Source organism: Zalophus californianus, chromosome 5, assembly GCF_009762305.2.
Source record: "Zalophus californianus isolate mZalCal1 chromosome 5, mZalCal1.pri.v2, whole genome shotgun sequence".
Taxonomy (NCBI): Eukaryota; Metazoa; Chordata; class Mammalia; order Carnivora; family Otariidae; genus Zalophus; species Zalophus californianus.
In genome coordinates this window covers 50000690-50072778 of record NC_045599.1, presented here as the reverse complement: position 1 = coordinate 50072778, position 72089 = coordinate 50000690, and the positions used below count along the sequence as shown (strand labels likewise).

Here is a 72089-nt window from a genome sequence, read left to right as displayed (position 1 = left end):
TTACCAAGTAGCCATGTTCCACAATTAGAGATTTAGTCCTTTGAATATTTGTGTTCCTTAATTGGCAATAGGTAAATATATAATCTTAGGGAAGGGACTTTTTTTCTTTTTCTTTTTTTAGATTTTATGTATTTGAGAGAGACAGAGTACAAATGGGGGGAGCAGGAGGGAGGGAGAGAGGCAGACTCCTTGCTGATGCAGGACTTGATCTCAGGACCTTGAGATCACGACCTGAGCCAAAGGCAGTTGCTCAACTTCCCGAGCCACCCAGGAGCCCCAGGACTATTTTTCTTAGTACTGCACAAAAGGAAATGATTTACAAAGGAAAATATTAATATATTTATCTACACAGAAAGTTAAAACTTTTTAATAAGAGATACCATAAACCTTAAAGGGAAACAACATACTGAACAACGATTTTTCTGCATACAACACAAAGAGTTAATATCCTTTCCATATAAAAAGTTCTGCAAATAGATGAAAACCTCAAGAGAAAATATGCAAAAGATATGAACAAGCAATGGCCATTAAATATATTTTTAACGTTCAATTTTACTTGTAATCAAGGGAATACAAATTAATATATAATAGTATGTTCATCTACCAGATCTGAATTGGCTATTTTCCCTTAAGAAGGACTACCTCATCAAGGAAAGGACTACCTTAGGATGGATGGTGCCTACCAGCTGAGGTTCCCAAGCTCACTCATGCTGCAGCAGACTAGCCTGGGCTGGTTATCAGGGTGGAGGCAGGGGTGGAGAGAGAGTGGAAACACATGGACTTCTCAGGGCCCCATCTCAGAACTGGCACGTCATCACTTTTACTGCCTTCTATTAGGCAAAACACATCACAAGGCCAGGAAATAGTGCGGAGAAACTGACATTGCCTCTTGACGGGGGATTTGCAAAATCATACTACAAAGGTTCTGAATACACGAAGAGATGGAGATGGAGAATTGGGGCCAATTTTCAAATCTGTCACAAGCATGTGCTACATTACCCCAATTATGTTGTAAAAAAATTAAGTGTATCTATAATAGAATATATATAATGTTTTTTGTTTGTGATATGTGGATAGACCGTGCACAGAAATGTACTCTCTATTGCACAAGCACCACACAGAAGAGAATCTAGAAATGGCCAGTAAGACTATGAAAAGACACTCAACAGACCTAGTCGCCATGGAAATGCAAATTCAAGCCATGATGAGACACCATTACCTACCCACCGGCATGAAGAATTAAAAGGAACAAAGTTTTAAAACCCGACAATACCACAGATTAGTGAGGTGTGGAGTTGCTGGGACTCATATACCACTGGTAGGAATGTAAATGGGTAGAGAACCACAATGGGAACTGTCCGTATCAACTCGAAGGAACACAGTCACCCCTACGGGGCCCAGCAATTCCACTCCTAGATATATCCCAAAAGCAAGGCACATATGCACGTGAAAGATGTTTAAGAATATTCACAGAAGTATATTCATAGTAGCCAAAATCAACCCAAATGTTCATCAACAACAGAATGAATAAATTGTGAGGGTTTTTTTTCCCCACGAAATGGAACACCATAGTGACATGAGATGAAATGAAAAGGAAGGGAAAAGAACAAACACTACCAGCAATAACATGGATAACGCTAACAGACCTACCGTTAAACAGATGAAACCAGACCCCCCCAAAAAGCATTTACCTTACAATGCCGTGGACCGTAGGTAAAACTAACCTATGGCCACAGAAATCAGAGGACTAGTTAGTTAGCTTTGACAACAGGGTGATCCGGCCGTGGCACGAGGTGCTGCTAACGTTACTAGCCTTGATCGGGGTTGGGACTTTACCCCGGAAGACCGCACGCTGTACACTTAAAACTTGGGTATTTTGCTCTATGTACATTATACTTCAGTCACACCATTTACAGAAGGAGAGTAAAATTTAGATTCGTTTGGAACGTTCTCTGTTAAAAGGCGCACGCCTCTCCGGGGAGAGCTCTCCTGTTAACCCATCACCGAGCGCCCCCCACCCCGGAAGAGGGCCCGGCGGGCGCGGGCCGAGCCAGGTGAGAGGCTGCGGGATTGGCAGGTCCGAGAGGCCAGGCCTCGGCGAGCAGCCGGCCGGCCGGAAGGGCGCCCGCAGGCAGTCAGCGCCGCCCAGCGGCCCAGCGACGCGCGGCGCCCACCGCAGGCCCTGGCGTGGAGCCAAAGCGGCTCGGCGCCCTTGGCCGCGAGGCGGCCCTCCGTGACCCCGCCCCTTCTCGCCCGGCTCTCCCGCTCTGCCTGAGCGCGCCGCCTTTGGGGCTCTTCCGGCCTTCAGCGAGAGGCCCTGCAAAAATGTCACAGGTGAACCCAGCTGAAAGAGCTTTCCTACAGCTCTCGTCCGCTTCCCCTCTCCTCTTCAACTTCCCAGGCGGATGCCTCCTGCTCAACGCATTTTTAGGATTTTTCTCACCGATAAAAGGGAGGTCCGTGGTCCTTGGGCTTGGGCTGCCTAAGGGTCACTGGGACAAGCTGCCAGGATCGAAGGAAGGATATAAGTAAAACGAGAGTTCCTTCAGGACTCTGCGTTCAGGCCAATGATTGATTGAAATCATTGCCTTTCTGTAACAGCTGGGGAAATTTATCCAGACTTTGCTCAAGAATTTTAAAATGTCCTGCAGTTTACCCCAGAGGGATCTTAAAATACCTATGATTTTAACCAGCATAATGTTTGACTGTGTCTGGTCTCTGTCAACATAGGTGAATAGTAAATTTGATTTACTAAATATAGCAAAGTAGGGCACTGTTGTCTGCAAATATCGCTCACAATAATCAAAGGAACACTCTACCTCTGAAAAGAATAATACATTATATGTTAGTTAATTGAATTTAAATTAAAAAATTAAATTAAAAAATAATAATCTAAGAAACAGAAAATGATATGAAACTAATTTTCAAGGTAGAAAATCAAATACTGTACCTTTTCTGGACTGATTAAGCCTGTTGCAGAGAAACAACACTGGTTTGCTTTTTAGCCACAAGAACCTATTCTCCTTGTAGCCATGCATGACTAAGTCCTGGGAAATGTAAATAAAATCAGGAACCATTTGTCAAGTAGAAACTTGAGAGTCATTTTGACCTTGTGTCACACACCATGTAATCGAACCAATGCCCCAGCTAAATCCTAACACAAATAGACAGGGGAATGCACATATTTTTTATAGGCCAAAGTCAGAGAAACTTCCAAGAAATGCTCTCAGATGGGTCTACTCACCTCCTAACACAATGCCATGGCTACCCGCATAACAAAGGAAGGACCATGGTTGGGATGTCCTGTTACCCTCACTTATAATCCTGAGAGATCCCATGTCCCAAACAGGCAGCATGACCAACCCCCTTAGCCCCCCAGATAACCTCAAAGATACTAAATTCCAGATTCCATCTACCAGTTCAATGAAAACGTATATTCTCTTCCTTCCAATGATACCCGTGTTTATCAAGGGCTGTAACTGGGCCCAAAGCCAGACTGAACAAGTTTGTTGACTAGAGATAACCTAATACAACTGCTGGACATGAAAAGAAAACAGGAAAGACACGAAAGCCACTGAGCAGATGTCTGAGGAGTCCAATCCTACTTTAATTTTCATAAGATGATTAAGTCTCAAGAGCGCACAGCAGTTACAGACCTGCTGCTTGAATCTTCGTTCACTCACTCATCACTGTGCCCGGACCATCAACTGTGAGGGGAACACGGTGATCAGTAACTGGGCACGTTCCCCGGCTGCTGTGAGGGGATCAAAGTGTAGAGGGAAGACCTGTGTGTGAACATCCGCGTAAAAGCGGGTCAGACGAGCGAGTGTATATGTGCTGCAGAGGAATGAACGCGGTGCTGGACTCACCTCGCTAAGGGCCTCCAACAAGTGCAGCCAATGGGTGCTCAAAGGTGGCAGGCCCTAAACCCTGCAGCCTGGAAATGCCACCTTATAAGGAAGACGGGCCTTTGCAGATGGGATTGAGCTAAGGATCTGGACTTGGGGAGATCATCCTGGATGATCCTAACGGGCCAAAACCCTGATCACAAGCATCCTTACAAGAAGGGGCAGAGGGAGATTTGGCACAGACACACGGAAGAGAAGGCCATGTGAGGACAGAAGAGATTGGAGGATGCAGCCACAAGCCTGGAACGGCAAGAGCCACCAGAAGTTGGAAAAGTAAAGAAACAGTTCTCCTCCAGAGCCTTCAAAGGGAGTGTGGCCCTGCCAACACCTTGATTGGGACTCTGGCCTCCAGACCCAGGAGGGAACACAGTTCTGTTGTTTTAAGCCACTAAGTTTGTGTCGTTTGTTCAGCAGAAACAGGAAACTAACATACCAAGAATTGGGAAAGATTTTAGAGGGGAAAAAAATGCATGCGCTGAGTCCTAGAAGGTGTGGAGATGCAAGGGGAGAAAGTCACAGTTGCTTGTGGCTGGTATGTAAAACGCAAAATGGCGGGGTGAGAACAGCCTCGGGCTGGATTATGGAAGGCCCCGATGTTTCTGTTAAAATTTTACCTCTACATTTATTCATGGTAAATGAGGGGGAGCTCTTGCAGGGTTTTAAGCCATTTACATTTTAAATTTACTCTTTAGAAAGATCTCTCTGTCCACACTGTGGAGACCTTCCCTCACCACCCCCACATCCAGGGTACTAGGAAATCCTATGGGCTCTACCTTCCAGATGCATCAACATTCTTACTTCGCTCCCTGCAGCCACTGCTACCATTTTGATCCAAATCCCTGTGTTCACTTCTAGATTTTGAAATAGCCTCCTGGCTTCTCAATCTTTCTCTCCCTCTGTCTCTCCCTCTCTCTCTGTCTCTCTCTCTATATATATATGCATGAATATAATATATATATTTTATATATATATTAGTAAAATTGAATAATCTTTGACCCAGTAACTCATTCAAGCTCATTCAATAAATCTATATTAAAGAGATGGAGATGGGCGCCTGGGTGGCTCAGTTGGTTAAGCATCTGCCTTCGGCTCGGGTCATGATCCCAGGGTCCTGGGATCGAGTCCCGCATCGGGCTCCTTGCTCAGAGGGGAGTCTGCTTCTCCTTCTGCCCCTCCCTCTCACCCCTCCCCTGTTCATGCCCGCTCTTTCTCTCTCTCTCTCTCTCACAAAAATAAATATATATATAAAAAAAAGAGAGCTATGGGAAAAGCTACACTAGGTAGATGTTAGATACAGATAGACCAGTATTATCGATAAAGACAGACAGATACACTTGTGGACAATTATGTAGGATAGCACAAAAAAATGTCCAATAATGAATGCTTCATCACATTGTGAAATATTATTCAATCATAAAATATTTTCAATCATATACACAAAATAGTAATTAAATGGTAGTGATTAATGGCCTATTTTAACCTACTATATTAGAATATACATTTAGATGATACCTAATTTGGCATAAGTACAGGGGTATATTAGTTTTCTAAATAAGTACAGTCTCTTTCAAGGACAACTCGGCAATAAGTATAAAATGTCTGGCCCAGCAATAATATGCTAGGATTTATCCTAAGAATAAAAGGAGAGATGAACGAGTAATTTCTATGAATGTTAAAAATGCTGATAAATTTTTTCCCCTGTAAAAGGAAAAAGTATGACCAACTTAAATTTACAACATCTAGTTACTTAAATATGATATATTCTGGTACATCCATGTATGGATTACAATGCAGCCCTTCAAAACGTGCTGAAGAAGATTATTAAATAGTATGGAAATATTCACAATGTTATCAAGTTGAAAGAAAGTCTCAAAGTAGTACGTACAGCAATTTATGTCCAGAAAATATTCAGAAGACTGGAAGGGCATGCATCAAAATGTTCAGAGTTATTTCTGATGGTGGGACTGTACGTCCTTTTTAATTTATTGTTTATGATTTTCTCCTTTACCAATATTTCAACAATAAATATATAACACTTTGAAATCAGATTTAAAATATTTTACTCCTATGTTAGTATCTGGGAAAAGTCTCACAGTGATATTTTAAAAGGTAAACTACTAAACACAGGGTTTGATTCCAATTTTGTATATAGGTTCACAAAGAAAATATACTGGAAGAAAAGACCAAAATACTAACAATGTTTGGTTCTGAGTAGTAGGGTTCCCATTCTGGGGAAAATGGGGTACACGTCCACTCCTGTCTCTCCTCAACTGAATACAGTTACAAAACCTGGACATAACATGGGGACCAGCGATCTGAGGACTCTGGAATCACAGAGTAGTAGGAGGACAGGGAAGAAGAGTGACACTGGAAGTACCCCCAACCCAGCGGAAAGCTTACCACTTTTTTTAACCCTACCGTGCCCCTGCCCAGACTGGACGTATTGGGGGCTGTGGTGGGGGGTGGGGGGAGCCCCAGTGGGCATCCAGCAGGCAGCCGGCTCCAGGAGCAGCAAACGGGTCTCCTGGTAGCCACTGTGCTGGCAAAGGCAGCCCACGGCCACCTAAAACTCAGGAAAGAACCTTCTACCGTATCAAAGAGCTGTATTCCGGAAAAAATAGAGCAGATCCTGTTGCTTTTTTCTCTGGGTGTCCCCTCGGTGTCTGGTCCACTAGGCCCACACGGTTGTGGGCGTGCACCGCGGAGCAGGGTAAAAAAAGATGACCCCCTGGGGAAATGGAGAACTGAAGCAATCACAGAGAGAAAGGAGCTTGGAAAATCATCCAACCCATCCAGTTGCTGGTGACCGCTGGACTCACTGCCAAGCTGCACGTGCTCAGACTTAATCCTAACCAGCATAACGACGACTTTGAGAGCTGAACTAAGGGATAAACCACTACCCAAGTGGCAGGCTGATGGCACACACACTGAGATGGATCTGAACAGCACTACAAAGCTACCCACAAAAGACCGGTTAAGAACTTGTTGCCTGGGAGCGCCTGGGTGGCTCAGTCAGTTAAGCATCTGCCTTCGGCTCAGGTCATGATCCCAGGGGCCTGGGATGGAGCCCCGCATCGGGCTCCCTGATCAGCAGGGAGTCTGCTTCTTCCTCTGCTGCCCCCGCCCCGCCCACTTGTGCTCTCTTTCAAATAAATAAAATCTAAAAAAAAAAAAGGAGAGAGAGAGAGAACTTGCTGCCTGTAATCTCTTGGACATCAGCCTTAGCAGTACTTTCCAGGATCCATCTCCTCAAGCAAGGGACTACTACAAAAAAGCTTTTGTGCAGCAAAGGAAACCATCAACAAAATGAAAAGGCAACCTACTGAAATAGAGAAGTTATCTGTGAATGATATCTTTAATAAGGAAATAATATCTAAAATATATAAAGAACTCATACAACTCAATACAAAACAAAAAACAAAAAACAAAAAAACCCACCACATAGTTGTTGGAGTTCTCTGATTTGGACTTTATAGCAGCTATTACAAAATTCCTCCACCAAGCAAGGGTGAGCATTCTTGAACAAAAGAAAATATAAGAAAAGACAAAGAAGACAGAAACAAGAGCCAAATGGAAAATTTCAAACAAACAAAATTCATTGGAGGGGCTTATTGGCAGAATGGAGATGACAGAGGAAAGAGTCAGCCCACATAAGGACAGACCAGTAGAAATTATACAATTTGAGCAACAAAGAGAATAAAAGATTAAAAAATAGAATGAATCGGGGCGCCCGGGTGGCTCAGTCGGTTAAGCGACTGCCTTCGGCTCAGGTCATGATCCCAGGATCCTGGGATCGAGCCCCGCATCGGGCTCCCTGCTCAGCAGAAAGCCTGCTTCTCCCTTTCCCTCTGCCTGCCCCTCTGCCTACCTGTGCTCTCTGCCTCTCTGTCAAATAAATAAATAAAAAATATCTTTAAAAAAAATAGAATGAATCTATGGGTCAGTTCAGAGGCCTCGGGACAATGCCAAAAGGTCTAAAAACACTCATGTCATCAGAGTCATAGAAGAAGAGGAAAACTTTTTCAAACGTTTTTTGAAAAAACAATGGCTGAAAATTTCTGAATTTGGTGAAAGACACACACCTACCCATTCAAGAAGCTCAGCAATTCCAAAAGGATGAACCCAAGGAAACACACCCAGACACATCATAATCAAGCTGTAGAAAACTAAAGGCAAAGAAAACATCTTGAAAACTGTAAGAGAACAATGAATTGGGTAAGTGCAGGTTTCTCCTCAGAGCTGAGCGCTGGAGGCTGGAAAGAAGAGAGCAATATTTTTTAAGTCTGAAAGAAAATAACGGTCAGGATTCTATATCCAGGAGAACATCCCTCAGGATAGAAGGCATTTTCACACAAAGAGAATTCATGTGTGCACACCTGCTCTAAAAGAACTGCTTTAGCAAGTTCTTCAAACGGTGGGGAAAAGGTATCAGAAGGAAACTTACATCTTCAGAAACAAAGGAAGAGAGCAAGAATGGTAAATATCTAGTAAACATAACAGACGATTACTGCCGTCTTGAATTCTTTAAAATATTCATGGCAGTTGAACAGAAGAATTGTAACATTGTCTGATGGAGGTTTGTTGGATGTCGATATAATAGAGAAGATCACTATCGCATAAGGGGGGGAAGGTAAAGGGACTTGTGTGGTGGTGATATTAGAATAAGAACTTAATTAATGAGAAAGATGTTCAAGCTCTGGATAGGAATCCGGGACAGGGAGAATGTTCTCCAAACCAGGCAAGTCCTGTGCCAAAAGGCCTGTTCTCACTTTCACCTGCCGAAACCCAACTTCATCCACCCATCCTTCTTTCTTCAATCCATGAAGACTTCATCAAGGCTCTCTCACTTCCTTCCATGGCATCCCCTTAGCATTTGGTTTATAACTATCTGAGAGTCTTTATGATACACAATAACTGGTAAAAATATCAGCAACCATCTGTTAGGTATCTTCTATCAGATACGGTACTAAGTATAACACTTTACAAATGTTATTTCTGGAGCGCCTGGGTGGCTCAGTGGGTTAAGCATCTGCCTTCGGCTCAGGTCATGATCCCAGTGTCCTGGGATCAAGCCCCGCATCAGGCTCCCAGCTTCTCAGAGAGCCTGCTTCTCCCTCTCCTTCCGCTGCTCCCCCTGCTTGTATGCTCTCACTCTCTCTGTCAAATAAATAAATAAAATCTTTTTTAAAAAATGTTATTTCTAATTCTTACCAAAACCCTTTGAGGCAGATAATATTATCCCCCACTTAACAAAAGAGGAAACAGTCTCATTGTGTTACTCTGATTTGTATTCCTGTTTCATATACAAAAATTAGACTCCTTAAGTTCTGCTGAGTTGTATCTATCCTGAAGCATCTTCTGGGCTCATAGAATCCAAGCTGGAATGACCTTAGTAATGTGCTTCTACTTTAATCCTCTGATTCTATAGCTGACAAAATTGGGCTGGTTTGGTTTATTTTGAAATTGAGTTGAACCCATAAATCCAAAAGAAGTACAAGCCAATAAAATGTTTGTGAACTGGTAGGTCTTGACTATGGCTCTTAAGCCTGCTCCCAAATGACATGCAAGAGTCTGAGAGAGTTGGAGAGAGCTTTGCGCAAACTGCAAAACCATTCTTGGTTCGAGGATCGGAGAAAAACAATTCATGTTTCTGAGCATCAAAACCTTCGGCCGACCTTGCTGCTGAATGTCTCTTGTGATCTTGGTAGTGTGGCACATTCCAAGTTCAAAGTAAGATGGATATATCTTGGCAATACGTGTTGGAGAAAAATCCATTTTTACGACAAATGGTGTGATGCTTGTCTTGTTGGGGGCTGTGTGGACAGCCCTGTTGGAGGACAGCATATCCACTTCTGAAAGTCCACAGCTCTCAGAGCACCGTAATGAGCTTGTTACCCGGGAATGTTTTAGGCCAACCTGCAGTGCACACAGAAAGAAATAGTATCTAACCGCTCAACTATAATGTCTACTATGGTCTGAATATGTCCTCCCCAAAATTCATATGTTGAAATCCTACCCCCCCCCAAAGATAACAGTATTAGGTGGTGGGACTTTGGCCATGAGGGTGGAGTGCTCATGAGTGGGATTAGGCTCATGAGAAGTGGGATAAAACAGGCTCCAGAGCAATCCAGCCTCTTCTACTGAGTAAAGATGCAGCAAAAAGGTATCAGCTAGGAACCAGGAAAAGGGGCCTACACCTGACCATGCCAGCACCTTGATCTTGGACTTGCCAACCTCCAGAACTATGAGAAATAAGTTTCTGTTTCTATAAGCAAGCCTGTCTGTGGTATTTTGTTATATCAGCCCAAGCAGATTAAGACAATAACCAAGGGAACTTTGCATGGAGGAGGCCCAATGCACTGGGCATTGCAGAAGTGGATTTGGACTTGGAGAAATGGGATTGCAGGGGATAGGGAGCAGATGATATTACAGGTTGAGAAGGCCAGGGCACAGGAAAGGGGACCAAGTCATGGCGAGCAGAGTTTGACTGGAGCGCAGGATGTATATTCAAAGAAGGAAAAGGGAACATGGGATATAACAATGGATGGGACCTGCATTAGGAAGGGACTTTCCAGTGGAAGGAACTATAAGCCAACTCAAATTCGCTGAGTCAAAAAAGAAGGGAACTCATTGGTTCCCATAACTGGAACATCCAGGGCTGCTGCTAGATTCAGGTATTGGATCCAAGCACTAAAAAGACCCTTCATTTGTTCCTGTCCCCTCCCTCAGCCGTACTCACCAATGGGTACTGGCCAACTTCCTCCAGATGGTCAAGGAAAAACCACCAGCAGCGGTTACAGGGACACATTCCCTCACCTGACAACTCAGGTGGGAGAGCGTCTCCCTTGCCTAGAGCCGTAGCTCAGTCTGGCCGACCCATGCAAGACACTTACTAGCCTCTCCCTGCCCCAGTCGCTGGGTCCTTGTGAATGGGGAGCAGCGGTGGGCCAGGCCTGAGTTATAGGCCCACCCTACTGCCGCGGAATAGGGCCTATACCCGGAAGAAGGGAGATGAGCAGAGGGAAGGCTAAAGTCACAGTTAACACGGTCTACCACAGGGCTACATCGTGGAGGGCCTCGGAAGTCAGCATCAGTGACTGCTTTTCAGGGACTAGGACTGATCAGAAATGAGAGTTACAAGGGGGAGTTCAGTGGCAGGGCACGGGGTGGACTGCAGTGGTCAGGCACGGGGGAGGGCCCCTCCAGCCCCAGGGGCTAACGTCTGAGTTTGACCCCACAGGGAGCCCAAGGACAGATCCTTGCCACAGTAGAACAGGGAAGACCAAAGCACTGGGAGAGAGCTGTTCCTGTGCCTTTATCCCGACAACCAAACAGCGACAGCACCAGAGCACCGGGGCCCTGCTAAAAAGACCAGGGTTCCGTGTTTTCTCTGCAAGCCCGTGACCCCATCAGACTCACAAAGCTTGTCTCAGACTGAACATGGGAGGAGAGGTGGAATGCAGAATGAATTTGCCCCAGGCTGTCAGATGGGGGCTCAGGATGATAAACACATGAATTCTGAATGTGCATGGAATAAGATCCAGAGGCTGCATACAAACTGTCAACATTGATTTGCAGTGAAGGGAGAGAGCTTTCACTTTATAACAGCAACATTTTGATGTTGTATCAAATAAGCAGGTTTCCATTTGTAATAACAGTATCCATGGGCATTGTGTCAATGCTGGGTATACATGGCAACAATATACATTATAAAGGAATTGGGATTTTTTTGTCCTTGGGACAAAACAGGTTCGCTCTGAGAGGGAGATGAAGGGGGTACAGTGGGGGCACATGATGGACGTGGTTAGTTCTTTCTGGGGCCTCAGGAAGTGTCCACTGAGAAGCTGCTCGTGCTTAGACTTGAAAGGGAACCGAGGAACCGAGCGTTGACCAGACCAACAAGAACGAGAGGAACAGACATTGGAGGCTGAGGGAACGAGGCAGAGGAGTGGGGCCAGAGCAGCCTGGAAGGTCTCCAGAGGGAACTCAGAGTGGCAGGCAGGGGCCAGCTCAGTCAACCCACCTGCGTACCACCCACCCCACCACCCCTGGCATGGGGCTTTGCTCTGAGGACAAGAGAGAGCCACTAATACCTTCCATGCAAAGGAGAGGCATGAGCAGCTCTGAGTTTGGCAAGACCACTGCGTGCAAAGGTCAGAGGGAGGGGAGAGTTGGGAGGCTCCTGGAAGAGTGTGTTGAGGGCCTGAAACAAGGCGGCAGCCACGAGGATGGAAAAATCTGCGAGCAAGGTTCACACACTGGGCAGGACATGGGGGATGTAGGTGTAGGAGATAGGGCTACTGGTTACCATTTTCTGGTCTGAGCTGCTGCTGGATGATGGTCCATGGAAAGAGGAGAGCTTTCTTAAGGTCAAGTCCAGTGTTCTACAACTTTTATCATTATTCACCAGCGTTCACTTTTTTCCCCTGCCTTTTAGGTTAGTTTTATACACTTTGCATCTGCCATTTGATGATTCTATCATACCCATTGATACTGGGCCATTCAGTGGCAGCACGTCACCCTGTCATCTGCAGCCTTCCCTGAGCTTCTCGAGAATGCCCAGAGCACTCCTTTATCAGCTTGGTGAAGGGAGTGTGCTCTAGTTCTCTCGAGGAACATAGTTAGGGGTACATTTCCTGGCCTCACCAAATAAATCCCTTCTAACACTCCTGGCCCCCCTGTGCTCCGGAGCCCTTCCTCAGCACTCCGCTCAGGCAGCTCTGCTTTGCACCTGGTTAACTGTAGACCACCACTCTGCCCCTGTCTCCGGGACGAAGCTAGCTGCCTGTCGGGACAGGCCCAGATGTCTTTGCCAGGAGGGGCTCCCCCATCAGCAATTCCCCTTCCTATCCTCTATTCTCCACAGCCCCAGGTGAGACCTCCATGCTCCATCCACACACAGCCCCCAGGTCCAGCTGACACTTCGGGACTCAATTCCTGCAGTTCTTTCAGCGGGTACAGTATTTCCTCTATGCCCTGGGCTGTGTTGCACTCTGACTGTGGTTCTGGTTACAGCAGGTCTTGGTGGGGCAGATCTTACCTTGTGAGGCCAGGCCTGCCTAAGTGCCTGGCCATTTCCCACAGGTGCCTATACCGTGGTCCAAGAGAGCATGAACCAGAGCATATGTCCCTTACCAAAAGGCATGCGTTCAGCAAATTCAAACTTAGGTACCCTCTGAAGATTGCGGGAGAATGCTTGAGAAAATTCTCAAGAGAGCATTCCCCCACGCCTCTGACCCTCACCTTTCCCGCCTTCCGGACTTTCTCCCCCCGCCCCCCCCCCCCCCCCCCCCCCCCCCCCCCCCGCTGAGAGCATTAACCGACAGGCCTCCCTTACCACCTTTCTAGTGGACTTGTCTGGAAAACGAGGACCCAGCATCCTGCTTAGAACACGAAGCAGGGGGTGTTGGGCTCTGTGGAGCCTGAAAGCATACTCAGTCATTTTAAAAGCTTGTTATTTTTGAGGCCCCAAGCTCAAGAAATGAATTCAGAAAGAAAATGAAAAAAATAACAAGACAGATAGCAGGAGTGCAGCCTCCACTAACAAAAGCCCTCAGCTGAAACCAATTTGGACAGCTCAGCTCTGACTCGGCTCATGAACGCTGCTTTACCTCAGAGAAGCCCTGCAGCACACACCCGCGCACACACACACACACACACACACACACCCCACATACGTGTGCGTGCACATTTGCAGGAGGCAGACTGGATTGAGAGCTATTCCGCCTAAAAGAAGCAAAGGAAACTTGCTCCTTTCATTTAAAGGATATTCTCTGTGGTTTTAATTTCAGTAGCTTAACATCTTCTGAAGATGTCTTAGGTCATCCTGGGCCTGCAAGATGGGCTTTTAGGAGACACTTTGGGTTACTGAACCTTTGGAGAAAATAGGAAAATTCCAGAACCAGCTCCTGGTGCCTTTGTTTACACTAGCCACTTACCCCTTGAAACACGTCATCTCACAAACAGCCTTCATTTTTTCAAACCCAGGAATGAAGAATTTGAAGTCCTGAAATATTTGAAGTGCCCCAACCCAAAGCTCGTCACCAGAGGGTGCCTGAATCTGAATCTCCTGAGAAGAAAATGGCTTGCCGGGTCCTGGGGAAGATTCAGGATCTTACATTCCAGCTGACCTCTATCACCTGAGGAAGGGAAGAAGATAATGAAAACATGCTCTCTCCCCTGTTGCCTTAAGACCCCAGCCAATCTCCACCTTCTCCTTGAGACTTTCTGAAAAACCAACGCAGTCCCCTAGGATTTCAGAATCCTTGCACATATTAGCTCCCTGTCCTGACCTGGGGCACCCACTTGGTCACTCAGTGCTGCCTGGTGTCCACCCAAGCAGCTTTGATGCTTTCTGTAGACAAGGAATACTCCTTCACCTGCAGACCATGATAGAATGAGGTAGAGAAAAATTTCATTCTAATATTAAGTGAGAAAAGCAAAAGTCCAGAGCTGTGTGTATGATAAGCTACTAATTGTATAAAAATGGAAAAAAAATAAACCCATTTGCTTGCATAGAAATAAAATATCCTGGGGGTGCCGGGTGGCAAAGTCAGTTGGGCATCTGACTCTCAGTTTCAGCTTGGGTCTGATCTCGGGGGTGTGAGACCCACATCAGGCTCTGTGCTCAGCATGGAGTCAGCTTAAGATTCTCTCCCCCACTCTATACCTCTGTACCTCCTCTCTCTCAAATAAATAAATCTTTTAAAAAAATCTCTGGAAAGACACACAAGAAACAAATTATACGATCTCTGAGGAAGGAAAATGTATCTTTTTGTGGTCTTTGAATTTTGAAACATAAGACTGTTATTTCCTGTCCAAAATGAAGTAATTAAAACACAATTGAAAATACACATATTTGGAGTGCCTGGGTGGCTCAGTCGGTGAAGCGTCTGCCTTCGGCTCAGGTCATGATCCCAGGGTCCTGGGATCGAGTCCCACATCGGGCTCCCTGCTCGGCGGGAAGCCTGCTTCTCCCTCTCCCACTCCCCCCGCTTGTGTTCCTGCTCTTGCTGTGTCTCTCTCTGCCAAATAAATAAAATCTTAAAAAAAAATTTTAAATACACATACTTATTTTTAAAACATTTCTTTTCCCCAGAATTTCAAGGTAGACTAGACAAGGTTGGCCCAATAATAGTGTACTTCTGGGGTAGAGTATACTTCTACAGACTGCAACACAGGAAAGGTTAAATATCAGGAGCATGGTTCTTTGGGAGACAGGTGGAACCAGAGGTGGAAAAACAGTGTTGTACTAAAAGGTTACAGTGCCAGTATGGAATTGAAACTCCTTAGACCTCCAAGAGCATTCCTGAATTCACAAAATCACGGAGTGTCACTGGACTTTCTTATACAAAATGGGGACAAGGACAAGGCTCATGAAGGGACTAGTATGGGGTCAAACTGAGGCAGCACACTTGGATGGAGAAGCCAAGCCAGTTAGGAAGAAGTTCAGAAATTCACAGAAGTCACAAAGAAGGTATAGGATACACACAGAACAGAGATTTGATCCAAGTCTACCTCCCAAGAGCATGCCAAACCCCAGCTCAGAAGTTTATACTTACACTGAAACTGAGGTTATCCTGGAAGGAAACTTGCTTCTGAGACCCATGGGGCAGCACCCCTGCCGGCTCATACAGAACCTTAATGTCATCAAGAAATGGTACTCCTTCCTTAAGACACCTTCCTTATATCTGCCAGAAAACTGTCAAATCTATGATGACCCCCTCATGCTGTGTAATCCACAACATGTTAAACCACCGTGGCTGCAGAGGACAACTCTGAGTGGGGGGCAGGGGGTCTGCAGGAACATGTTTGTGGATCTCAAATGGAGGCAGGATTGCCTCTATTCTATAAAACTTTAGTGAAATACACACACACACACACACACACACACACACACACCTCTTCTGCCTTTACAGAACAAAAACCTTAATGAGTAATTCACATTTCAAAAAACTATTTTGTGAAAAAACTTCCCTCAAATAATAAGTTTTGTTTTTTAGGTTGAAAATGTGAATTGTTATTACTGTGTTTTATTTCTATATTTTACTGTGCCTTGAGATTTCATTTGTGCCCAATTTGTCATGGTTCAAGAAATGTTAGGAACTCATGGTTGAAAGACTCCTGGAGCTGCAAGAGGAGAGGCCATCCACTTCCCAAAGTAAGATGTGCTTCATGTAGCATGCACCCTGCACATCAGCTTCACTTAGTGATAACAGGTGATGGAATAAATTATTGTTTTAGGGATCTAATATGGATAACAACTTTCTCCTCAGCACACAGAAATGGTTCCCAAATTCTAATCTGCGTAAGAATAACCAGAGAAGTATGTTAAAATTATAGTCTCACCTCTTTCCATCCCAACTACAACCACCATCCCGACTCAGTGGGTCAGGGTTAAATACCTGAGCAAGGACTCGGTTACGGTACAAACTTCACTCTCGTGTGAACTCAGAGGAGACCTGCCAAACAGGAACAATAACTGTGATCTATTTTGTTACCAGTGGCTTTTAAATAAATAAGAAATAATCACATAGCTCCCTTGGGTACTTGAAGCAAATAAAGTGAAAGTCCAGGGTAATCAAAATTGCCTTTGACGTCTTCCTTCCACTGGGCCCCAGATGAAGAAATTGACTTGCGTTCAGGAACTCTCTTAAATGAGAAATAAATATCACTAAAGAGAATCCCAGCAAGCATGCAGCACACAGAGAATGAGACTGACCCAGGAGACAACAGATCGGAGTCTCCCAATTTACACCAACAGAGGAGTAAGGAACACACAATTCCACGACAGAGGAGGAAGCCCTCATGCTATTACATTCAATACCTATATAATGTGATATTGTTTGCATGGTGTTAAGCAAAGCACTAAGTATGTTCAAGTTGCTCTAGAGCATCTTTTTTGCCCTCTCTCCTCTCCACTGTCCCAGCCCTAAAACACATGCCCATGAGGAAAGGGACAGGAAATCAACATGTATGGAGTGAAGTGTACCTATCCACCCTGTGAAATAGGTAGTCCCCTTACCACTTTGCAAATATGGAAAAGAAGCACAGAGATTAAACAACTTACTACAGTCACTCAGGCAGGACAAATCGGGGCTAGGATTCACAGGCTGTTCTGCTGGCATTCCAAGTCCTGGCTCACCACACCCTGGAGCATCGTGCTGTGCACTATGCCAGGCACAAAATAATGGTAACTAACACACGTAGTGACTGCATGGTTTGTTCTCAGTTTCTTAAGGCTTGCTCCCAAACACTCTCCTCTTCCACTCCCTTTCCTCAAATCTCATCTATTTCTCATGGCTTTAAATTCTATCTATATATAGCCATCAACTTCCAGATATATATTGTCAGCCCAGATCTCGTCTCTGAGCTTCAGAGACCTATCCACTAGGCAACATATCCGTGACTTACTGGTGTCTGAAATGGAATATGTCAAACGTTGAACTGTTTATTTACAGTCCCTCCTTCTCCAGCAAAATCCTTTCCCTTCCCCGTTCTTCACCATTTCACTTACTGGCACTGCCTTCAACGCATTGCTTAAACCAAAACAATGAGCATCACTCTGAATTCCTTCACCCTCCCACACAAGGTACATTAGCATCCTGAGAAGCCACCTCCAAAATGTAACTAAAGATCTAACTACTACCTACTATCCTTTTACCATCCAGTTATATATATATATGCATCTGTGTACTCACCACATTTCTTAGCTGCAGTGTCACCGTCAGAAACTTCGGGAGCCACTCATTGCCCGTCAGGTTAAAGTGCCTGCCGACGTCTTTGACCTCATCTTCCCTCATCTCCTCCTCTTGGTTCCTTCAGTACCTGGAGTTCCGAGCTCTTTCCCACCTTGGAGCCTGAGTATTTGCTGTTACCTCCACCTGGACCATTTTTCTCCATACCTTTCCCATAGCTCTCTCGGTTTAAATGCAGACCCTCAGAGAGGCCTCCCCTGACCACACTATGTAAACTGTGTCCTATACCTACTATTTTTCTCTAATGAATACCTATCAGTTGACTTATCGTCAGTTTTCCCAGGAGACTAAAAGCTTTGCGAGGACAGGAATGATTGACATAAAGGGTGATGCCCTGCACCCCACTTTCACCTAACTCAAAGAGCCCCACAGGAAGGGAAAGTAATTAAGGACTACCTGCAGGGTCTCTGTGGTTTCACAGAATTAGTAAGGTTGCATGTTGTAGTAGGTAGAATTGCGTCCCCCAGAAAGATATGTTCATTTCCTAACCCCTGGTACCTGTGGGTGTGACCTTAGTCATAACTAGAGTGGTTGCAGATATAATCAGTTAAGATGAGGTCATACTGGACTAATGACCCTTAATCCAATATGACTAGTGTCCTCAAAAGAGGAGACTCGGGACACAGAGAGGGAGAATGCCAGGATAACAGGACAGTGACTGGAGCGGTGCCCCTACCAGCCAAGGTAGCCAAGGATTGCCAGCAGCTCCAGAAGCTAAAAGAAAGGCATGGGACAGACTCTCCCCTGAAGCCTGCAGACACAGCGTGGTGCTGCCAACACCTTGATCTCAGACTTTCAGCCTCTGAACGAGAACGCTCAGAGGATGAATTTCTGTTGCTTTAAGCCATCGGGTTTGTGGCGGTTGTCTCTCGCTTGAGGAAAGTGAGGAGAGGATAGTAATTTCTAAAATGAAATGTAGCTCGTTCTGTGGATTTTAAGAAGAGTAATTAGAAGTGAAGCTAGGCCCGATACAGGATTTGGAGAACCTGGAGATGATTTCTAATGCGGGTTTTCTTCCCCGAAGGTAAAAACTCTCACCCAAACTCTACTGTCTCATCCGAACCAATGGTACCCCAACCCCTGAAGCAAAAAATAAGACATTTAATTCTTTAAGCAATTAAATTGCTCATTAAACTTTTGCCACCTGACCTGAAAGAGCAGAAAATCCTATTAACAGTGATGCTAGATGTTCTCACTGCTTAATAGCTGTAGTACTTTTTAAAAGTCAAGTACTGATAATAAAGTTACATCAGCCTTTTAGGACATCTCTGAACACAAATTGCATTAACTTGGAAGTCTCAGTTGGTTCATCAAGAGTAATGGAATTATTACTGCCAGAAGCCACGATTCCATGGAAATGAAAATTGTATCTTTCCAAATACTATAAATGATGATGCTTGGCAGTCTTGTACTCATTGAATCAGAAAACTTATCTTTTTATCTGCATTTTTGAGATAGGTTTTAATGTAAGCAGCATTTTGGAGGGGGAAAAAACTAATCAAAATTTAATTTAAAATGGTAGTTAAATATCGGCTAGGAAATTACTGAAGGTGAAGTATTGGGTCATTCAGGCCCTGTCCAGTCTTGCTGCTTACCCCTGGTGAACGTGGGGCTACTCACTTCCTCTGAGCTTTGGGATCCGCATCCATTGAAGAGCAAGAAGGGAAAAACGCGATCATTTCCCAAATCCTTTCAAGCTCTAAAATAATGTTGCGTGTGGACATTTCCTTATTCCTCCGCAGCTCAGGATTTCATAGTCAGGCTTTCTGGCTCTTTTGAGCCAACAAAAGTCTCACTGATCTCAGTGCGCGTACCTGCTGAACAAGCCAGCGAGATGTTGTGGCTGGAAGGAGACTTGTTGAGGCTGCCTCCCATCACTGGGACCCCACAGACAAGTGTGCAGTCTGTTTATGGTACAAGAATGCCCAGTCCAGGAGACAAGGGAGACTGAACTCGTCCGAGCTCCATTTGCCAAGCCGAGCGCCTGTTGAGTTTGCATCTCTCAGGGGCGGCACCTTTTCCTAATCCACAGAAAGGCACCGAAGAGACTCACAGCAGCCCTGCACCACCTCCCTGGATTTTGTAGTTTCTATGGAGAAGCTGCCAGATTCCTTTCTTGTTTCAGAGAAAGCAGTTACAGAATATAATTACTATTGCTATTAATGTATGACTGTTTATTATCACTTATTCTTACAAACTGATAAGAGCCTATATGCACACTAAACTAGAGAACTCTGAAACCAAACAGATTAGCTATAGAATTTCAAAATTCCAGTCCTTCTTTTATCACTATACTCTATACATGACAACAATCGAAGTTGCTAGTTGTAACTTAGTCAGTTAGTTTCATGATTTGTTTTATAATCACATGAACCTGACTAGGGTGTATATCACTTTAATCCCTATCCAAGTTTCTGATATTAGCTTGCTCTCACACCATGCAATTAGTAGGAGCTTAAAGTTAGGACAACAAAGATAAAAGCATGCACCACAGATTCAGCTCATGTGATAATGTGAGACCTCTCCCAGGCCCCCCACCCCACTCCATCTGTTCCTGGGCCAACTGGGACTCCAGGCTGCCTGACCCTGGAGGCACAGGAGATCCACTGGGTCCAAGCTCCTGGCTGAGCAGCTTCATGGAATCTTTAAGCAAATGAGCTTTTATGATCTATCAAGAAATGAGTCTGCAAATACTACCTCTTTCATTGGTTGTCACTGGCCACACTGCACTTGGCAACAGTCTAATGAGCCTGGAATGAAGCCTCCATCCTTCCAGATCTTGTCCTTCTTCCTTTAAAGAGGCCCTAAGATGGATTTACTGTAAAGTTTAAGCCTCAAGACTCACTGCTTGCATGGATCTTTTCCGAGACTTTTAATCAATTTCTTTGTAGAGAATACACAGAATCAGCAAAAAGGATGCAGCCAAATAAGTAGGTTAAAAAGGCTAACAGCAGACTTCCCACTTTTATATGCTTAAATTACCTTTATATTTTAACATGTAAAATAGACATGGAAGATATAAAAAATGATAAACTGAACTTCTAGAGCTGTAAAATACAGTATCTGAGATTATTTTTATTTTTTTAAAAGATTTTATTTGACAGAGAGAGAGAGAGCAAGTGCACACACAAGCAGGGGGAGCGGCAGGCAGAGGGAGAGGGAGAAGCAGGCTCCCCACTGAGCAGGGTTCCTGATGTGGGGCTCGATCCCAGGACCCTGGGATCATGACCTGAGCCGAAGGCAGACGCTTAACCAACTGAGCCACCAGGCGCCCTTGAGAATATTTTTTAAAAGATATACTTAGAGGCACCTGGGTGGCACAGTTGATTAAACATCTAACTCCTACTTTCAGCTCAGTCCGTGATCTCAGGGTCATGGGATCAAGCCCCATGTCGGGCCCCACGATCAGCACAGTCTGCTTGAGTTTCTCTGTCTCCCCCTGCCCCACCCCCGCTATCTCAAATAAATAAAAAAGATATACTTAGACAAAATCAACAGATTAGACTCTACAGAAGAAAATATTAATCTCAGAGATAGAGCAAGAGAACTTTCCAAAGTGAGACACATACACACACACAAAGCTGAAAAAGAGATTGAGTAAGCTGTGGGACAACTTCAAGTGACAATATGCATTAATAGGAGACTACAAAGTGGGGAGGAGAAAGAAAACGTGAAGAAATAATAACTGGAAATTTTCAAAATTTAACAAAAACTCAAAACATTCAGACCCAAGAAGCTCAAGGAACCACAAACACTGAAACATAAATAAAACAATACCAAGACCTATCAAATTAATTAAAACCAATGAAGGGAGTAAATCTTAAAAGTGGTCACAAGAAGGGGTGACTGGCTGGCTCAGTCAGAAGAGCATGTGACTCTTTTTTTTCCTTTTTTTTATTTAGGAAGGTAGTGGGGGAGAGGATGAACAGAGGTAGAGGGAGAAACAGAGAATCTTTTTTTTAAAGATTTTATTTATTTGACAGAGAGAGACACAGCGAGAGAGGAACACAAGCAGGGGGAGTCGGAGAGCCACCCAGGCACCCAGAAACAGAGAATCTTAAGCAGGCTCCATACCCAGCATGGAGCCCGATGCAGGGCTCAATCTCACAACCCTGAGATCATGACCTGAGCCAAAGTCAAGAGTCAGACACCTAACCAACTGAGCCACCCAGGTGCCCCTAGAGCATGTGACTCTTGATCTTGGGGTCATGAGTTTGAGCCCTACATTGGGTGGAGAGACTACTTAAAAATAAATAAACTTAGGGGTGCTTGGGTGGCTCAGTTGGTTAATCATTTGCCTACAGCTCTGGTCATGATCCCAGGATCTTGGGACCCAGTTCCTCATCAGGCTTCCTGCTCAGCGGGGAATCTGCTTCTCCCGCTCCCTCTGCCACGCCCCCTGCTTGTGTTCTCTGTCAAATGAATACATAAAATCTTTTAAAAATAAACAAACTTAGGGGAAAAAAGTCATCACAAGAAAAAGACCACATTCTGTGTAGAGGAACAATAAGAATGATAGCAAATCCATTTGCAATGACATGGATGGAGTTAAATATGCTAAGAAAAAGAAGTCAAAGACAAATACTGGGCGCCTGGGTGGCTCAGATGGTTAAGTGCCTTCGGCTCAGGTCATGATCCCAGGGTCCTGGGATCAAGTCCCACATCAGGGTCCCTGCTCCTTGGGAGCCTGCTTCTCTCTCTCTCAAGAATAAATAATCTTAAAAAAAAAAAAAAAAAAGACAAATACCGTATGATTCCACTCATCTGTAGAATTTAAGAAACAAAACAGATGAACATATGGGTAGGTGGAAAAAGAGAGGGAAGCAAGCCATAAGTGACTTTAACGATAGAGAACTGAGGGTTGATGGAGGGAGGTGGGTGGGGGATGGGCTAGATGGAGGATGGGCATTAAGGAGGGCACTTCTTATGATGAGCACTGGGTGATGTATGTAAGTGATGAATCACTGAATCTACTCCTGGAAACCAGTATTGGTATGTCAACTAACTAGAATTTAAATAAAAATTTGAAGGAAAAAACGGATAGCAGATCTCTTCTTGGAAAACAAAGTAAACCAGTGGAGCCACACCTTTAAAGTACTGAAAGAAGTGCCTGGGTTAAGCTCCAACTCTTGGTTTTGGCTCAGGTCATGATCTCACAGGTCAGGCTCCCCATTCAGCCGGGAGTCTGCTTCTCTCTCCCACCCTCTGCCCCTCCCCCGCTCATGCCCTCTCTAATAAATTTTAAAAATCAAAAAATAAAAGTACTGAAAGGGGGGGAAAAAGTCAATGTAGAAGTCTATATGCAGCAAAATATCTTTGAAATATTAAGTTGAAATAAATACTTCAGCCTGAAAAAGGTGAAAGAATCCATTACCAACAGACCTGAACTGTAAGAAACGTTAAAGGATGTCTTTAGGCAGAAGGAAAATAGAACCAAGGAGAAATCTGGATCTACACAAAGAAATGAAGAACACCTTAAATTGTAAATATATGGGTAAATATATGAGACTTTTTCCTTCTTCAAAATCTCTTTAAAGCCACTCAAACAAAAATAGTTAACACTGTACTGTGGGGACTTTTAACAAATATTAAATAAAATGTATGACAAAAACAGCACAGTCTGGGACGCCTGGGTGGCTCAGTCGGTTAAGCATCTGCCTTTGGCTCAGGGTATGACCCCAGGGTCCTGGGATCAAGTCCCGCATCAGGTTCTTGCTCTGTGGGAACCTGCCTCTCCCTCTGCCTACCCTGCCTGCCACTTCCCCTGCTTGTGCTCGCTCTGACAAATAAAATCTTTTTTTAAAAAAATAGCACAAACTGTGAGTAGGAAAAATATTATTCCTGTAAAGTTCTCACACTATAAATGAAGTGGTATATTACTTAAGACTAGAATACGATGAAAATTCATACACAATAGGGGATGCCTGGGTGGCTTAGTCGGTTAAGCATCTGCCTTTGGCTCAGGTTATGGTCTCCAGGTCCTGGGATCCAGTCCCCAAGTCAGTCTCCCTGCTCAGTGGGGAGTCTGCTTCTGCCTCTCCCTCTGCCACTCCCCGGCCCCCCAAACTCATGCTCGCTCTTGCTCACTCTCTCTCAAATAAAAAAATAACAAAATTTACATACAATAAACCCTAAAAACACTTAAAATTTAAAACAAAGTATTATAGCCAAGAAGCCAACAAAGAAGAGGAAATGGAATAATAAACAAGTATTCAAAAGAAGGCAGATAAAAAGGGAGACAAAACTCAAGATGGTAGATTTAAACACAACGACATCAATATTCACATTCAATGCAACTGGTCTTAACACTCCCAACTAAGGCATAGGTTGGCAGACTGGATTAAAAAAAGGCAAAACCAAAATGTATGCTGTCCACAAGATGGACACTTTAAATATAAAAAATACCAACAAGTCTCAAGTAAAAGGAGAAGATAATACTATGTTAGTACCTGGGTTTTTTTAAGTTTTTAAGTGGACTGCTAGTAATAAACATAAGCTTTTAAAGCAAAGATTATTATCAGGAATTAAATGGGTAATTAAATAATGATATGAATGAATGTCAATTCAACATGAGGACATAACAATCCTAAACATTAATGAACTATAAACAGAGTTTCAAAATACATAAAGCAAAACCAGTCAGAACTAAAATGAAAAATAGACAAAATCCACAATCTCCTTGGGGATTTCAAGACCCCAACATTAAATGATAGCAACGACAGACAGAAAATCAGTAAGGATATAGAACTTGAACACCACCATCAGCCAACATCACCTAATTGGCATTACAGATTATTTCACTCAAGAGAGCCAGAAGATACATTCTTTTCAGGTGAATATGGAACACTTATGAAGACGTATCATGAACCATAAAGCAACTCTTAGAAAATTTTTTAAAAGGAATCAAATCATACAAACTATTTACTAACGAAAATGGAATTAGAAGTCAGCAACAAAGATCTTTGGACACTAAATATTTGCCCAAATATTTGGACACTAAATAACACACACTGAAAATAACCCATGGATCAAAGCCAATGCCAAATGGAGAATTATGAAGTTTTGAACTGAATGAAAACAAAGACACATTATCAAAATTTGTTGGAACGAAGCTAAAGCAGTGCTTGGAAGGAAATTCATAGCATTAAAATACCGGTATCAGAAAAGAATTGCCTCAAATCAGTGACTCCAGCTCACACTTTAATATAGAAAAAGAGCAAACTACACCTGAAATAAGTAGAATAATAAAGAGCAGAAACTGGTGAAATAAAAAGCAGAAAAACAACAGAGGAAATGATGATGGAAACAAAATCTGATTTGTTTCCTTTTAAATCAATAAAACTGATCTAAAAAAAGACATGTTAGGGCACCAGCGTGGCTCAGTCAAACATCTGCCTTCGGCTCAGGTCATGGTCCCAGGGTCCTGGGATCAAGCCCCGCATCGGGCTCCCTGCTCGGCGGGGAGTCTGCTTCTCCCTTTCACGCTCCCTCTGTGCTCTCATGCTAACAAATAAAATCTTTTTAAAAAATAAAATATAAAAAATTTTTAAAAAGATATGTTAACATTAGGATTGAGAGAGAATATCACTACGTATCTTACTTTATTAAAATACAAGGGGGAAAAAAATACAAGGGAATTTCCAACTTATGCCAATAGATTTGACAACAAATTCCTTTGAAGATGCACAACCCCAAAGCTTACTCAAGAATAAATAACATGAATAACCCTTAATCTACTTTTAATATTGGTTTGTAATGTAAGAAGGAAATTCCAGACTCAGGTTGGCTTTATTATCAAATTCTACCTAACACTAATGGAAGAAGTAATGACAATATGATACCCAGTCCTTCAGAAAACTGAGCAGGAGGGAGTTAACACTTACCCAAAGAACCTGTGAAGCCAGCATGACCTTTATAAACTCAAACCAGAAAGACATGACAAAACCCCGGAAGAGCTTATCACCACCTTTCAGTTATTTTTAAAAAGCCGTAAATATGTCAATGTCTCAGAAATAGGTGAAATTACTACTCAACAGTGGCAAGATTTGAAGATTTTCATTTTATTAAAAATATAGCAACACAATAGCAGCATCATTTGATAAATCTTTACTAGTACCACTTAGAAGTAGTCCTACTCACATAAATATACACCACCTAATGCAGCATCTTTATGTTTACATTTTAAACTCTTCCCTTAATAATCATAGCATTATGTAAAGAACACTATTGTTAAGATTCAGGAGAGTAATATTTAACTGTTAAACGAACTACCTACACAACTACACAATACACCCAAATGTCATCTTCTGTGGAAATGGGGGAGTTCTGTAGATTGTTCCCCAAGAGTCTGCTGCCTGCCACACAACCTCAGGTGGGTAGAACTCCATAGCCTCAACTCTAATTCCTTCAGTATGATTTTCATAAATTTGAACTTGTACATAGAGTCAAGAAATTATCTATCTAGCAAATAAGAGTTAATCAGGAGTGAAGAAAACTATTATTCCATTCCAATCCCAGGAAAATAAATCTTAGCAGTAAAATATGTGAAGTTTCCCAAAAGTTGGCAACTTTCAAAATTAAAATGTTAGCTAGATACAAAGTAAATTTAAAAATTAGGCAACAAACTAAAACCCTGCTTTTAAAAACAATATATTAAGTATTATATTAAATATAAAGTAAGTTATAATAAATTAGTTGCTAGGAACTATAAAAATACCTTAAAATAGAATGGAAAGAAATCTAGTTATTACTACCAACCTCAATAGGGACCAAAAATCATTAATAGCTCCAGCTTTTCTTTTTAAAATAATGTATCAATCTTCAGGCAGAATCACCAATAGAACATTTAAGAAAAACAAATTCATCCACAAACCCAAAACTAAGTAGGGAAATCAATCTGATTTTAAAAGACTTTATTATATCATACTGGACTACCGCTTCCAGAAATGTAATTTAGCCCTTTTAAGAGCACTAACTTTTGAAATTTGAAAAACCATTTTAAATGAATATTACACTAGTTAAATAAACGTAAGAATACTATGTAAGTGTGAAAATAAAAAAATATCTAAACACATAAAGAACATACTTTGTGGAAATGGCTCTACTTCATAATCCGCCCAGTTAAAACCAGATATTATCTTTTAGTGAAAATATAATCACTCACTGAAATGTTAAGTTATTCAATGCATCCCTCCAAAAGGACTCATTTTAATAGCTAATTCAACTTCTAAAAAAAAGACATTTAAATCAAATCATATTATTTCTAATGGATTTTTTTAAATGTTTAAAAGCCTGTTACTACATATTATAATTCTTAAAATTAATTATCTTCAGAGCTGATTTGGATTAAGGGTTTAAGTTTTAAGGTAAAGACAGCAACATATATATATATAGGAATGAATGAGGTCCTGGAAATAACTAAAATCACAAATGAAGTTATTTTCTTCACAAAAAGATTCTAAATGAGTTATTTTTGAGCATTTCAAAATTTAAGTCTCTGACATTTCTGAAGATCAACATACCATATATAGACTAACCTCTTGAATATAAGAATTCTGAACAAAATCACAAGCTGATTAGTGTTTGCAATTATAAATTAATTAGATTAGATGGAGAATAATGAGACAATTGCAGAAGTTAAGGATTTATACTTGTTTTCACATACAAAACTAGCCAGCTTATTATGAAGGCCCACCTTAATATAAATAATTCATTATGCATTGCTGAAAAGAAAGAACAAGAGGATCAACAGAATTTGTCTAAAATGAGGAAGAGCAACACAAGGAACAGAGTGTACTCTCTGTATAATCAAGCTAAAAAATTATAAAGGGATCACATATAAAATGGCTATCTTCTTTGTCTTACCTCAAGTTTTCCTGACAACATCTACCTGGGTTGAAAAAGAATAGCCTTAAAGAAAAAAACAAAACGCCTTAAAAATAACATGGAAACCTACCAGGCTCCTATAAGTGAACAAAGAAAAAATATGTCTTTCTCTCTCCATCTGTCTCTCTCAATCTCTCTCTCTCTCTCTCTCACACACACACACACACACACACACACACACACACGCATACTCACACTCACTCCAATACCTCCAGGCCCTAAAAAGCTTTGCTTCCATAAGCCCATTTAAGAACATTTTTTTACTTCATCTGGATCTCTTGTATTCCTATTCATGTCCAACTTTCACATATCAGAGTCTTTCAAAAGAAGTATCATTATTTTAAAGCTGAATATCACCAACAGGAAAAATAATTAGCAGCAAGAACCAAATTAAGTGTGTTAACTGCCAACACAGAAAACATTAAGAGTCCAGAGTACAAGAAATAATTCAAACTTTAAATGATTGTTTTATAGACACCACACATTCATTCTCCATGTCGAAACAATCTCTATGCCAACTAAAACAAGATAAACATAAACTAAGATGCTGTTTTGAAATCCATAAACAAATACTTTCCTCTAAAATACTTAGCTTTATTAGAGAAATGGTACTAAAAATAACAAAGATTCAAACATTTGCTCTATTCTACTTACATATTATAAATAAGACAACTGTTGATGCAAGACACACACTCCTTCACAATCTTTCCATATGCACTCAAGCATTCTTGTATCAGAATAAGCTGTTTACCAGCCAACCGTATGTGGTTGAATGATTAAAATGACCATCTATACTTTACATAGTAAAGCATTTTCAAAAATTTTAATGTACACAGTGACAAAAAGGAAAAAAAAACACAGTAATTCTGAACACATGAAAGAGTAATTAAGCAGCTTCGTAGTCAAACCAGGCTTCATTGCAATAAGGGCAATTCTTTCCATTCTCTACCAAATACTTAAAGTTTCAATAGTATTAACATTAAAAGAAAACTCAAGTTGAAACCAAGTAACTGATGAGCTACTCAGCTATTTAAATCTATAAGTAATTCTTCCCATGAGGTAAGGCAACGGAGTAATCTGATTGTATTAGACTGCATTAAAATAATTATACTTGATTTTTTTAATAACATGCTAATTAAAAGGTATAACTTTGGGGGGAACAAAACAATAATGAAAAGATTTCTGAAACTATGAGTTATGGCTTTGGGGGAAAATATTAGCAATGTTGTCATTTTACTACTTGTTACTTCCTGCAGAAAGTGAGCCTAAGCGTAATGGATGACCTGTATTTTAAACTCAAGTAAACATATCCTTAAAACAAATAACCTCATGTGTTCTCCTTTACATAGAATTTCTGCGCATCATTTATGAGAAGATAATTAAGAGGTAATAATTAAGGCCATCCAATGGAGACAACGAAAGTGTTCACTTTGATTTAAGTCAAGTAAGAACATGCTTCATTTTCAATTATCACAGTATAAAACTGATGGTCCCAAAACTGCATGGTTGTTGTAAGCTCTCAAGTCATTCTTGAAAACAGGACTTCCCTCATGTTAGGTGAAATATGTAAGAAGCTCTTCTGACATACCACTTGCACACTTCTCTATGGGAGTGAATGGAATATCCATCTACATCCCCTATGAACTGAGAATGACTAGCACATATAAAATTCTAGAAAACAGCACACCACACTGTAGAAGGCACTAAAGCTTCAGCTTGTGCTCCCATAGCCCATTTTGAAAACCCAGTTTTCTTTTTATAATGCCACCTTTGCCACCTACAGCTGACAACACACACTGCAATATTATTCATAATAAGCTTGGGAAGGTCAAGGAAGTTCAAAAAGAAATGCTTACTTTGTGGGGAGACCCAATGATTCTAAACACCGAATACTAATACATTATTATTAGTATTCAACATGGGTGCTCTTCCTTTTGAAAGAGAACAGGAGCATGCATTGTCAGTTGTTTGTTAAACCACTTAGTTAAGCAATTTTAGTCTGTAAAACTATTTTAACGAGAAAAAAAAAACTGTTGTCCTAAACAGTGAGCAAAAGAAAACACAATAAGTGAGAATTTAACACAATCACCATAAATCCTGTGAAGTAAATGTTAAAAACTTCTTACATACTCTGCACTTACAAGGGTGTGTATATATTTGCACCGATTTCAAGCACATCATCAAATCTGTATATATTGAAATTTAAAAAGAAAAAAAAGTAAAACAATACAAAATTCAGCAACTACCATTTTTTAAAAGAGCCTCCAATGCTTATCTCCAGTCTTTATGGATAGTACAAATTTGGATCTTTGATGTCCCATCTATTTGTAATAGTTCTTGGCAAACACTAACAAACCACATGACAAGTGTGTCAGCCACCATGGAAATGCACAGATTCTAGAAGATGAGTTTGGGTCACATGTGTTATTTTCACGATGTCCATGCTTTATTTTCTTACTCCGTAACAAGATGGCCACAAAGTCACCTAACAACTAGAAAAGCTGTTAGTTTGTATCTTTATGCTCAACTGGATTTCTTCACTGTTTGACATCTTGTTGAGAGAATTAAAAGCTTTGGATTTTATTCCAGCATGTGTTTAGAGGTGCATTTGTCAGTCCTATACTGCTTCTGTTTTGGTAGAGAGGTTTTCTTCATTTGGCTGACAACTCCCATTTTGCTGTACTTTGTTTTCCTCAGTCCTTGGTGCATCCTTGTCATCTACTTCTTTGCCCACGCTTGAATCTGGTTCTTTATTGTGTTCCTTCTCCTAAAATGAATATTAAGCCACACATTTAATATTTTTCTCAAGAGTTACATACTATTACATCTGGTTATGGCTAAAATACATACTTCTGTCAACTTAGTACAAGTAGGTATTTTCTCTCATTACCTTATCATATAAATAAGGTACGCAAACATGTATCAGTATGTCCTCTGTACTTCTCATAAAAGATGGAAATTGTAAATTAAATTAGAATAAAACAATCAAAAAGAAAGTCTAAGAAGTGTTCAATAAATGTTACTGAACTGAAAAAGTGGGACTATCTGCTGAAAGAGTTGAATAGCTCCCAAAGATGCCAGGACAGATTTGTAATCTGGATACCAAAGAAGCAGAATTCAGAGGATGTAGAAAAAGGAATCACTACTCGTCCTAGCAAAGACTGCTCAAGAACAATTCTGCCCTCAGCTTAAAGGAGAATTAAATGAGAACATATGGAAAAATGCCTGACACACAGTAATGCTCAAGAGACACTATCAATGTTACTGACGATGATGATAAACCCCTACCAATATGAGAGTAAATAAAATTAAAAGATGAAAGCTCCAGAACTCATAATTGATTTCCAAATACAAATACACTTACTGGAATAACAGAGCAATTAATGTAATTTATAAGTAGTTAAATATTTATCCCCAAAAACACCCTTACTTGGTGGAATTTGGTTTTCCATTATTATTCTAATTCAACAAACCTACTAATTTCAGTATATGTTACAAAACCAATGACGGAAAAAAAAAGGCGAGCGCCTGGGTGGCTCAGTCATTAAGCATCTGCCTTCGGCTCAGGTCAGGATCCCAGGGTCCCGCGATCGAGCCCCGCATCAGGCTCCCTGCTCATCGGGAAGCCTGCTTCTCCCTCTCCCACTCCCCCTGCTTGTGTTCCCTCTTTCACTGTGTCTCGCTCTGTCAAATAAACAAATAAAATCTTTAAAAAAAATAAAAATAAATAAATCTAGTTCTATGTAAAAAAGAATCTCAATTATTAATTTTTTAAAGCCTAAACAAATGACTGCAACTTACTTTAAGTGAAGTATTGTTCTTCTCCAACTTTTCCTTTCCATCTCGGTCATGAGAACTCTTTCTTGTAGAGCTTGAACGTTCTCTCTCTCTTCTTTCACTAATGTGGTCCCTTTCTTTTTCTCTCTTTTTATCCTTCTTATTTCTGCTATAAGAACAGTAATAATATGCCAGTTAACTTCTAAGAAATTAAAGACCTATGTTGTTGACAAAACAGTCTTATCTAACACTAATGCAAATGTAATCTGATTTGACCAAGTAACATAAACAGTCCTAGAGCCCCACCTGCTCCACCCTATACCCCAATTACTTTTTTAAAGATGCCCAAGTCTTTTTTTGCAGAAGCTACCATGTGTTCACATAAAACACAATTTGGTATTTTCAATTTATTTATCAATCTCAACTGTAATGAGATTAAAATAAAACCAAATATATGGGCTTTTTACCCACCTTTTCAAAGCAAAAAATGAATAAGCAGAAAGAAATGAAAAGGATAAAGAATTAGAGGTGGTTCCGGGAGGACTGAATGACTGAGTACCAGCAAAACTTGAATTTCAAATAACCCGTGCTACTGCCCTTGTCATTCACCATTACAAACAAGTCACACCAATTCAAGATCAAAAGCTACATGAACAAGTTCCACTGATAACAAAATACCTTTAGAATTAGAGGGAAAAAACAATGCATTTCCGATCAGAAGCATAAGCCGCCTTTCTACTTTAAAAAGTTAGCCTTAACATGGAATTCTAGGCTTTTTTCTCTTAATAATGGATAATTCAAAAATAAAGACAAAGACCAAGAAAACAAATAAAGACACTGAGCAAACAGACCTAAGTACATATGAAAATTTAGTATAATAAAGGTGGCATCTCAAATCATTGAGGAAAAGATGACCTTTTATAAATAAAAGGTATGGAGACAAGTGGATTATTATTTGGTAAGTGATAAAACTTGATCAATGTCTCATATCTCATTCTACAATATATAAATAAGTCCAAATGGATGAGAGACCTAAATTCTTAAAATACAAGTGCTAAAAGAAAACATGGGTAAATTTCTTTACTATCTGGGTTTTGAAAAGAAAGATTTTTTAACCCAACTAAGAATCAGGTACAATAAAAAACTGATAAATTTGCCTACATAAGCCTTGCAAGGAAAAAAAAAAGGCATTACCATATTCAAAAGAAAAATGACATATTTGCAACATATGTGTGCATCCTTCTACATAATTTTTAAATGTCAAGGGAACAGTCACATCAAACTGAGTAAAATTCTTAGGAATAAATTTAACCAAGGAGGCAAAAAATTTGCTGAAAAAGATGAAGACAAATAAATAGAAAGACATCCACGTTTATGGATTGGAAGACTTAAATATTGTTAAAATGGCAATACTGTCCAAAGCCATCTAGAGATTGAATGCAACCCCTATCAAAATCCCACTGTTATTATTGCAGAAATACGAAACTCATCCTAAAATGCATATAGAATCTTGAAGGATATCAAATAGCCAAAACAATCTTAAAAAGAACAAAGTTTGAAGGCACAGCATTCCCAATTTCAAAACTTACTTAGGTACAGTACTCAAAAACAGCACAGTATTACATAAAGAAAGAAAATAAACCAGTGGAATAGACCAGAAGACCCAGAAATAAACCCCCATATATATGATTCAAACGATTTCTGACAAGGATGCCATGACCCATTCAATGGGGAAAGGACAATCTTTTCAACAAACTGACACTGGGAAAACGATATCCACACACACAAGAATGAAGTTGGACCATTATCTTATACCATGTTAAAAAGTTAACTCAAAATGGATCAAAAATCTAAATATATATGCTAAAGCCATAAAATTCTTAGAAGAAAACACAGGAGAAAATCTTCATGACATTGCATTTGGCAACGTTTTCTTGGATATGACACCAAAAGCACAGGCATCAAAAGGAAAAAATAGATAAATCTGACTTCATCACAAGTAAGAACTTTTGTGCACCAAAGAGTACTATATCAAGAAAGTAAGAAGCCAACCCACAAAACAAGAGAGATATCTGCAAATCATGTCTCTGGCACAAGATTAATATACAGAATTTAAAGAACTCTTATAAACAACTTAAAATACAAAAATAACCCAATTTGGAAATAGGCAAAAAACTTAAAAAGACGTGTCCCCTAAGATATACAATCAATAAAGCACACAAAAAGATGCTCGATATCACTATTCGTTAGAAAAACGCAAATCAAAACCACAATGAGATACCACTACACACTCAACAGAATGGCTATAATCAGAGGCAGATGATAACAAGTGATGGTGAGCATGTGGAAAAATTGGGAGTTCTAGCACAACGCTAGTGGGAAGGAAGAATGTCAAAGGTGCTTGGGAAAAGTTTGGCAGTTTCTAAAAAGATTAAGAGAGAGGCACCTGGCTGGTTCTGTTGGTGGAGCAGGGGACTCTTGGTCTCAGGGCTGTGAGTTTGAGTGAGTAATAGAGATTACTTAGAAAATTAATTAATTAATTAATTAGATTCACTGCTCAGCATACTGATCAAAAAAAAAAGATAGTACCAGAGGACTCAGCAATTACCACTCCTTGGGCACATGCCCCAGAGAAATGAAAACACGTGTCCACACAAAAACCTGTACATGAATGTTCATAAAAGTATTACACATAATACCTAAAAAAGGGAAAAATACTAAAAGTTCATTAACTAATGAATGGGTAAATAAAAGATGGTTTTATCCACTCAATAGAATATTATTCACACAAGGAATCAGGTACTGATACATGCTACAACATGAACCTTGAAAACATTACATTTAGTCAAAGAAGCCAGATACAAAACACTATGCATACTGCATGAGTTTACACATGAATGTCCGGAACAGGCAAATCCACAGACAGTAAGTTAGACTAGTGGCTTCCAGGAGCAGGGGGGAGTAACTGCTTATGGGTACAGGTTTTCAAGTGAAAAAGATGTTCTGGAATTAAGTAGCAGTGATGGTTGACAATACTGTGAACCTAACTAAAGACCACTGAATTGCACGTTTAAGGTGAATTTTATGACATGTGGATTATTTCTCAATTAAAAAAAAAAAACAACCAAGGGACGCCTGGGTGGCTCAGTCGTTAAGCATCTGCCTTCAGCTCAGGTCATGATCCCAGGGTCCTGGGACTGAGGTCCACATTGGGTTCCTTGCTCTGCAGGAAGCCTGCTTCTCCCTCTCCCACTCCCCCTGCTTGTGTTCCCTCTCTTGCTGTCTCTCTGTCAAATAAATAAATAACATCTTTTAAATAAATAAACCAACCAACCCAAGGTATAGGTGGGGCTAGGTACAGTCACACACAAACACACACACACACACACACAGTATACATAAAGCATGCTCTCTTTTGTGAAGGAAGAAGGAGATATTCTAATCAATGTATCTGCTTAGTTTTGCAAAAAGAAACACAGGAAGGATAAAAACAATTGATCACTTACAGAGGGTGGATGGGGAGCAACGCAGAAGGAATAGGCAAGAAGTGACTTTGTGAACACATCTTTTTATCTGAGTTCCTAACTGTGAAAAGTTTTAACTTTCATAAGTAATAAAAATATATATGCGGCCCACAAGTACAGTATCGTATGCCTTCCATTATTTTCACCTCAAAACAATAACCCACAAGCAAATAAACATGAAACCCCTGCTGAGAAACATGCTCCTCTTTACACCCAGGCAAAGGTTTTTGTAAATTTCTTTTCTATACCTAGAAAACCACATGAAAAACTATGACCAGTCATTAAGGTGGTGGAATGAAAAATAAATACACAGAATGCAATAATCTTCCTTTGCAGCACAAACCCAACCTCCAATGAGAGGATATAATGAAAGAAAAGACCTCATTAACAAGAGCAACAACAACAACAAAATACCTAGGAATAAACTTAGAAGATGCATAAAATCTGTACAAAACAAGCACTGAAACATTCCTAAAGAACACTATGGATGGTTTAAAGAAGTAAAAAAGAGACTGGATAGAAAGACTCATCATCATAAAGCTTTATTAATAAAATCTATTTAATCAATTTCCCCTAAGTTAATTAATAAATTTAATGCAACTGTAATACAAATCATCACCAGATTTTATTTCTAAAACCTGAACAACTGACTCTTATTTTCAAATGGAAAAATAAACAGACCAGAATGGTCAGAAATGCTCAAAAAACAGCAGTGGAAGTGTGGGAGAGGATCAGCCTTACTAAATGTTAAAAAAATACTACACAATTTGAATAATAAAAAGCATGGAGCATTGGTACACAAATCATCAGTCAAACCAAGCCAGCAGCAGTGAAGGCCCAGAAATAGACCCAAACACAAAAAGAAATATTTAGTACCGGAAAAGGCAATATTAATATAAGAAATCAATGTTAGAAAAATTGAGTTTTTAATAAATGATACTAATCAAAAGAAAAGCATATAGAAAAATAAAATTGGACCCACATGCCATACTGTAACATAAGGATGAACTCCTAATGGATCAAAGATTTTAATGCAGTAAGTAAAACCATAGAAGTATAAGAAGAAACAAGGGGGGCATTCTATTATAATCTTGGAATAGAAAAGACCTTTCTAACTTTATATGACTCAAAATCCAGAAGTCATTAAAGAAAAAATTTGAGGGGTGCGTGGCTGGCTCAGTCAGTAGAGCATGTGACCCTCAATCTCAGGGTTTTGAGTTTGAGCTCCACACTGGGTGTAAAGAAAAAAAAAGAAAGAAAAATTCTGGGAAATTATAAAAAAAAAAAAAATCAAAATCCTTTGTAAAATCAAGTCTCATAATATTTTCTGAAAAGAAACGACAAAGTAGGAATGATACCTAGTATCAAATCACTAAAGAATAATCTCCCTAAAACAAAGACGCCTGGCTGGCTCAGAAGAGCATGCTACTCCTGATCTCAGGGTCGTTGCGTTCGAGTACCATGTTGGGGGTAGTGTTTACTAAAAAACAAAAAACAAACAAAAACAAAAACAAAAAAACAAACCTTAAAAAAAAAAAATCACTCTAATACAAAAAGAACCCCTGGAAATAAAACAAACAAAAAGCAGAGCCCACCAAAAAAAAAAATGGGCAAAGCATACCAACAACTCACAGAAAAGGAAATACAAATGGCCTTCAAATCTATGAAAAGGTCACCTTCACTCCTAAGAGAAATGCAACTAAAATTACTATATACTGATACCATTTCTCATCTATCAGACAGACAAAAATCCATGACTGCAGTAACATAATATGGTGTAGCTGACAGAAAACACTCTCATACACACCGGCTGAAGTGCAAATTGCTGCCAATCTTTATGGAGGGCAATAAAGAAACATGTCTCAAAATTATAAACACACTCTGACACAACAATACCACTTTTGGAATTTTCCCACACACCTGCACACAACAAAGTTAAGTCCAAAGCTATTCATTACAGTATGGTCTAATTTACAATAGGAAAATTAAGCAAACCCATCCTACTGCGGGCTGGTTAAATAAACCAAGGTAGTGCCACACAATGGAAGTCCATGCAGTTCTAAAAAAAGAATGAAGCAGCACTCGCTGATGAATATGTAAAGCTCTCCGGGCAGTTGGGTGACAAAAACCAAGGGCACAACAGTGTGTTTTTTGTGCTACCTTTTGCATAAGAAATATGAAAAGAAACTATAAATTTCGAGCTCGTGTATCTCTACACAAAACTGGAAGGGTATGCAATACAAAAAAGCGAAGTCACTACTTATGGACACAGAGGAGATGAGTGCATAGGTGAAAACCTACCGAGGTATAACTTTTTACACTGTTGGGATTTCTGAAACATGCAAATGTTTAACATATTACTCATTTAAAATATAAAGTTTAAAAATAGATCCAAAAGAAGATTTTTCTTCCCCCGCTCCATCTTTGGATTTAGCACACACTTTCAACCTACCTCCTAGGGGATGGAGATCTAGAAGATTTCCTTTTTATAGTTTTTGATGTTCTTGGTGATCTGGAAGAACTCCTGCTCCTCCTCCTACGCCTTTCCCTGAAAGTCAAAAATATATCATTTAAAAATACAGCAATTTTAATAAAGGGCAATTCAAATACACAAAAGCAAAAAGGTCCTTAATGCTCTCAAGTTAACAGTAGTCTTTCAAAGACCAGTTTAAACTCATGTCCTTTAAGAACATGTTCTATTATCTAATATTAGTGCAGGTCAAATTTTGAACCATAAATTTTACATGAAAATATGTTCTGAGATTTCGTAACAGAAAAGGACGAAGATTCCTTTTCATGCGGTTTATCTGAGTAAGAACTTCCTGAACAGAAAAAATATTAATGGATATTTCAGATTCTCTCAAGTTAAGTATGTTCTTCTCCAGCATCTAAAACATGTTTTGCTTATCCAGATCCTTTGTCCTGTATCTAGCTCCTTGCTGCCCCACTGTGGATTATTTTATAAAAGATTAAGGTGGCTTGCAAAATGTGAACTTTACAAATCCAAGCATTCAGAATGTCTCTTAAAAAGCATTTACATTAATCTATTTTACAGAGAAATTATTTTACCCTTCAACTTCCTACCATTTTATTGTTCTATTCATTTAAAACCGAGTGCACAAGTTGCTTAGAAGTAAAAGAGTTAAAACCTGGGCCTTAAATATAAGATAAAAAAATAACTACTGAATTAACAGTGTTTAGTATTATTAAAAATTATTTTCTTTAACATGTTAGCAAATGATGCATACTCAAAATTACTTCATTTATAAGCATGGTCAACTGAGAAACAATGAATTTCAAGATGTCCATAACTCAGGGGATGACGCAGGAGGACATACTTACTATGATTAATGTGTCCCATGAACTCACAAGGAGCTCTAATAATTAGTGGCCATATAGGTGAAAGAACCAAATCCCCTAGAATCCAAGTTCTCCATACCACCTCAGTAAGAATATTCTAGGCTAAAGAAGCATTTTGCCTACATTTTTCATTATAAAATAAATATTAGATAATGCTCAGATGTGGTAGATACAGTATATGTTAAGACCAAATTAGCCAAGAACTTTGAAAATACCATCAACTCCAATTTTACCTAAAGCTCTCTCCTCCATTACCCAATTTTATTTCCAAGACACCCCAAAATTATAGTTCCTGACTAATGTGAAAATAGGTGAAGATATTCCATTCAGTCAATGCCATTCTGTAACAGCTCAGCATAAGTACCATAGATACTTATTTCATAGCATGAGAATATCGTTTTAACTTTGTTCAGGAAGCACTATGTACAGGTGGACATCTGATAACTAACAGCTGATGATAATGAGCGCTAAGGCTGGATAGAGAGCAATCTAGAACGTCAATTAGTTGAGAAAGAGGCAGTCAGGGGTAGTATACGGAACTGTAGTTGGTTAGACTTAGATTTAAATTTTAGTTCCATACCTTACCAGCTGCATGACTAAGGTCATATTACTTAATCTGAGTTTCAGTTTTTCCAACTGGAAAATGGAGTTAATAACTCAATTTGATAGTGTTGTTATGAGGATTTAGGATGATACCTATAAAGTACCACGCACAGTCTCTTGCACATACCTGGTGTCAATATTTTCTCCTTTCTCCTCACTAGCTTTATTGCTAGCTACTGTAAACACTCAAAGTTGCTTAAATATCAAAATTTTCTTTAAAAATGTAGATTAGGGGGCACCTGGGTGGTTCAGTCGGTTAAGCATCTGCCTTCGGCTCAGATCACAATCCCAGGGTCTTGGGATTGAGTCCCACATTGAGTTCCCCGCTCAGCGGGGAGTCTGCTTCTCTCTCTCCCTCTACCCTTCCACCCCTGCCTGCTCTCTCTCTCTCAAATAAATAAAATCTTTAAAAAAATAAATAAAATAAAATAAAAATGTAGATTTAGAGGATGATGTTGAAAATAAAAATACCAAGTACTCTATTTTTCTGAGCCATTAAAATGTTTCCTGTTAACTAAACAAATCAGAGCACATGAAAAACAGAAAAATACTAAAAGATGACAAATTTTAACTCTTCACCAAGCTCTTATGAAAGCACAAAACATGCCAAACTTCAGAACCTTTAGAAACTAACATTAGTCAGCATTTCTTCCTGAGGCCCCAGAGGTTAGTTAAGAATGTATTTAGGAGGGCGCCTGGGTGGCTCAGTTGGTTAGGCAACTGCCTTCGGCTCAGGTCATGATCCTGGAGTCCCGGGATCGAGTCCCACATCGGGCTCCCTGCTCAGCAGGGAGTCTGCTTCTCCCTCTGACCCTCTTCCCTCTTGTGCTCTCTAACTCTCATTCTATCTCTCTCAAATAAATAAATAAAATCTTTAAAAAAAAAAAAAAAGAATGTATTTAGGAATGAATGTAAACATCTGAACTTCCTTAAATGTCAAGCAACTTAAAATGGCCCCCCCAAAAATTAAACATTTCAAAGTCATCCAAAAAGTAAATTCAACTGAATTTAAAAGGAATCAAAACATTGTTTTGTGTTATGAAGGGCAATAACTAAATGATCACATAAACACAAAGGAAGGTGTGACAGACAATAAAATCACTGTGCAGTAAAGGAACAGGCTTGCAAGGCTTGACTGATGTCCACAGCAATGAGACTAACTTAATTCTTCAGTTTCCGGTTCAGTGTGCTGAAATATGGTAGTGATCTGTTTATTTTAAGCCCCAGTTAAACATACACTGTTGTTTTCAACTTTATGCTTCTGCAGCAGTTTCTTAAAACAGGTACGAAGTACTGATTAGAGAATTCTCAAACTTAATCTCTTAGAAAGAAGAGAAAGAGCTACCATATTTCTAATATGGAAGTGTGGAGCAGATGGAAAACTTCCCGAAAGCTATGGTATTATCATACTTTGAAACCATGATAATAATAGTCTTCTCACAGACTTACTGTGAGGAATAAGATTAGTCATGAAAAACCGTGCAGAGACAAAACCTGGCATTTGGTAAAACATTCAATAAACGCCTGCAATTATCTTGTAGTACCTAACCAAAGACTGGTATTAAGAACAAGCTATTGGGGCGCCTGGGTGGCTCAGTCAGTTAAGCGTCTGCCTTCGGCTCAGGTCATGATCCCAGGCCCAGGGTCCTGGGATCAAGCCCCACATCGGGCTCCCTGCTCGGCGGGAAGCCTGCTTCTCCCTCTCCCACTCCCCCTGCTTGTGTTCCCTCTCTCGCTGTGTCTCTGTCAAATAAATAAAATCTTAAACAAAAATTGACAGATCAAGGAAAATCAAAATTTAAATGTCATGCACTCAACAAATAGAGCAGTAAAAATCACTTAAATGAAATTTTAATAAACATTCTGCATATTAAAATTTACCAAGAGGTCAATTCTTCCATTTAAAAAAAAAAAAAAAGAAGAAAAAAAGAAAAACTTGTCCTTGCCCTCTCATCCTCCAAGAAAATAAGCAGCAGCAGCCACTGCCGGCACCAGGAATTACAAAGGATAGTTAAAAGTTTTCAAATAACTTTGCCCACTTATCATCTCTTCCCCTTCACAGGTTCAATACTGCGGTGAGCACTCTACTAGAGAAATGTTTCTTCTGCAATCAGAGCGCAATGATCCGGTTATTACTGTATTGTTTCCACCTACGTAGCATCATCTCTTCCCTCTTGGTTAAAATTTACATTTTCATTTGTCATCAGCAAACCCCCTGGTAGAAATTTTAAGCATTATCAAACCTGCTGGAACTACGAGATCTTCTTGACGCATTGTAACTCCGGGGCGGTGTTCTGGATTTTTTATCCTTCCTTCTTTTCTCCTCTATCTCTCTCGATCTGTCCTTGTCCTGTTCCTTCTCCTTGTCTCGCTCCTTGTCATGTTCTTTTTCCCGCTCTCGCTCTCTGTCCTTTTCCTTGTCTTTTTCCCGGTCCTTTTCCCGTTCTTTATCCCGGTCTTTCTCTTTGTTTTTACCCCGTTCCTTTTCTTTTTCACGTTCTTTCTCCCTGTCTCTCTCTTTTTCCCTTTCCTTTTCTCTATCTTTTTCTTTCACTTTTTCCTTTTCCTTGATCTTTTCTCGGGTGTCTTTTCTCTTGTCCCTTTAAAACAAAAATAAATAAATAAATTCACAACTAAAATTATTCTACTCCCCAAAAAGGACCTCCCTCTCGTTCCCCAACAATTATCAACCCAAAACAATTTATACCAGTTTATAATACATTACATGATAATCTCTATGTAACCCAGGTGTACATGAAGCTGTTAGATAAAGTTACCCGGTTTAATTATGTATTTGAGAAACCTCATGAGTCATTCTAATCATCATCAGATTCAAATCAATGGCAATCAATATTAATCACTACTAAAACAATCAGAAAAAAGTTTACTGTCTCTCATTAAAAACCTAAACCATAGTAATTTTTTAATAAGTGAAGCTACGAGAAAAATTACCACTAATTTCCCCAAAACTCACCGTGAACGCGAACGACTCCTTGACTTCCGTCTCTCCCTTGATTTAGAGCGTTTTTTATGTGGGCTCTTAGATCTACGTCTGTCTTTTTGTCTTGAACGTGATCTATTATGGGATCTACTCCTAAAGAAAAACAAGTTGTTAGAATGTCAAAACTTACTCTTAAAATTTCAATTTTTAAAAATGTAAGATGTCTTTCAAGTGAGAAAAATTTAAAACCTATTCCAACAGTACTTTTCAATATTTTGGAATTCTCTATTACATAACGCCTCAGATTATTTGCAGTAATTTATTTATTGGCAACTTTACCAAACAGTTCATTTTCAGAACACAAAGAGAAAGAAATTATTTTCTATGTCAGACTGAAGCTATTATTTTCAAGTGTGGCTTTCTTGTCTAATTATTATATGCCTGTTACTATATGAGTTCTCCCACAGAACAAGTTTGTATACCATAAATTAAATTTAACTCTTGACTTGCATGTAATTGCTTGTGGTTGTACTTTCACAAGAAATAGTGGTTTTCTGGCTCAAGAGTTTCTCTAACTGGCTGTGTGATGTCTGTCATAACATATATTAAGAATGTATAAGGAAGCAGAGTACTAATTACGCTGCTAGTGTGACAAGAAAATAAACATTACTCATGAGTTGAAGCTATAGATAATTAAATGTTGGATTTGCAAGACCTCTTGATTTTATAACTATATAAACATAGCTATTAAAAGAAACTTTTTAAAGATTTTATATATTTGAGAGTGTGAGCATGATCAGGGGGAGGGAAGGGCAGAGGAGAAGGAGGAGACTCCCTGCTGAGCAGGGAGCTCAACACGGGGCTGGATCCCAGAACTCTGGAATCATGACCTGAGTCAAAGGCAGACGCTTAACCGACTGAGCCACCCAGGTGCCCCCTAAAAGAAACCTTTATTACTGGAATTCTTGCGGGAAAAATAACGATTACTCCAATTCTGAAATTCTCTAGGCTCCTTATTCCCACTGAAATAATGCTTATATAATGTGATTTTTATCCTAGTAACTATTTATTAAAATATAACAAAACTGAATGCACACAAATAACAAAATGACGAGACTCACCAGCTCTGGAGTGAAACAATCTGGCTCTGACACTCAGCTCTGCTACATACTAGCTTTGAGAACTCTGGTTACTCACTTACCCTAAGCCTAGTTTCTTCATCTACAAAGTTGGAGAATCATACCTACATCACCTAGGCCTGTAATGAGGACTAAATCAGATGACACATGAAAGACTGCCTAGCAGTCTCGGGCACAGAGTAAATGTTCAAAATAATTCTTAACTCTCAAGATCATCAGCATTAACAATTAACATAAATGAAAACTTTAAGTTACAGCTTTATTTATTCCAAGGAGATCAAATGAACTTCCACAAGTATGCTTTATATAATTAAAATTCATCTTGATAGTCATGTTTTCATGAGTTAAGTTAAAACAAAGATCTATAAAAGAAATACATACAGTTAAATTCTTGTGGTATGCTAAGCCAGAAAAATCTTGAGACAATTTTCAATTAATAATGAAATCCTGTTTTTTTAAATACACTTTTCAGTTAGTTAAAATGTTTCCCAACAGCTAATTTTCAACTGAACCACTCATCTATTTTATGGCTTTAAAAATTATACATTTATCTTCATACCCTATTTTCAATACAAGAAGATAAGCCACAGTTTGTTGAAATCTTTATTACTAATAACCCAAGAGACAATCGGGCAAGTGGTAGGTAAAAGCAAAACCGCAAAACTTAAGACATTTTAAATCCATTTACAGACATCCACATAAGGGAAATGTTTTATAAGGCCTTTGCTTCTACGCACTTAATAGGAAGTCTTTACATTTCTGTTCTAGTTAACCTTGCTAAAAATATACATAGTAATTTTGTTTTCCTCAAACACTGCTTTCCAACCTTAATTAAACAAAGAAACACCTTTTAAAAAAGTAAGTGTAGCTTTAGGAAGTAAGAATTAATTTTAAAAACACTGATAACTTGGCTTCCCACCTTACCCCTACAGGTCCTCAGAGTTTGGAAGTCCCAAGTGTAATTACTGTATTTTAATTCTGACATTAAATATTTTCATGTCCCTATTTCACCCACTAGTCACCTCCAAACAAGTGTTCTGATTAGGAATACTAAAAGCTTCAAGTTAAGAGCAAATCTAATCCAACCAAAGAGAAAGACTTGAGTTATCATTAGGAGATCTCAATTCAGCATAATGTGCAAAATCACATTTATAAATTAAACTGTACATACAGGGCAACTTACCATCATGTCTCATCAAAGTTCAACTCTAAGTCTGCTTAATTAAAATATTATAAAATGTCTTATAGTTCCCATGCTGGTCTGTCAAGGTTACTTAGCTTTAAAATATAATAATTACAGTACTACCCACCTTTTCTAACACTGTCCTTTGAAAAAAACACATATAAAATTTTGAACAAAGTCAAAATACATCTCCCTGGTCCTAGCCAAGATCACAGTGACAAGAAACCCCTTCCTGCCTCCTACTATACAAGGGGAAGGAACAAGGAAAGGATAGGGGCTGGAGGGAGGTTCCAGAAGCATCTGAGAATGCTGAGAAAGTAGAATAGGATGGGCCTTCAAGAGCGAAGGCTCCTGCAACTCATACTCCTGCTAATAAGTCTAATGGGGCAGAGCCAGAGCTGAGGGTATCAAATCCCACTAGCAGGGGAAGCCAAGAAATGCCTGCCATCCCCCTCCCCTACCAGGGAAGATCCTTCCATACCAAGATTTTTAAGTCAAATGTTTTCAGTTAAGGGACTTTTTTTTTTCCCCTTAAAAAGAACCTTTCTTCTTTTGTATTTCTTTATGAACTCACTAAAGGCTATATGTGTTTCTGTACATGTATAAAAATAGTATAAATAAAGTATAGTAAATAGTATAAATTTACACACTACATAAATATGACAGTGTTACAAGACAGGTAGGTATGCCAAAAGCAAGTAATTTCCAATGCTACATAGTTAGACAAACCTACAGGAAAACATTCTCATGAATTAAGAACAGTAATTAACAAATTTCATTTTAGACTGAAAAACCCTTCCCCTACTAACCCCTAGAAGGGGAAAATATCCAAATATACCTAAAATGATAAAAGCAAGCACCTTAAAGCAGAGTTAAATAAATCTGCTCCAACAGATAAATCTTCACAGAGATTATCAAGGAAACAATGATGTTAATCAAGTTTTGCTTTTTTCCAGCCTTATAAAACCACTAAGGTAGGATATTTGGAGCACGGCTCTTGTAATCAACACAAAATGAAATTCGGGTCATTGGTCTTTTTCCTCCTCAGAAAAGAAGTAATTACTCTTGAGCTCAATTTTATATTTCCTTTATCTCCTTTACGTTCACCACATCCTGTCAACCTGTAGAAATGTCCACAATCTAGTGCCACTGCTTCTATACCACTTTCCTTCTCCAGCACTGGCTTCTGTTGCTCTAACGTATGCCTTGTACATGCAACAACTTCCTTCCCTTGGACCTGAACTTGCCTTACTGGAAGCCCTTGAAGGGAGACAGTAAAACTAAATCACAAAAGAGACCTTACAAACGAAGAATAATGTAAAAGTATACACCTTGATATCACAGAAAAACAGACTAAACTGAGCCTGCTGATGAGGTTCAACATACAGCACACCGGTTCCCTTTTCCCCTCCTCTCAAACCTTCCTCCTTCTCCAATACCACCACACACACCGTGCACACACACACACACACACTTTTCTCTACATCTTCTCTTTAGACCTACGTGTGTACATATTAACACGCAATTGGGACCCACCATATACATTCTCACATTTCAGTAACACCTCCCACATCTTAAAGAAGACAAAATTTTTCACTTTAAACACGATTCTTAGGGCACTTCCAAATCAAAATGCTGTTGCAAGTTCACATTTCGAGGTCCACTTCAGACTAAGTACAACACAACAGATTTTTTATTTATCATTATTTTTTAGATTTTATTTATTTGACACAGAGAGAGCATAAGCAGGGGGAGTGGGAGAGGGAGAAGCAGGCTCCCCACCTGAGCAGGGAGCCCAATGTGGGGCTCGATCCCAGGACCCTGAGCCGAACGCAGACACACTTAACCCGCTGAGCCACCCAGGCGCCCCCACATTTTTTTTTTTTTTAAATTAAAATGACAGAACTATGTTCCAAAGTAAGATAAACAGAACAGAAACAGAGCTTAAGCATAATACAATAGCTGGAACTAAAGCTACAAAGTTTCTGCTGTGTTTCAGGTCCCAAAGTGGGTGCAGGAAGCTCTTATTATCAAGAATACCAAAGATTTAAAGCACCTCATTTGACTCATGGAACTAGAGATAGGTAGGTACTGGAATCCAAGATATGAGGTGCTACTCCCCCAAGCCTTGAGTAGCCGGGGTGCAGGGGGGAGGCACAGAGAGCCACAACAATAGTTCAGCATCACCATACATATATATTCCCTTTTCTCAAGAAAAAGAATGAAAAGTTTCTGCCAGTCCTCTATAAAGAATAGTTTATTCTTAGAAAAATCAGGAATAGAGCACCTAAAGATAGAAAACCAACTTCTGAAACAGAAAATTGAGATAATAAAAATTATGTATCAATTAGATAAAATTTCATTCTTAACTACACTATTATAATTAAAGCAACATTTAATGATAAGCATAATTCCGGGTGAGCTCCACTGAAATTTCTAAATTCTGATACATAAACAAAAACTCAGAAAATCTTAACTATTTTAAATACCAGACCAAAAAAATTTTAAATATGATAGCAGAAATTCTCACCTGTGTTTTGACTGTGATCTTTTTCGTCTAGAATGGGATTTTGAGCTAGACCTGGATTTTGAACGAGTGTGGGAACGAGATCGACCGCCTTTTCTTTCATTGCTCTTTCCAGACTCTGGGAGGAAAAAACCACTTTGCAGTGTAAGCTCAGAACAATTAAAGATCCCAGTTAATAATCAGGCACAAGTGGAATGTACCACATATAGTGCAAGGGGCCTACTCTCTGTACATCCTCCTCCTGTGCAATTATCCTTCAGAAACATCCAAGAAAGTCATTGCATAAACTCGTTGAGTGCAGCCACCCTGCAGCAGTACATATAAACCAGATGATTATAAACAGCTGTTCGTAATATTTTGTTGCTGCCATAATGTACGATTATAACATGTCTGTAATTCCTATGACAGTGATTTTAAATCTTCTCTCCATTTATTTTGCTAGCAGTGAAGCTTAAATTCTGAGTGCTAATGTAGAAAATTTGCTCAACTGTAAACCACCTAGACATTTTTAGATTGGATTTTTAACTTTCCATAAGCAACATAAAAGTCTGAATAGGTGTTCCTTTACCTTGCTAAAACAGTCTGTATTTTGCCAATCATGGGCTCTCTTTCCTATTTTTAAAATGAGAACTGTGAAGGAAAGTGAACCTGCTTGATTATAACCTTTTGATTATATTAATTCTTACTTTTAGCCTCACAGTAACATTTATACTTTGCTTTAAGCCAATCACTTGTGAGCACTGACTCTGCTACAAAAACATACAGATCTGATTAGCTCAAGCTAATGTGCAATTCAGTATCATAGGAAAACACAACATTTGTGCTAACCAGTTCTTTGACCTTTGACACTAGTAAGTCACTTACTCTTTCTCGAGTTTCAGTCTTCTTGTTTGTAACATGGAGGGACTAAACAAGATAATTTCTAAAATTCCTTCCAGTTCTATGGTTCTATGATCTTAAACTGCAACCTATGTAACAACACTGTGGCCTTACCTGGTTCAATGGCTGCTGAGATAAAGGACTGAGCCTCTCGTACTCGCTTCATTACTTCTTCTAACTCCTTAGCTGCAGCCTGAGGTGTCATCTCAGGGGGTTTTACTATTGCATTGTTGGAGTGATTAATTCTAAATTAAAAATATTAGCATATCACAAATACACACCATATTTTACAAAACATGAAACAAATGTTTATGATACACATATTTATAAATCTGAGGACATCTCGAAAGCACATTAAGAATGATACAGCTAAATACAGAATAATCAAAACCATGATTAATCTCATTATCACTCATCTTTATCTCTTGCTAACAGAGCCAAAAGCAAGGAAAAAAGAAAGAAAAAGTGAACCCTAGCTGACTCCTTAACAACTTGAATATACCAGGACAATTGCTTTTCCACACAACTTAGAATTATAATAAATTACATGCTGACACCAATATTAAAATGCATCATTTCTCATCTTGGATCATAAGATTTTGTCGGTATCTCTGCACGCTGGGAGGATGCAGGAGAGGCTATATATGTGCACAATTTCAATCAACCTTGGACCATGGGTGAGTCAGATACAGTTTTGAACGTGGGAGGCACCTGATAAAACTCTTCCCTACTAGGTCAGAAGGGGTTTCTCTGATGCACATAAATGATTCTGGCGAGTCTCACTTCACCCCCTTCACACTGAGAAGACAAGCATTCACTAAAAAGATACTTTATCCTTTCACAGCTGAATCCTGATCAAGCTGTATAACTAAGGCAACTACCTATGAAATTTAGATAAAACTGCTGCCTCAATAATCTGCAAGAAATAGAATTTCTGGTCTTGAGAATGTAAAGTCTATACCAATTTTTCATTTTGCAAACAAGGATATGAGAAAGTATTAAAACTCAAATGACTGATTTAAAACACTTCTGGGTACTTATTATTTTCCTCCTGGGATTTTGGATTTATCAAAATTCTTATTACAGTATTATTCTAAGTTCATCTCATATGTTCAATTATCCATTAGTCTAGTCATAATGCAAACCCAATCTGCTTTATTAGAGCTTATGGGAAAAAAACCTATAATCATTATATAGAGTATATAAATAATGTTAATATCAAATTCAATCTTATGAAATAGAAAATGTTTTCAAATACAACTTTAAAGGCTAAAATGGTAACTCATGTATTTCATTTATACTTAACACAAAGTCTTCCTTTCCACAAATTGCCAATTACTATTAAAAAGAAAAAAAAAAGCCTTAATTACATCAGAAATACTTTAAAGTTTTTCCATTATCATTAAAATTTCTTTGTTTAGGGTTTCTTACTTCAGTGGCCTGTCTCCAAACATAACTCCATTAAAAGCAAGGGCCCTTGGTACAGAATTTTGGTCTGCAAATTCCACAAAAGCAAACCGAGTTGGCTGAGTCTCATCACCTGCCATCCGCACAAACTTCACTTCTCCAACTTGTTTAAAAAATTCAAGTAGTTGATCAGCTGTCGTTGTCTGAAGAAACAAAGTCACACTTTAATAAAGTAATTCTTTTTAAAAAATTAGGTAAATATTACTTTATCAATCGATATGACTTTGAAGAAGGGGGAAAGAGTAAGAGGTCCTACCAACTCAGTTTTTTCTTAAATTAGTTACCTGGGAATTCAAATTGCCAACATAGACTGTTCTCCTAATTTCATCAATTTTGGAAGGATCCACATTTCCCATAAGTGGTGGCTGTGGTATTTCTCCAAGTGTTGCAATGTTGGGGTCTAGTGCTGCTGCTGGTATGGCTCCCAAACTGCTAAGGGAAACACCCAACTATATATTAAAAAAAAAGAAAGAAAGAAAGAAAGAAAGAACACATATTTTCTGTTAGTATCAAAGATTACAGTTCTTTAACCTTAAAAAGAAAATGATCAACTCAACAAGAATGGAAGGTGACTAGGGAGTCCCAACTTTAAGCAATGTATATGTCTGAATTATTGAGAAGGAGGTCACAGTAGTTCTGTGTGTAATTAGAAATACAACATAACTCTTAACTATCTGGGTATTTTAACTACTTTCAAACTTGAAACTAAAAATAGTCAATTCTCAGCAGTTATTCACAACAGTTATGTCCTATAAAGTTGCTATATGAGTATTATGCCAATTTCACAGATAAAGAAGACCTACAGAAATTAAATAATTTTCCCAAAGCTACTCAGCTACCAAGTGGTAAAAGCAAGGTACTACTATGCACAGACCAGAACTGAAACAGGGATAAAGTTTACCTAAGAAAAGAAACCTGAAAAGCTGAACTTACATATACTTTGATGGGAAAAGGACAAAACCTTTGAATGATCTTTTATAACATTACGAAATTCAGTTTTTAGTTCAAGCGTTAAAGAATATGTTTTTAATGTGAACTTAAAACTAGGAAAGATAGAATATCTCAAAATTTGAAAATAGAAGACTTTGCAGAACTAATGAGAAGACATTTCAAGGGGAAAACAGCTACAACTCAGGGTTGTGAGATGAGACCTGCATCAGGCTATGCGCTGGACATGGAGCCTGCTTAACATTCTCTCTCTACCCCTCCCAACCCCTCCCTCTCTCTCTCTCCCCCGCTCCAAAAAAAGAAAGAAAATTTTGAGCACTGACTATACAACGTTACGAAACTAAGATTAAACAAACACTATGTAAAAATACTTCCAAAAGGTAAAAACGTAAGTTGATAAAACAAGTATCAATTACAGGTGTCGTAACGGCCTGTGTATGATCTTTTTAAAATGTCAAATTAGGGGCGCCTGGATGGCTCAGTCGTTAAGCCTCTGCCTTCAGTTCAGGTCATGATCCCAGGGTCCTGGGATCAAGCCCCACATCGGGCTCCCTGCTCGGTGGGAAGCCTGTTTCTCCCCCTCCCACCCCCCCCCTTATAGTGTTCCCTCTCTGTCAAATAAATAAATAAATAAAATCTTTAAATAAATAAATAAATAAAATGTCAAATTATGTCTTACCCTGCTTAAAGTCAATCAATGGCTTCTAATTACCTTTTGAATAAAATTCAAATTCCTTTCCATGGCCCAAAAGCCCTATAATCAGTATGCTGTCTATCCTTCAGCTACACTGACTGTCATTCTGTACCTTGAAGACAAAGTTTTTCCCACCTTAGGGCTTTTGCTTGGCGTTCCTTCTGCCAAAAAACTCTTCCTCAGCTTCCGCCAGCCAAATCCTTCAAGCATCAGGTCACCCATCCCCTCCAAGAGGCTTTCCCTGACTTTATTTTTTTTTAAGATTTTATTTATTTATTTGACAGAGAGAGACACAGCGAGAGAGGGAACACAAGCAGGGGGAGTGGGAGAGGGAGAAGCAGGCTTCCCGCGGAGCAGGGAGCCTGATGCAGGGCTCGATCCCAGGACTCTGGGATCATGACCTGAGCCGAAGGCAGACGCCTAACGACTGAGCCACCCAGGAGCCCCTCCCTGACTTTATATAAAGCTTCACTTACTCTCTACCACATCACTTTTCTTCTTCATAGTATTATATAACCTGTGGTACCTTGCTACTAACATCTTGGATTTGTTGCTCAGCATTACCATTTCGAGTTATCATAGAGTTGTATAAAATATCTTAATTCAAAATGGGTGAGTGATCTCTGAATCAAGGCTACCACCCTCTAAGCCTAGTTTTTCTCCATGGTTTGCTTATGCACTGACACTCCTTTTTTCCCCCAACACCTTATCTTCTATGGTATTATAAGGTACACAGATGTTTGAGGGTCATTACATTAAATTTTTTTTTAAAGATTTTTATTTATTTCAGAGAGAGAGAGAGAGAGAGCAAGCAGGGGGAGCAGGAGAGAGGGAGAAGCAGGCTTCCTGCTGAGCAGGGAGCCTGATCCAGGGTTCGATTCCAGGACCTCAAGATCACGACCTACGCCAAAGGCAGATGCTTAACCAACTGAGCCACCCAGATGCCATCAAATTTTTTTTACTGTGCAAGAGATCATATATCTTTAAGTTAAATCACAAATATGACTCTTATTATTTATCAGTTTTGCATGGATTTAAAGCATTGAGCAAGCCTTTCCAGGCACCCCCAGTTGTCAATCCCTTTGACCTGCAAATTTTCTCCACTGGGACATTATATATATACACATACACACACAAACACACACACACACTTGGAATGCGCTTTTCCAAACCATCTAATCCATTTAATCTTTAAGTTTCTCAAACTTAAAAATCATTCAGCTCTTTTTTAGAAACTTTTCCCTGTCTCTTCTTTTTACTATACCCTTCTGCTACACCTATGCTATTTAATATGGCAGTCACTAATCCCATACAGCTATCTGAATTTTAATTAAAATTCAGGGACTCATTTCAAGTGCTCAATAGGCACACGTTGCCAGTGGCTACCACACTAGATAGTACAGATACAGACATTTTCTGCACAGCAGAAAGTTCTATTGAATGCAAATGCTCTGTAACAATACAATTACCCTTCTTTTAATTAATCTACTTTCTAGCCCTGGTCTAAGAAATTTAAGTACTTAGTTACCCTTTTGGTCTTCGATGGGTTAAAGATGACCTAGGCTCCTGATCTAACACTTCTGACATAGAAACCATGGCCTCCCTGAAAACTAAATGTTCTAGGCAAAGGATGAGTAAGTACAAAAGCCCTAAAGCAAAAACGTGCTTGGTGTGTCTAAGAAACAACAAAGCCAATATAGCTGAAGTAGAGAAAGCCAGGAAAACAGGTAGGAAAAAGTCAGAGAGGTAAGCAGGAGCCAAGTCACAATGGGCCACCTGTCACATTTTCTAATTCGAATTGTTCTTCATAAATTAAATTTCAAAATAATAGATATCTACAGCTGCATTTAAAGAAAAGCATTTCCCCTTAAGGCAAGAAATTAAATAAAAACTTTATGCTGCTGCTCAATAAACCCTAAGAATTGTCAAGATAGCAAAACAATATTTTCTGAAAAAAAGATAGTGATCCAGGAATTAAGGTGTTAAAATATACCAGAATATAACCAAAATAAAATTTTCTAGAACATTTCTAAAAAGTTTAACTCAAACAATCAGATGATGAATTAAAAAGTATTTTCCTGGGATGCCTGGGTGGCTCATTCAGCTCAGGTCATGATCTCAAATGATAAGACGTTGAATTAAAAAGTATTTTCCTGGGATGTCTTGCCTGGGTGGCTCATTCAGCTCAGGTCATTATCTCAGGATCATGAGATGAAGCCCTGTGTCAGGGTTCCTTGCTCAGTGGGGAGTCTGCTTGAGATTCTCTCTCTCCCTCTGCCCCTCCCCCCACTCACACTCTTTCTCTCTCTAAAATAAATAAATACATCTTTAAAATAAAAGGGGGGGTGTACCTGTGTGGCTCAGTCAGTTAAGCATCCAACTCTTGATTTGGGCTCAGGTCATGATCTTGGGGTTGTGAGATCGAGCCCCATGCCAGGCATCACACTGGGTGCGGGACCTCCTTAAGATTCTCTCTCCCTCTGCCCCTCCTCTTTCTACCCCCCTCTAAATTAATTAATTAAAAAAAAAATCCCCCTCACCAAAAAAAAAAAAAAAAAAAAAATTAATTTCCACCAGCAATCACAATGCAGGTCTCCAGCAGTACAAACTTATGCAAAAAAAGACCTAAAATTTTGCACTCTGTTTTTTAACTTTGGTAAATTAACTACCATCAAAGGGGTACCTGGCTGGCTTAGTGAGTAGAGTCTGAGACCCTTGATCTCCAGGTAAGTTACAGCCCCACAATGGGGGTATAACTTACTTTTAAAAAAGGTGGGGAGAGGGCCTGGTTGGCTCGGTTGGCAGAGCATGCAACTCTTGATCTCAGGGTTGTGAGTTCAAGCCCCACACTGAGTGTAGAGACTACTTAAAAATAAAATCTCTAAGGAAAAAAAAGGTATTTTAAAAAATTTACTACTGGGGCGCCTGGGTGGCTCAGTCGTTAATGCGTCTGCCTTCGGCTCAGGTCATGATCCCAGGGTCCTGGGATCGAGTCCCACCTCGGGCTCCCTGCTCAGCGGGAAGCCTGCTTCTCCCTCTCCCACTCCCACTGCTTGTGTTCCCTCTCTCGCTGTGTCTCTCTGTCAAATAAATAAAATCTTAAAAAAAAAAAATTTACTATCATAAAGCTAGTATTAGTTTACTCCCTAATAATCCAATACTACAAAGCTAAGCTACAACTTGCAATTAAGGTGAGTTTTATATTTTGTCTTGTATTCATTTTTGAAGAAAAATGACCCTTCTTTAAGATAAATATGACAAGAGCCCAGTAACAGCAAAATCCTTTTTTAACCCCTCTTAGAAATCACAAAGGAGGTATTAAATTCCTATTTAATTGCACATAGTTAATGAAAAATTATCTTTACCATGTTTTTACCTTGCTGTATTTTCTCAGTATCAGACAAATGCTTCTCTGAGATTCTTTTTCCTGTTACAAAGCTGTGGATCATTTTTATTTTACTTTAATAGATTTAGTCCTCTTGAACTGGGATATAGTTACTAGATTTTCCAATTCCCCATGTGATCTAAAATGCTTAGTTTCGATAAATGATTCTCTAACGAATAATCTATTTTAGTTCTCAATTTAAATGAATGCCCAATTACTTCAGAAAAAAAATTCCAAAAGTCAGTTTAAGTCAGTGATAATGTGGGGGGGGATTAAATAGACATTAAGTAGAAAAATTAAGTAGACATTTTGAATCCTTTTCATTTAAAAAACGATTCAAAACAGAAATAATTTTCTAAGCTCCTTTTCAAATGATTACACAGTTCAACATAAATCTCTTTCAGAAGAGGGTGTGTAATACTTACTGTAGTCAAGGGATTTGGGGTCGGTATGGGAAGCAAGCCTGCACCAGGCATTAGACTTGTCATGGTTGGAGCAGGAGCCAATAAAGAGAGGGCTTTGGATTCCTCTGGAATTTTACCTGCAGAGGCAAGTTCCAAACATTACGGAAAGCAGAAACACCACACAAACTTTACACTATGATTTTACAATTACCCTTGCACTTAAAAAATAATAATAATAAATGAATCTATCTATCAGATCTGTACAAAGAAATAAATAAGAACTTAAGTCTTTCCTTTTATTCCTGCTCTACTAGGAAAATAAAAGTGAGCAAAACTTCAAAGACTAACAATCTCATTAATGGAATATTATTTTAAAAATTGAATAATGTAGACAATTATTTAACACTTTGAGCTATGGGTCACCTGTACTGGAAACTTAATGTTCATGAACCAAACGATATCAAGCATGGACGCTTTCCCAGGACGGTGTTTTCGCGGTGATCGAAAGTTGTGTTACACATGACAACCGTTCGTGTTGGCTGCATCACTAATAGCACACAGAACATCAGATACAGAAAAGAAGAACATTTTTTAAAGTTTAATCCCCAGAAATGGCAAATAACCAAATTAGTCAAAAAAAAGAAAAAGAAAAAACAAATATGTGCGAATTGAAATTTGTTCCTTAATGAGTGCTCCTGGTTACTAAAACTACCTACTGGTGATGCAAACAGTTTTGATAACCTTCCAATAAATTCCATTCAATATCAAGTAGACAGAAAAAACCAAAAGCCTATTCCATGTAATCAGCTTCAATTTAAAAGGATGCCTACACCCAGCTGGTTAAAAAGACATCTCACCAACCAGGCCAGAGATGCCTAAAGAATCCAATTCCAAAATATATGCCTTGTGAAACTACTAAAATTTCTGAGAATCACTAACAAAAAAAGTTCCCTTGTCTCAGGAAACTTCTTAAAGTCCTGACTTTTAGAACCAATTTATGTATACTTATCTGAAGAGGGGTAGTTAATGCCTAAATGTCTTGCTTATAACATCTTAATTGCCTAATAAAAATGACAGTAACACTAAAATAATCTTAGACACTAAAAGAAAAAAAATCCTTACAACTAAAAAATGAAAATTTAGTCTAAAGTTCATCAATTTGCCATATTTAATTACTAGACTCTAATCAATTAACTTTGATATGAACTGCAACTTTCACACATTTTCCCTTTGTGTCCTCTCTTTCTCACTGACACCGCTAAAATTATCTCTTAGAAAGCTGACTACATATATCTATTTTAGAAGAACTACTTATAGTTATATGTAGTTGGCTATATATTTCCATTATGGAGTCCTCAAAAATAATTTTAAAACACAGTGTACAAAGTCACACTAAATTGGAAATAGCATATGGAGTTAAGTTTTCAAAAGCACCATGATGGATTTTAGAAGTAAAAATTCTACTTAAAACAACCAGATGTGGAGGGATAAATCTCTAAACAGTATTATCTGAATATACCTCTAAACATGGATGGAATTCAAGACAGTTTTTAAATTTTGCTTTAAATAATGGTTACACCTTATTTATAGGAACAGAAAAATTACATTTGATTAGCTTTAACAAATGTCTACTTTTTCCTAAATTCTGCAACATCTAAGTCTACATTAATTTACTAATTTCAAAAACAGTTATTTTATTATTTCAGTGTAAATTCTGCACAAGCACAGATTTTTAACATGCATAATAAAAGGTAGGTAGGCCTTACTGAAGACATCAAATATCAGTAATTTATTTTATATTTATTAGTTACTGGTATTGATACAAGTTTCTATATACCCACCTATATATACTAAGCTATTTAAATTGCTACCAGACCCATTTTAACTGTTATAAATAGGTATTATTTTTAATGCTTATAAAACCTGAACACATCTTGATAAATTCAACTGAGGTCCTGTAGCATAAATCTTATGCTTTGTCACCCTAATTTATGTACCCAAAAAACAAATTGTTTCAATTTATTAATGTCCCCAATTTAAGATTACCAGGTCAATTAAGTAAGCAAAACTGCCCATAAAAGACAGTGTAGAAAGACTACACAAAATAAAAAGTATTCAACACAGCCCAAAAGATGAATAATTAATATCATACTTTCACTTTTGGCTTAAAAAAAGTATCAATCGGTTATCTGACTCTCACTACCTCTCATAATAGTAATAAGCTATTATAAATATTAAGTCTAACTGTAAGCCCATTTTTTATTTTAATTACCATTAAAGATATCTTAAGAAAAAAGTTCCATTGCTTAACTCCAAGATAGAATTCTATCAAATTTATCCTCTAAATACTACCAGAAGTATATACAAAAATATAAAACAAACAAGCATTTAGCATTTTTCCCAAACTATACTCAAAGACAACTGAGAAGAAAAACATCTCTCAGAGTATTAAAATTAATAGTCCTAATCTCAGAATCCATTTAGAAGCTAGTAACACCTGAAATTTTTTCAAATAATTCAAGCAGAGAAAGACACATGCCAAGTAAGTTTTCAAAGTCTGTCTAAATATCCATTCCCCACACAGGCAAGTAAAAGTCTTTGTAAGTCAAGGAAGTAAGTTCTTTCTGTAGTAGAATAACTCAAAAAGTGAATGTCTCTGCTTGTCCTCTACCCTAGATAGTCTAAGAAATTTACTTATTTTCCTTGAGGATTTTGTATGCCTACAATTCTGGGGGGGAGGGGGAAGGATGAAAATTAGAAGCTGTTAACTGGTTTTTATGAAAGATGTAGATTTGGGAGAAAAATCTGAATTGCTGCAATGAGGTCAGGAAATGTTCTAAGAATTCTATCAGTGTTTTAGTGTTTCAAGAACCAAATGTACTATGCAGTCTATAAACACCAATTATGACTCACACTGAGCTTCACAACACTGTATCCTAGTTTACTATGAAAATTTATTTCACTCTAAGATTGAGCTCTGCTAATCATCTCCCAATATAATCTGCAAAGCAATGTTATGAACCCTTAATGGAATACCATTTACAAAGAACTGGAAAACCAGCTCACAAGTTAAAGTGAAAGAGATTTAACAAAACAAAAACAAAAACAAAAACAAAAAAAGGGACAAAATAAAGAAAAAGAAATGAAATTAAAGTAAAACAATAAAAAACAGAGACAGGGCGTCCATCTTCTGCGGTTCAGACTCCGATCTCATTTCCCCAATGAAGGTTTCACTTGACGGCAGGTTTAGTGGCATGGCAAACAATGCCTAACTCAGGCAAGTGTAACAGGTCTGCCTTGGCCAGTCTAGTCATCTAATAATGCACAAATATCACATAGAGAAAACATACAAAACCAAATTAATAGTCAAAATCCATCTACCAGAAAATGTGGACATAAAGTTACGACTGATGATTAGGCTTGACACCCTTGTTATGTTTGACCTTATCTTTTTTCTAAGTGTTAACATTTATAAAAAAGAAATCTGAGATGCACGCAACAACAAAAAGAGGTCATATCTGGACAAGTATAATGAAGGCATATTTTATTTTGAAATGGCATGTTTTATTAACAATAGCTAATGCTTAATATGCATGAAACTCTTACACATCAAACATTACTTATACAGCTTAGGATCTTGTTACAAAACTGCATTACAAAAACAGCAAATTGAAAGAAAATGAAAAAACTTTTCTTAAAACTGTTTCTACGGTTTTCTCATATCTTTCACAATGCTGTTTCTATAACATCAAAGAAAGAATGCAACCAGTGAAGTAAATAGAAGAATGCTTACAGCACCCCATCTTCCTCTAAAAGAAACTTACTCCACTGGAACTCTTTCCTTTGGTTTATTTCAAACTCACTTTGCTATCTTTTTCAGTATAATAACACATTATTACTTTGCTTGCAGTGCATAATCAGATCTTTAACAGCTCACTGTAACACTCCTCAGATTCTAAAAGGTTATTCGGTGGTATTTAAACTAATGAAAAATGTGTATCTGAATGTTTCTCTAACAGCAATTATTTTATCAGTGTTCTAAAATACTTACAACTAAACTGCAATAAAAATGTGCTTAAACTTTCATGTTCAAAACCAGAGAAACTGTCTCAAAGTGGTAATATTAAAAATATTCAAGAGCTATTATAATAAATATGTATTTATTAAGCTCTATTAAGTAAAATAGACAAAAAAGAGAACCTTTACATGCCCATAACCTTGAACACTTATGACAAATCACAGTATGGGCTTCTCAAATATACAAAAAATCTATGGAAATATAGCAAGGTTCCAACAAAGCAACACTGATACAAAATTCTTCCTTCCAATTCAGTAAGCTAACATAATACAAGATCCTGCACTACTGGTAGCATAGTTTTCTGATATGATTAATATTCCCATTTAATAAAACTTCTGATTTTTTTCCCATGCAGTTTACCTGGTGTGAAACTGGTATGAACTTGGTATGCAGAACTAAACCATTTACCAGCTCTTTTCTCACCTTGCTCTCCAATTCTGGGCTCACTGTCCCCTTACAGATCAATAGATAAGGATAGATTCAGCAAATAATTAACTTTAATCCATTTTTATTCTACCTTTCCCCAGGCATGGGAAAAATACTTCCAAATTCATCTGAAAAAAAAATCCAGAATGTCCTATTCTGGGACTGCAAAACCAAAAGAATGGTACCTACTGTATCTAAATGTAATGTTTTTGACATCCCAGAATAGGCATTCTGAAATAAGCATCAAACTTTAAAAGTGCAGCACTGTGTACCATATATCAAGTTATTTTAATATTAGCCTGGTTTCTAAAAGAGGCTTTAAAACATGACATATGAAAGCTCCTTAAATTGTTCCAGGTAAATTTTTTACATTGTACAACAGTTACCACCATCCACCAGGGAAAACATACTTTCAGAACGTTTAAATTATAATAACCTATTCTAAAATAAATGTACACACACCACAGTGTGTACTCTAAACAAAAGTTAACCACACACCAGAACTGTCAAATTCAGCACAGCCTATTATATGTGAATGGCTCTGTAAACGGCAATAACTAAAAAATAAGTATTGGTAATAATTAGCTCTTAAAGCAGGTTAAGTCTGAAATTTATTTAGTAACTATAAGGCTTTTGGACTTGTTCCCATCTTCAACAACTATTTCCTTGATGGAAGCTTTGGAAAATTACTTTCCATTCAATTACACATCCCACCCAAGAAAAGCAAGCCATTAAAAGAAAAAAATAAGTTCCAGTTGCATAGCAATCACAATGAATATGCAATAATGGTCTCAATGACAAGGTGAATTACCTTAGATGATACTTCAGAGATTAAATTATGAGTATTTTTCTAATAAACATAAATACCATTTAACCCCAAATTTGGCAAAATGCACAGTTTTTATTTATGTCATATCATTAATATTGTATACACAGGGGCAAATGTTCACTTGTTTATACATTTAAAATAATTTCCCCTACCAATTTAATATTTTAATTTCAGAAAGCTTTGTTTACAACTTGCAAATTGACTACAGAAAGCCAAAGCAAACCACAAGTCATTCATGAATTTTTTTAAATGTTTGGCTATTAAATCTCAAGCATACATAATAAATTAACCACTGTATTTTATTATTAGGTAAAAATTCTTTCCTTCTCCAAATTTCATTCTTAAACACACACCAGTGTACTATCTACCTACCAATTTCTAGGAAAGCCAAAGGTAGTAACACACAGGACAGAGATTAAAATAATAGGAAAAAACACGGAAGATACCAACCTTCTGCACAAGGTACAACTATCAGAGCTCTGTCAATAAAAACCGTGTTAGTTAGATGCTGGGCCACGCCAACACTTGATGGGTCACGAAACTTAACATAACATACTTTGGAAGAAAAAGCAAGAGGTGCGTTGCTGCAAGATAAAAAGAAAAACAATTGGACTAATAAACATTTGGTTGGTTTTGTCATTTTCATTTGAAATTTCTTTCTTAGATCTTTATATAATCTTACACAATCAAGACAAGAATTTTTATTGCTAAGGATCATTAGCACATAAAAAGATTTGCATTTTCAAGTTTTTATTTAAATTCCAATTGGTTAATATACAGTTACCATCAGTTTGTTCTCTGTAGTTAAGAGTCTGTTTCTCGGTTTGCCTCCCTCTTTCTCCCCTTAGCTCATTTGTTGTTTCTTAAATTCCACATCTGAGTGAAATCATATGGTATTTGTCTTTCTCTGACTTATTTTGCATAGTATAATACTCTCTAACTCCATCCATACCATTGCAAATGGCAAGATTTCATTTTTTATGGCTGAGTAATATCCCATTGTATATACACACAGCTTCTTTATCCATTCACCAATCAATGGACACTTGGGCTGTTCCCACATTTTGGCTCTAAACTTCGGGGTGCATATATCCCTTTGAATTAGTATTTTTGTATTCTTTGAGTAAATACCCAGTAGTACAATTGCTGGGTGGAAGGACAGTTCTATTTTTAACTTCTTGGGAAACCTCCGTACTGTTCTCCAGAGTAGCTGTACTAGGCAAAACTTAAGTCTTTTCATGGTGATTTGTCTGCAAAAGTTGACAGCAATCTAGGAAGGCCTATCGTTTTATTTGTAAAAACTGGAAATGTAAATTAACAAGTTCCTAAACAGAGCAAAATTGAAAACAGTAAATTTAACCCAAAAATGTTCAGTCTATCATCAGTAGGCAAAATCACTTTATAAAAGTCCCAATCCTCATGACTTCAAATTTTGTAACCATTTTCAACCCTTTCTAATGTGACTCCCCAGGTTTTAGATCACTAAAAACTTCACCAGAGTCTTGCAAATAGATAACACAGAATTAAAATTAAGGTCTTTTGCATGTACTAGAGACTGCTTTAAGCTAGGCAGCATTGTGATTTTCCAGACAAAAGATTTTACAAACAAAATTTAACATATTTTATATGGAAAAGAATATACTCTTCTAAATCGTACCAGATTCAGTTTAATCTAGGTAGACCTGTAGTAAAAAACCACACAACACAGATGAAAGCAGTTTTTCCATAATATGAATCCATCTTATTAGACTGCAAAATATACTATATTCACTGATGATCATTTTGTCAATCTGTCCAAGATTATTTTCAATTAAAGTCTAAAATTGTCTTTAGCAAGAAAAAAAAACACCCAAACTAAATATACACCTTATATATAACAAATACACCCCTTTAAAGCATTAAGATTTCTGACACTAAGAAAGAACTGAGATGATCTGAAAAATATCATCTTTGCCTTGTATAGTAACAATTTAGTTTACAAAACAGGTCAAGAAAGTCGACCATAATCCTAGCCCTAGTAAATGGCAAAGGTGGGACTTAAAGTCTAATTATCTAAATCCAAATCTTGTGCAATCTTAATCATTAACTAATCAAGAATTTTAAAAGCATTTTAGGGGTGCCTGTGTGGCTCAGTCGGTTAAGTGTCCGACTCTTGATTTGTGCTCAGGTCATGATCTCAGGGTTGTGAGATCGAGCCCCTTGTCAGGCTCCACACTAGGCATGAAGCCTGCTTCAGATGCTCTCCCTCCCTCTCCCATTCTCTCTAAAAAAAAAGAATTTTAAAAGCATTTTAATGTACTATTTAATCAGCAATTCCAAATATTAGCCATTTTTAAAATTAAAAAAAATCACATAAAGCAACAAATCCATCTTCATAATGGTTAAACATACATATTTCTGCTATTACCAAAACACTGTGACAATAAAACATATTATCATTTAGAACTTGAAACTATCTATATTATTATTAACATAACTAGTCAGGGTAATAAAAGTTGACAAAATGAAACCACCTCTTTCTCACCCAACCCAACTCAATTCACTCCTGCCTAAGGTTATCCAATTCAGGCTTCAAGAGGCCCACTCCAATGATGCCTACTCCCCACCTCCCCACAGAAACATCTAAGTCAAACACTTTATGAATTTGTCACTGAGGTAAAAACAGTCGTATCCACACTTAACTCACCTTTACATTACCAAATCTCCAATTTAGGTCTCTCTTGAGCTTTAGACTCCCAGATCCAAGTGTCTGCTGGAATATTACTCCTTGATGGTCACAGGGCCCACCCCCAAAAAGTTACGGAGTCTAAAATAAATTCATCATCCTTCTTCCTCACCAATCCTGATGATCATCCTCACTTCATCTCTCAGTTAAAAATACCACCATATTATTCAAGTCATAAATCTAGGAGTCATTAAATGTAACCATCATTAGTACTGTTCACTAAGTACTTCCAAATTGCTTCTGGCTACATGGTAAAATTCCATTTCTTTGTTCCTTGAAGTCAGGTGTGCCCAAGCAACTTGTTTTGGCCAATTATATATGAGCAGAACTGACATTCAGGAGCTTTAAGGGTCACTGCTTGGCTCTTTTCCTCTGCCACAGTGACCTGCAACATTTGAGAAACGGGTGGCTGCTACATCGACTTTATCCCAAAGTGAGTGACCACAATACGTAGAGTTCCCTACTCCACAAGCTTAGACTAAGAAATAATCTGGTTTTACACAACTACTGAGATTCAAGGGTGTTTCCATCCTTGACCCTTCCCTCTCCATCCAATTGGTCATTAAATCCTGTGAAGACTGTATCCCAAATATTTGTCACATTAATTCTTTTATCATTCTCACTATCAGGAGCTTAATTCAGGCCCTCATCATTTCTCACCCAGATTATTACAATGGCTCCTAAACAATCACAGTGCCTCCAATCCCAACTCCTTAATAATGGTCTTTCACAAAAGCTACCAGAGTGATCCTTCAAAACTGTCAATTTTGTCATGTCATTCCACTGCTTAAATTTCCTCAAAGACGTCCTTCTGTTCTTGCTTTATCATCTAAATGCTCCCAAAAACCAGGTATGAGAAATACTTGTGGTGTCCAGAACACATTCTGAATATCTGGGCCATCTTTGCACATGTTCCATTTGCCTATGATATCCTTCCTCTTTTTGAGTGGTAATTCCACTTTTCTTCAAGACTCAAGTTTCCAAGTTTTCTGGAAAGCTACTTTAAGTTATCATTGATTAAGGACCTCTCCTCTATGTGCTACCAGGACATTCTATACACTTTTAGCACAGCCTTAACCATTTTCTTAGGTGAAACTCTCAACAGATTTTGGAAGCCTCTAGCCACAATTGATTTGCCACATGACACAAGGGCCCATTTTACTGGCTAACCAACAACCTATAATTTGGGTGGTTTGATCAAATTAACTTAAACAATTAGATTCTCTCTCGGGCTGAAAAGTCACTTATACTCAAGGCTTGGGCCAGATGCCAAAATACTAAGTACAAAATAAGTCTGCAAACAAAATAGAGCAGATACACGGAAACAAACTGAGCAGACAATAAAGCTTCTGAGAAGAGGCAGATAGTCAGTCACCTTGGATGCTATCTTTCTGGTTCCCAGTCCCAGTGCCCATGAGGCCTACTTATACTACACTCTTTATTTCAATTTAGGAAAATATTCATCTTTTTAATAATTTTCTCTCTTCAAAAGCTAGACTGGGTAGGGCTGTTTCTGTCTTTTGCAATCAGTACTCCCCAGCCCTGCAAAAAAACCTATAATTACAATAAGCTACTAAAGCCCTAGCAATTAGAAGTATACTCTCTTTTAGCACTGAAATCTTCAAGAGCCTAACAAACCACCACTGAAACTACATTCCCTAAATGGACAGATCCTTTTGTGAAAGAATGGAAACCTAAATAATCCCTATTGAAAACTAAATCACATTTTCCAATACCCCTACTTAAAACCCACATTATTTCAAATTTAAAACATCCAGAGGAAAAGGAAATATGAGACTGGATGGTAAAGCAACTTCATGTTATAATAGACTACCAAGATCTGAGAAGTCCAGAACTGGATAAGAAAGGCTGACCTGTGCAGACCAAGCATTATCATAGAAATGTGGACACTAGACATAGCTACACCACTGTTCTAAAGAATTTAATCATCTCCAATTACCTTTCTCAAAATACAGAATAGAGATCAACTTACATTAACACTATTTTATTTTGAACATTACAATCTAAAATATAGTGGCAAGCCTAAATAGAGATGAATTTCTCAACAAATGTGTATTTGTTTATAAATCATTGTTTCCAAATTTTATATTTACAGCTTTCATTCTAATACATCTAACCTTTTAAATATTTATTTTTTTAATTAAATTATCATCTTTAAGTGTAATTTTGACCTAGAGTTTTAATTTTTAAAAGGGTGTTACATATTCCATTTGGTCTAAACATATGTTTCTAAGGAAAGTAGCAGGAGACCAAAATAGCAAATTTTACTTCCACCTCCTTTGTTGAATCAAGTATTTTTTTTTTCCAGTTTTTCAAAAAAATCAGAATTTCTGACTAGGAGTTTTGTTTTTGTTTTTTTTAAGATTTTATTTATTTGACAGAGAGAGACACAGCGAGAGAGGGAACACAAGCAGGGGGAGTGGGAGAGGGCGAAGCAGGCTTCCCGCGGAGTGGGGAGCCCGATGCGGGGCTCAATCCCAGGACCCCAGGATCCTGACCCGAGCCGAAGGAGACGCTTAACGACTGAGCCACCCAGGTGCCCCCTGACTAGGAATTTAATGCAGAAATTACAGAACCAAATTTTTGAGCATCAGTTAAATTTCCTAGGCTCTACCTGGTTATTTTGTTTTTCATTAAACACAGTAATGGCACAGTACAATCTTTAAAAAAAAAAAGTCAAGTGGGGGCGCTTGGGTGGCTCAGTTGGTTAAGCGACTGCCTTGGGCTCGGGTCATGATCCCGGAGTCCCGGGATCGAGTCCCAAATCAGGCTCCCTGCTCAGCGAGGAACCTGCTTCTCCCTCCGGCCTCTCATGTGCGCGTGCCTCTCTCTCTCTCTCATTCTCACTCTCTCAAAATAAATAAATAAATCTTTAAAAAAAAAAGTCAAGTGGTACTAATATATCCAGCCTTTTATTGAAGGATCAAAAAGGATATATTCCAAAGCATGGACAAAGTACACAGACTTATGCATAAAAATATTAACTGACACATAATTTATAACAGTGTTTCTCAGCAGGACTTTAGTGGTACTTTGGATAGCACAATTTTTCCTTATGTTAAGATCTTCTATGAATTACTGACACTTGCCCACCAAATGCCAGAAGGCGCTCCGATCAATGCAGACAATCAAAAAGAAACATTTTCAAATGTTTCCAGCTAAAATCCATTGACTTAAAACACCAATACAAAGGAACCAATATAGCTAATGACAGAATTTGAAAAACACACTTAAAACATAATTACAGCCTTTTAAATGTTATTACTATAAATAAGACAAAGGAATATGAAAAAATACTTATATGTTGAATGAAAAAAGTTCACCATCAGTGTGTAAGTCCTTTGATTACACTACATTAAAACAAGCTCATATAAAAAGGACTGCAGGCAAATATATAGAAATGGAGAGAGGATCATTAAGTGTTTTTCTCTATTTCTCATAAAATAGCTATTTTTGTTCTATTAATTTTTTTAACTAAATAAATAAGTAGTTGACACATTTTTCCTTGCTTATTCATACTTTTGAAGACCAGGAAAGTGAAGAAAACCAGCAAAAAAAAAAAAATCAACACAGGTGTTAATGTGAGAAATGGTGTTAGAAATCAGGATAGGATTACCCTTCGGGGGTTAGTCACTTGAAGGGGGGCATTGGGAAAATGCTAGGGTGCAGATAAGCCTGATGTGGGTGCTGATTACACAGGTGTTCACTTTGTGGAAATTCATCAAACTGTATTTTTATCCATACACTTTTCTGTATGTACAGTATACCTTAAAAAAAAAAAAAGGTGACTAAAAAACTACAAAAGTTTCTTACTGCCGTAAAAAGGTTTTCACAACATGATATTCATTTGTTGTGCAACAAGTGAAAACAAAAATTCTGGGTATTTATCATCCGGCAGCACACAAAAAAAGAGCACAATTAAGAATGTTTAACATAGGGGCGCCTGGGTGGTTCAGTCATTAAGCATCTGCCTTCCGTTCAGGTCATGATCTCAGGGTCCTCGGTTCGAGCCCCACACCGGGTTCCCTGCTCCGCGGGAAGCCTGCTTCTCCCTCTTCCACTCCCCCCTGCTTGTGTTCCTTCTCTCACTGTGTCTCTCTCTGTGTCAAAATAAATAAATAAAATCTTTTTAAAAAATTTTTAAAAAAAGAATTTTTAACATATATAATTAATGTTCACACTAATTACTGATGTTTAAAAACTAAGAAACTGAATCACAGCCTCATTCTGAGTTAAATTTAAAATGTGAATTTTCATATTAGCAAATTCTTAAAATGTTAATGAGAAACTGTTTTCACATTCTTTTAAAGAAATGTATTTCCAAATTTAAAACAAATGAAATTCTACTCAGTTTCCAAACATGAATCATAAAGTACTATTTCCGAGCCACTACAAAACAGTTATCTGTCTTCAATACAACTACTACTATTGCACTGTTATCCATTTCAGCTTAAATTTGCAAATACAGCTTTAATATAAAAACCAGTTATGACAACTTCACCACAGAGCAGAAAACACGCTGTTAGTAAAGCATGGCAATATTTCTGAAAAACAGTAATAAGGGATTACACTTAAGGAAAAACTGATTAAGAATTTTGAAAGGCCCACATGTGCTATGTTTATGTTACAATTTTGCATAATGTATTACAGTTTGTGACATACTAACTCCACCATGTTTAAGTAAATAGCTTTTTAGTCTCTTTGACTTTTAAACTCCAACTAATTAACATCTGATTTCAAAAAACAGCCCATTATTAAGTGTCAGATAATAACTGGCAGCATACTGCCACCCATACCCTGGTTTTAACTATGAAAGTGGTATTATGTTGGCATTGAATAATATTCTGTGATATACTTCTTCTACCAGACACCTTATTACCACAACCTTGAAAGCAAGGTTAGTTTACAAAGGTTCATATACAAAATATTTTACTGCTTGATTCCAATTCTTAAGGGTACAGCCCTCTCCCAAACACTTCTCAATTAATAAAAAAACGTTCTGAATGCTGAAATGAAGAGACAGCAGAAAGCATTTTCAAAAGTTAAAAAAGATATTCAAACTATAAATGCCGCAGCTGGTCAATAAATATGTATATACATGCACTTATGAAGTATTCTTGACAAAAATGTATTATCTGAACCTAATCATGTAGAAATAATCTATAAAAGCCCAGATTAAGAATCAATCTACAAAACAAACTACAAGACAAAATGTCAATGTAATGAAAGACTTTTAAAAAGGTTGACAGGGGAGGGTGCCTGGGTGGCTCAGTTCGTTAAGCACCTGCCTTCGGCTCAGGTCATGATCCTGGAGTCCTGGGATGGAGTCCCACATCGGGCTCCCTGCTCGGCAGGGAGTCTGCTTCTCCCTCTGACTCTCTTCCCTCTCGTCTTCTCTATCTCTCATTCTCTCTCTCTCAAATAAATAAATAAAATCTTTAAAAAAAAGTTTAAAAAGGTGACAGGGGACTGTTCTGGATTAAAGGAGGTAACAATCAAATAAAATGGGTGGTTTCTGATTATATTCTAGACCAAAAAAAGAAAAAACTCATGATTATAATAACTGGGAAAATTTGAATATGAACTACTTGTTATACATTATCAATGTTAAATTTCTTAAACATGTTAATAGTATTGTGGTAATGTAGAACAATGTACCTCTTCTGACGAGATACATACTTAAGTGTTAAGGAATAAACAGTCACGGTGTCTGCAACTATTTGAAAAGGAAGGAAGGAAAGAGGGAGTTTAAGTATAGGGGGGAGACAACTGGCAAAGAAGGAATACAGGTGAAGGAAACGTGGGTGCTATTCTTTCAACTTTTTCGTATACATTACATATTTCAAAACAAAAGGAGAGGAAAAGAAAATTTAAAAAGTAAAATTTAAAAATCCAACACTAAACTTTACCAATCAGTATCTATGCTGTGGCAATGCGATGTACTTACAGATAGAAACCGAAAGAAAACAGGTCTACATGCATCGTTATGAAATAAACCAAAAAGTCAAATACAGATTTTTTTTTTGAAAGAAAAAAAACCTGGGCAACTACTAGCTCTTCCTTCAAAGGATTCTGACATAATGAACAAAATACTGAGGATTTTAAGATTCTAAGCTCTATCTCAAAAAAAGTATGTGTAATAAAGTGAACCCACAAACTCCTTACAAATTTTGAGTAGACAGTACTATACAAGGGAAATCTTACTTCAAAATACAGTACTTGGGAAGTCGCCGCGAGTTGTAGACTTTTCAAATAGAGACAGACTTTTAAAGCGTCCAGCAGGGATAATCCTGCACCGACTAATACTTTTTATGAAAGGCTTAGGACAGTGTGACCTTCAAAGCGGAAATTTTAATCCGCTGCCAAAAGGGCGAATAGACATGATCTTTAACAATATGGATGGGCTCGGTCAGATTCACCAAGAAGATGCTCAATTTGTGAACACCGCCCTGGGGAACAACTACAGCCCTAATTCCAATCTGCCATGAGCCGCAGGCTTTCCAATCAGTAACAACGGCCTGACACTAAGACCCTAACAAGTGGACAGTTCCTCCGGCGCGGTCTCTGCGATTTTCACATTGCAAAAACGCTAACAGGCGTTTGCCATGAGGACTATTCCGGGCCCACCTGCGGCCATCTTAAGTTCGGGAAGAAAAAGGAAAAGGGGGAGGCACTGAATACGAAGACCCGACGGAGACCAAAAATCCGGGATGCACGAAAAAACAACTTCTCTAAATTCTAAGGGCTCGGTGCAGAGGTTAACCCCCACAGTCTAACTAACAAGGAGAACAGGACCTCCGGGCGCCGCGCCTGGGTGCCCTAATCAAACATGGGCACCAAGGTAAGCCCGGCGGTCACGTGACGGGCACCGCGCGCCCCCGTCCGCGCTCTCCCCCACGCCTCGGTGCCCGAGGTCTCTATGGCGCCCGCGCCCCTCCCCCAGCCGTGCTCGAGCACTTACTCTGGGGGGTAAAGCCGCAGCTCCTCGATTTCTCCTAGGAAGGAAAAAAGCGTCCGCATCTGCTCGCTGGTCACCGCCGACGACAGATTGGTCACCTGAATCACCGCCGTAGGGGTAAGGCCGAAGCCTAAAGCCAAACCGAAGCCGCCGCCGCTGTTCATCCCGACCCGCTGCTGCTGTCCTCCGCTCCCCAACGTCTACGACGCGTCAGCGACGCAGCCGGGAAGGCGAAGAACGCGCGGCCGCGAGCGCGCTCCCGCTGGCAAATTCACGGCGGTGGGCAGGTCTAGCCGCCCATTCCACAACTCCCCTGCTCCCAGCTGCGCGCGCCGGCCGGAAGCGTCGCCCCGGCAACTCGGCGGGTCGGAGGAGGCTGTAGCCTGGGGCTTCAGGGTCTTCCAGCCGTAACTCTTGTCAGTGTTCTCCCCGTGGGGATTTTTATCGATTCCCGCCCCCCCCCGCCCCGCTTCAACTGAATTAAATTTCAGTACTCCTAAAAACGTAGGAGACCCAGCTCTTACTGTTCTTAAATCTAGGTAGAACTGGGGAACCAAGAGGCCTGGCCTGTTGGTGCGGGGCTGGGAAGGAGGAATGACTCTCGGGCATCGCAGATTAATGCTTCACCAAACTGTGGCGCGTCGTGACCACATGCAGGCCGCTTCCCCGCCCCAACTATTGAAAACATTGGCCAAGTCCTAATTTAAAAAAAAAAAGGAAAAATTTAGAAAACGTTTAATTTCTGATTGAATTAAGAAAGGAGGCAGTAAAATGAAGACTATGCGGTCGTTGTTTATAACTTGTCATTTAGTCGCTCATTTCGCAGATACTAATATTTATTGAGCCTTACGTTCCAGACACTGTTAGACAAGGGCACATAAAAGACAGCTACAGACGGTCCACATAGAACTTGCAACCTATTGAGGGACAACTAAGTATGTGCTACTGAGCAGCTGCTCCCAAAATGCCATCCCCAGAACCCTGCTGAGGGTCCTGGAGGCCCTTTCTTTCTTTCTCTTTTTTTTTTTTCTTTTCTTTTTCTTTTCTTTTCTTTTCTTTTTTCTTTTTCTTTTCTTTCTTTCTTCTTCTTCTTTCTTTTCTTTCTTTCTTTCTTTCTTTCTTCTTTCTTTCTTTCTTTCTTTCTTTCTTTCTTCTTTCTTTCTTTCTTTCTTTCTTTCTTTCTTTTCTTTCTTTCTTTCTTTCTTTCTTTCTTTCTTTCTTTCTTTCTTCTTTCTTTTTCTTTCTTTTTCTTTTCTTTTCTTCTTTTCTTTCTTTCTTTCTTTTGTCTTTCTTTTCTTTCTTTCTTTAAGATTTTATTTATTTATTCGACAGAGAGAGAGACAATGAGAGAGGGAACACAAGCAGGGGGAGTGGGAGAGGGAGAAGCAGGCTTCCCGCGAGCATGGAGCCCGATGTGGGGCTCGATTCCGGGGCCCTGGGATCATGACCTGAGCTGAAGGCAGATGTGCTTTTTTTTTTTTTCAGTATCCTTTTTTTTAAATTTATTTTATGTTGTGTTAGTCACCATACATCATTAGTTTTTGATGTAGTGATCCACGATTCATTGTTTGCGTATAACACCCAGTGCTCCATGCAGTACGTGCCCTCTTTAATACCCATCACCAGGCTAACCCATCCCCCCACCCCCTCCCCTCTAAAACCTTCAGTTTGTTTCTCAGAGTCCATAGTCTCTCATGGTTCGTCTCTCCAATTCCCCCCCTTCATTTTTCCCTCCTTCTCCTAATGTCCTCCCTGCTATTCCTTATGTTCCACAAATAAGTGAAACCATATAACTGACTTTCTCTGCTTGACTTATTTCACTTAGCATAATCTCCTCCAGTCCCATCCATGTTGATGTAAAAGTTGGGATTCGTCCTCTCTGATGACTGAGTAATATTCCATTGTATATATGGACCACATCTTTATCCATTCATCTGTTGAAGGGCATCTCGGCTCTTTCCACAGTTTGGCTATTGCGACATTGCTGCTATGAACACTGGGGTACATATGGCCCTTCTTTTCACTACATCTGTGTCTTTGGGGTAAATAGACAGTAGTGCAATTGCTGGGTCATAGGGTAGCTCTATTTTTAATTTTCTGAGGCACTTGCCACACTGTTTTCCAAAGTGGCTGTACCAACTTGCATTCCCACCAACAGTGTAAGAGGGTTCCCCTTTCTCCACAACCTCTCCAACATTTGTTGTAATGACAGAGCTACCCAGGCGCCCCCAAAACAATTTTCAGTACAATGCTAAGACTTTGCTGACCTTCTTCACTTTGTTGGCATTTGCACTCCTCGTGTAAAAGCAATACTAGATTAAACTGCTGCACCTTAGGAAGAATCAAGGCACTGGTGCCAAACTGCACTAATATTTTGTATTCTTTACCTCCTTGCAATCATAGCATACAAAATTTAAAATTTTCAATAAGCCAATCTAAGAAATGCCCTTGACAAAGGGGTAAAAAATTCATTTCATTAAATGTTCACACTAGCATACACATCTTTTTAATGTGTGGAGAGAAATGGTAAGTACTTACGTTGCATGCCCAAGTAAGATGGTTGTCTCCAGAAAATGCACTTGTGTGACTGAGTATTCACACAAAAATACAAATTTTGTAAAATTTGTATACACCCCCTTAAGCTGCAGCTTTACAGTACTTTCCGCTAAAA

General features: G+C 38.8%; 1 protein-coding gene across 5 annotated transcripts; it reads right to left on the bottom strand.

Annotated features, from left to right (window-relative positions):
- Positions 1 to 28357: 28357 nt before the first annotated feature.
- SREK1 (splicing regulatory glutamic acid and lysine rich protein 1) lies at positions 28358 to 69754 on the bottom strand. 5 transcript variants are annotated; one of them, XM_027607226.2, is made up of 13 exons: positions 69422 to 69737; positions 60165 to 60298; positions 54805 to 54928; positions 54403 to 54518; positions 49235 to 49399; positions 48915 to 49093; positions 47598 to 47728; positions 46608 to 46722; positions 41789 to 41908; positions 41058 to 41414; positions 37304 to 37399; positions 31352 to 31496; positions 28358 to 30317 (listed from the first exon to the last, which is right to left on the bottom strand). In XM_027607226.2, exons 4-13 carry the CDS (start codon positions 54463 to 54465, stop codon positions 30168 to 30170), a joined length of 1521 nt encoding a protein of 506 aa, XP_027463027.1. In that variant the 5' UTR covers positions 54466 to 54518; positions 54805 to 54928; positions 60165 to 60298; positions 69422 to 69737; the 3' UTR covers positions 28358 to 30167. The 5 variants fall into 5 exon arrangements, with proteins under 5 accessions (XP_027463027.1, XP_027463025.1, XP_027463024.1 ...); XM_027607224.2 differs by lacking the exon at positions 54805 to 54928 and having other exon boundaries at positions 31352 to 31493; positions 69422 to 69754; XM_027607223.2 differs by lacking the exon at positions 54805 to 54928 and having other exon boundaries at positions 69422 to 69749.
- Between the last annotated feature and the right edge of the window lie 2335 nt (positions 69755 to 72089).

What these genes read in the sequence shown, in the direction of transcription:
- SREK1 (XM_027607223.2), bottom strand. Translation starts at nt 69,582, where the DNA reads ATGAACAGCGGCGGCGGCTTCGGTTTGGCTTTAGGCTTCGGCCTTACC. An exon ending in AGATCACAGTCAAAACACAG is followed by an intron (nt 41,909 to 46,607) that starts GTGAGAATTTCT and finishes GTTTTTCTTTAG; the next exon opens with GAGTAGATCCCATAATAGAT. An exon ending in AGATCTCCATCCCCTAGGAG is followed by an intron (nt 31,497 to 37,303) that starts GTAGGTTGAAAG and finishes CTGTTCTTATAG; the next exon opens with CAGAAATAAGAAGGATAAAA.